Below are 72,089 nucleotides of genomic sequence, written 5' to 3' on the forward strand. Positions count from 1 at the left end.
GACCTCCCGCACACTTTAAAACATTCCCCAAGCCTAAAATCTTTTAAGAGATCCATCTCTGCATATCTCAAAACAGAATGCACCTGTCATGGTTGATTATATATTTCCTACCTATTCTATGTTAAATGTATAAATATTGTTTTTGTATTTTATTGTATCAATGCAATGTTTTATGGACCCAGGACATACTTGAAAACGAGAGAAATCTCAATGTATCCTTCCTGGTAAAATATTTTATAAATAAATATATTAAGAGAAAGAGGTCAAGCTGAAAATAGATAGATATAAATTTGAATGTGTTTAAAATGTAACACTCTATCTGAATCAATATCAGCTTTAAATATATTAGGAAGATCTTTTGTCAGCAACATCCAGCAAGTTTTATAATGCAATGACGGAATATCTGATCATCGTCATTGCACTAGATGGTCCTAGTCCAGCAATAACTCTGTTTATGTTTACATTAAAGGGAGATGCATACCTTAAGCTATGGGTCTTTTAAAGTTGACATCACTCAAGGATTTGATTAGCTTTACTTTCAGGCCAATATAAAGATTCTAAAAGAACTATTTTAAGCACCTAGTGCTACATTTCCAATACTTTAAATTAAGATACTTGAATTCAGTAGCTGGTCTGAGCCCTAGTCTATTTTTGGAAAAAAATTAACAGTGTGTAGGTGGATGGTGTAGGCTTATATTCACATTTCAGTGTGTTTGCTCCCATTTAGAAGTTAAGGTTTGCTGTAGGAAAGTAATGGAATTATTCGGTCATGCATAAAAAGATATGAAATAAGGAATGAATATAATAGACTGCATTATGTAACTTTTTGCTATGAGAAGAGCTTCAGTCCATTTGAGCAGTCATGTTTTTTTGCCATTGAAAAGCTGTGTTATAAAAAAAGGCTAATCCAAATGTTAAGAGCTATAATTTGCACCTTCCTAATATATTGCTATTACCATAACAGAAATAGCCTGCCCAGTTTTTCTCTCTACATCTTTTTTCTCGTGTTTCATAACTATACAAAATAAATTCTTCTCAGGGGTGTAACTACTTTATTGAGACCGGGCCCACACATCTAGGGGCCCAACTGGCAGCAGTAGAAACATTACTTGGGCTCCACCTGCATCATGGCTGGCTTCTGTGTGAAAAACAAGGCTCACAGTGTGCAGAAAGTATATGCCTTGACCTTTACAAATATGTTGACAAGGTTTTCAAGATGGCTACCACAGTGTTGTTGTAAAGAAAAACTTGCCACCATATTTGTACAGGAAGGCTGCACAAGTACATATTCTCTGGCGTGGATTACCCAACAGGGATGAATGACTGTCGTTCAGCCTCTGTTGACTGAAAATAGCCAGAAAGGGCACTAGTGAAATAGGAAACCCCCAACTGGCTTTGTCCTGGGGCCTAGTGAAATCTAGTTATGCCACTTATTCTCCATCAATTTTTAAACTTTCTCACTTTCTCACTCCTCTCCTATATTATTTTTGTCATTATGAAGAAATGAAACCCAGTAGCATCAAAACTAAAATTCTGAGTCCTTGGCAGCAACATACAAACAGCAACACAAGGGTTGGGTGTGCAGCAATGTATCAATAAGTAATAGCATAAAACATTGCTTGCCAGCCAATAAAACATCCTTAGTGTATACAGTGATTTACCAACAGGACCACCTATGCAAACCAGGTTCCCCACCTCTGTCATAGCAACTAAAGGAAACATTTTTAAACTAGCTGAGTGCTTCACATGTCTTACAGAAGGCAAGAATATCCTGCCACAACTACAGCATCACAAGAACATCTAGGGCAGATCATAAGTGGAGCACAAAAATGCGAGTGGTATGGGGCATTAACATCGCTGGAGCGCAATATATTTGCATTTTAGTGTTAGTTTTACAAGTCCATGGTTAATACATATTATGTAGTGGTATAATGCATTTTTACAATATTCATGTCGGGCAGCACAGGTATTCTCTACCTCTCATATAATAGAATTCTATGAGGACGTGCGCTAAAATTCATATCTGATAATGCTCAAGCACTAAGCTTGGGAAGGGCAAAAATTCCGCTCAAGTAGTGGAGTTTTTGATTATCTTTGCTATGCATTTTCCATGTTTTTTAATACAAAATATCAAGCCATAACAGTTAATACCTAAAAGTAAATGGAGAGCCATTTATATAGTGTGCGCATTAATATAGCTTTGTTAAACATTTTGCATTGGATAAAATGCATTATTACCAGCAACTCCTGATGGTGTTTTATTGTTTGCTCAAGGCTGAGAGCAAAATAACACACTGCGTTCTATTGACTGAGCTTGACTTGTACTCTTAGCCCCAAGGATAGTACAGTGCTCCCCCTACATATGATTTTTACACATTACTTGGGCCCTTCCTCCCTCTCATAAAGCCCATAATAATATATCCATTGCTCACTTACTGTAACTTCTTATACCCATCTGCTTTCAGTTTTTATTTCAGCCATGAAAAATGTTCAGTTTCCCCGTTATTTTTTTTTTCTTCTTCTCTATCTATTTTTTCATTTATTTTCTTCTTTTTAAGCATCTTTCTCTTTCCCTTTTTTACATATTTATTTTGAAGTCTTGTGTTTCCCCTGGTCACTATCTATCTCCGTTCTCATTTCCTCGCCTCTATTTAATTTTTAATTTATCCCTTATTTTATCTGCCCTGATATTCCCTTCTTTATGTGTATTATTATATTAGTTTTGGTGAACGAATGATAGATTTTAGGAGTATAACCTATGTATTGTACTCCTGCAGTTTAATTCTTACATATAAATATTTATATCCCTTTTCATGTAAATTTATTTTACAAGTAGCCATTTCCACAATAAATTACATTTTAAAAAGGTTCCTGTCTTTAGTAATCAGTTTGAGAAGAAAGTAGGTAGCGCTTGTAGAAAATAGGTCAGTCTGTAACTGTTCAATGAATTCTCTCGAAAACAGATGGAGCATCAGCAACATAAAAGAAAGTACATAAGTTTAATCACATAAAGGTAGAAATATTTCTTTTAAAAAGTGTGTTTTTTTATGGACGTAAACCGAGCATCAAATCAACATCAAACAATCCTACAACCAGGGCAGAAGATTCACCCTAATGCACAAGCCTCAGTCTAGAAAGAAATTGGACTAGTATTTTGTCTGTCCTGATTAGCATTTTTTTCCTGACTATAGTGACGCATAATACAAACCCTGCAAATGAAAGATATTTTTATAACTTTTGTGCAATATGAATTCTGTTTATAAGTATGTACAGTCACTCACATATCTGCATTAGCATGAGGTTAGAAATATGGCTGGGAAAATTGCATTCTGGGATTGTAACAAAGCATTGTATGCTTTTGATTGGCAAATCTTTTAGTGATGTCATGGACTTTTTGTTATTATACCGTGGGAAGAAGTATTGCATTAAAACCAAAGATGAGTTAAAGAGTTCAATGTTTGGCTGTTATTGGTTAAGAACCAAGTCTGATCTGGGATTTCAGCCAAATAACATTTTTAATAGTCTTTGTGTCTGATTTTAGAGTAGAACATTCCTGCCCTGGGAAATGCACCTTCCCATAAGCAGTGCCTTGATGTGCGATAATCAGATAAAGAATTGAAGGATGTCATAATAGATATAAATGGTGTGAATAGTGCCTTGGGAAAACTCAGTATTGACACAAAACAGAATCAGTATTTCCATTTAATGTAGCTATTTGCTTTAGCTAAAGTAGCAACAACACTTTGTAATATAGGGTGATTTTGTAGTGAATGGTTATTACAATAAACTAAACTTTATATATCAGCTATTGAATACAAGTCTATAAAATAATACAAAACTAATAATAATAAACATGACATTGAATATTAATTAAAGGGACATGAAACCAATTTTTTTCTTTCATGATTCTGATAGAGCAGTGATGGAGAACCTTTTTGAGGGAGTGCCCAAACTGCAACCAAGAGCGACTTATTTGTCTCAAAGTGCCAACACTGAAATGAAACCTGAATAATAAGGGTCTTTATTACAAAAACACTTAATTCAACTATCTGAGCTAATGACCTGCTTTTGTATCAAAATAAAAATACAATAAAATAGGTTTCAATGATACAAACAGTTTTTATTGAAAAAACAGCATCATAGTTTACAAAATTAAATATATGAACATTTAGCAATCACATAAACACAGGAGTCAGGCTTCTTATTGCAATTATCTTAAAACGAAGAGAGAGAGAGGGAGTGGAAGAGATAGAGAAGAAAAGAGAGAGGAAAAGAGAGAATAAGAGAGAGAGGAAAAGAGAGAAGAAAAGAGAGAGGAAAAGAGAGAATAAAAGAGAGAGGAAAAGAGAGAATAAAAGAGAGAGAAATAGAGGAAGAGGAAAAGTGAGAGGGAGAAGAACAGAGAGAGGGAGGGAGAAGAAGAGAGAGTGTGGAAACGAGAGAGAGTGAGTAAGAGAGGGAGAGGAGGGAGTGGAAGAGAGAGAGGAAAAGAGAGAGAGGAGAAAGAGTGAGTAAGAGAGGGAGAGGAAGAGAGGAAAGAGAGGAAGAGGGAGTGAAAGAGGGAGAGGAACAGAGAGTGGAAGAGGGAGTATAAGAAAGGAGGGAGAGGAAAAGAGAGGAGAGGAAGAGGAAAGTGAGAGGAGAGGAATAGAGAGAGGGAAAGAGAAGAAGAGAGAGAGGGAGAGTAAGAGAGAGGGAGAGAGAGGGAAAGAGAGGAAGAAAAATTGGGAGAGGGAAAGAGAAGAGAAAGGGAGGGAGAGGAAGAAAGAGAGTGAGAGGGGAAGAAAAATAAAGGAAAAGTGAGAGGGAGAGGAATAGAGAGAGGGAAAGAGAAGAAGAGAGAGAGCAAGTGAGGGGGAGAGCAAGATAAAGAGAGAGAGAAAGAGAAATAGGCCTCTAGTTATCAAGCCGTCAACCGCAAATACACTGGAATTCCGCAGCGTATTTGTGGCGAGGCTGATTCGCCATAGTTATCAAGCCATACAGACCGGCAAAAGTAGAATCTAGTGATGTAACATACGATCCGCCGGACTCAGTCCGACACAGATCGATGGTTACGTCACTACAGATGTTCCGAATGCAAGTTCGGCACAATCTGACTACTTTTGGAAGTTATCAAACTACAACCAGGTACGCTCGCCACTATTCCGGCCCAGCGTACCTGGTTTTCAATCCGCCGCCCTGGAGGCGGCGGATCCCATAGGAATCAATGGGAGTCTGACAGCAGCGAGAGCTCATGTTCGCTGCTGCCCGATATCCCATTGATTCCTATGGGAAGTGTCTGCACCTAACACCCTAACATGTACCCCGAGTCTAAACACCCCTAATCTGCCCCCCCTACACTGCTGCCACCTACTTTATACTTATTAACCCCTAAACCGCCACCCGACACCGCTGCCACCTACATTATACTTATTAACCCCTAATCCGCCACTCCCAGACCCTGCCGCAACTAAATAAAATGTTTAACCCCTAAACTGCCACTCCCGGACCCCGCCGCCACCTACATTATACCTATTAACCCTTAATCTGCCGCCCCCTATACCGCCACCCCCTACATAAAGTTATTAACCCCTATCCTGCCGATCCCGGATCCCACCGCAAATAAATTAATTATTTAACCCCTAAACCTTCGCTCCAAGAGCCCACCACCACCTACATTACATTTATTAACTCCAAATCTGCCCCCCCTACACAGCCGCCACCTACATTATATCTATTAACCCCTAAACCTAAGTCTAACCCTAACCCCCCTAACTTAAATATTATTTAAATTAATCTAAATAAATATTCCTATAATTAAATAAATTATTCCTATTTAAAACTAAATACTTACCTATAAAATAAACCCTAAGATAGCTACAATATAATTAATAATTACATTGTATCTATCTTAGGGTTTATTTTTATTTTACAGGCAAATAAAAAAATTACAAGAAGTTTAAACTAATTACACCTAATCTAAGCCCCCTAATAAAATAAAAAATCCCCCCAAAATAATAAAATTCCCTACCCTATATTAAATTACAAATAGTCCTTAAAAGGGCTTTTTACGGGGCATTGCCCCAAAGTAATCAGCTCTTTTACTTGTAAAAAAAGAAATACAACCCCCCCAACATTAAAACCCACCACCCACACCCAACCTAACTCTAAAACCCACCCAAACCCCCCTTAAAAAAACCTAACACTACCCCATTGAAGATCACCCTACCTTGAGCCGTCTTCACCCAGCCGGGCCTAAGTCCTCAACGAATCCGGGCGAAGTGGTCCTCCAGATGGGCAGAAGTCTTCATCCAATCCGGCCAGAAGAGGTCCTCCAGATGGGCAGAAGTCTTCATCCAAGCGGCATCTTCTATCTTCTTCCATCCGACGAGGAGCGGCACCATCTTGAAGACATCCGACGTGGAGCATCCATCGATCCCGACAACTAAACGAAGAATGATGGTTCCTTTAAATGACGTCATCCAAAATGGCGTCCCTTGAATTCTGATTGGCTGATAGGATTCTATCAGTCAATCAGAATTAATGTAGGAAAAATCCGATTGGCTGATGAAATCAGCCAATCGGATTGAAGTTCAATCCGATTGGCTGATCCAATCAGCCAATCGGATTGACCTCGCATTCTATTGGCTGATTGGAACAGCCAATAGAATGCAAGGTCAATCCGATTGGCTGATTTCATCAGCCAATTGGATTTTTCCTACCTTAATTCCGATTGGCTGATATAATCCTATCAGCCAATCGGAATTCAAAGGACGCCATCTTGGATGACGTAATTTAAAGGAACCGTCATTCTTCGTTTAGTCTTCGGGATCGATGGATGCTCCGCATCGGATGTCTTCAAGAAGGTAGGGAATTTTATTATTTTGGGGGGATTTTTATTTTATTAGGGGGCTTATATTAGGTGTAATTAGTTTAAACTTCTTGTAATTTTTTTTATTTTCTGTAATTTAGAGGTTTTTTTTTTGTACTTTAGTTAATTTTAGTTATTTTTATTTAATTGTAGGTAATTGTATTTAATTAATTTAATGGTAGTATAGTGTTAGGTGTAATTGTAACTTAGGTTAGGTTTTATTTTACAGGTATATTTGTATTTATTTTAACTAGGTAGCTATTAAATAGTTAAAAAAGTTGCCTGTAAAATAAAAATAAACCCTAAGATAGCTACAATGTAATTATTAATTATATTGTAGCTATCTTAGGGTTTATTTTATAGGTAAGTATTTAGTTTTAAATAGGAATAATTTATTTAATTATAGGAATATTTATTTAGATTAATTTAAATAATATTTAAGTTAGGGGGTGTTAGGGTTAGACTTAGTTTTAGGGGTTAATAGATATAATTTAGGTGGCGACGGTGTAGGGGGGGCAGATTAGGGGTTAATAAGTATAATGTAGGTGGTGGTGGGCTCCGGGAGCGACGGTTTAGGAGTTAAACATTTTATTTAGTTGCGGCGGGGTCCGGGATCGGCAGGATAGGGGTTAATAAGTTTATGTAGGTGGGGGCGGTATAGGGGGCGGAAGAGTAGGGGTTAATAGGTATAATGCAGGTGGCGGCGGGGTCCGGGAGCGGCGGTTTAGGGGTTCATATATTGGTCCAGGAGCGGCGGTTTAGGGGTTAATATATTTATTATAGTTGCGGCGGGGTCCAGGAGCGGTGGTTTAAGAGTTAATAACTTTATTTAGTTGCGGGGGGCTCCGGGAGCGGCAGTATAGGGGGTAAAACTGTATAGTATAGTGTGGGTGCTTAGTGACGGGCTAGCAAGAAAGCTGTAAAAAAGCCGATGAGCAGTGAGATCGATGACTGTCAGTTAACAACAGTCCGTACTTGGTGCGCAGCTTTTTGACAGCTTTCTAGATAAATTTGGTGAACGTATTCAGGTCCCCGGCGGCAATGTTAGGCGAGCGTATTGGGGCCGGCGAATGCTAGAAAGTAGATGGCTTGATAACTAGAGGCCATAGTGAGAGGGAAAGAGAAGAAGAGAGAGGAAGAGAGAAAGAGAGAGAGAATGAGAAGAAGAGAGAGTGGAAAAAAAATAAAGGAAAAGTGAGACGGAAAGAGAAGAGAGAAAGAAAGAGAGAGGAAGAGAAAGAAGGAGGGAGAAGAAGAAAGGGAGAGGAAAAGAGAGGGGGAAGAGAGAGTGGAAAAGAGAGAGGGAGAGAAAGAGAGAAGGGGAGAGTGAGAGAGGGAAAGAGAAGAAGAGAGAAAGACAGGGAGAGGAAGAGAGACAGGGAGAAGAAGAGAGAGAGAGGGAGAGGAAGAGAGAGAGAGAGAGAGAGGGAGAGGAAGAGAGAGAGAGAGAGAGAGAGAGAGGGAGAGGAAGAGAGAGAGAGGGAGAGGACAAGAGAGAGAGGGAGAGGAAAAGAGAGAAAGGGAGAGGAAGAGAGAGGGAGAGGAAGAGAGAGAGATGGGGAGAGAAAGCAAAGGGGAGAGGGGGAGAGAGACACACAGGTAAAAACATTTTTTTTCTTTCAACACTGGCACTATGTGCATACTTTGCTTACACGAGGGCTGTGCATACAGAATAACTACCAAGGCATGGGGCAGTGATTTAAAAAAATTAAAAATGAACAGCAAAGAGCTCTGTTATAGGTTGCTGCGGCTGTGCATCCCAAGCATATCCCTTCAATTCACTTTCTTCTACAAACACAACACATAAAACATGTTAGAATCTAACAAAATTAGATCAATAAAATATTAAGCATGCACATGCAGTCCACAATTAGATACATATATGTCAAATAGCTATTTGCCAGTATAAAACACATGCTGCTATTTCCGCAGATGCAAAGTAACACCACTAACCATGCTATACCCCAGCACACAACATCAAGTCTACAAAAATACTTTTTACATTTTATAACTAGTCAAATGTTTCTTCATCTCTCACATACCCAATCATATTAAAGCCATACATTAAAAGATATGAGAAGCTTTATGAACTGATATGGAACATTAACTTACTAGTGTAGGCAGGAGGCAGGACGTTTTTAGGCACAAATATTTCCTACCTGACCTGACACAAAACTACATAGTAAACCAGCAGCAGAATGTAAAATAACACCAAAACAAACTATACAGCCTCCTCTCAAGAATAGTGATGTCGCAAACCTAAAAATTTCGGTTCGCGAACGGTGGACTCGAACTTCCGCAACTGTACGCGAACCGGCGAACTTGGCGAACCACCATTGACTTCAATAGGCAGGCGAACTTTAAAACCAACAGGGACTCTTTATAACCACAATTGTGATGGAAAAGTTGTTTTAAGGGGACTAACACCTGGACTGTGGCATGCCGGAGGGGGATCCATGGCAAAACTCCCACAGAAAATTACATAGTTGATGCAGAGTCTGGTTTTAAGCCATAAAGGACATAAATCACCTAACATTCCTAAATTGTTTGGAATAACGTGCTTTAAAACATCAGGTATGATGTTGTATCGATCAGGTAGTGTAAGGGTTATGCCCGCTTCACAGTGACAGACCAAACTCCCCGTGTAAGCACCGCAAACAACCACAAACAGTCCATTTGCACAACAACGAGATAGATTTGATAGATACATAGATTACATAGATCAATAGATGAAATATACATTTGATAGATACGATTGATAGTTAGATAGATTTGATATTCCAGACAGTCCTCGTACTTCAAATTTGGGGCACTGCACGTGCAATCGTGGCCAGACTTTTAGCCGACAGACATTTGTCCAACGGACATTTGGCCGAAACACCAGGCTGTCACAAAACAGTCCGGCCACGAGATAGATAGATTTGATAGATAAATACATAGATTACATAGATCAATAGATGCAATATACATTTGATAGATATGATTGATAGTTAGATAGATTTGATAGATAAATAGATAGATTTGATAAATATATAATTTCCCAGACAGAGAATTACAATAGCGTGCGGTCTGGGACCCATGGTAAGGTTCCCAGAGGCAGTTGCGGTGCCAGGGGACGTGTATATGGCATGGATTTTCAGAACCGGGAGATGGAAAAAGATGCTTGGACACCCAGTACAGGTCATTCTCCTTCAGCCTTTTTATACGAGTGTCCCCATCCCTCAACAGGCACGACAGCATGAAAGACCCCATATGCCATGACTTCCTTTTGCACAATCGATTACGGGTATGGCATCAATTTTAGGAACCCAGAGATAATTTTTAGGAACCGGGAGATGGAAAAAGATGCTTGGACACCCAGTACAGGTCGTTCTCCTTCAGCCTTTTTATACGAGGGTCCCCGACCCTTAACAGGCACGACAGCATGAAAGACCCCATATGCCATTACTTCCTTTTGCACAATCGAGTACAGTTATGGCATCGATTTTAGAAACCCGGAGATAATTTTTAGGAACCAGGAGATGGAAAAAGATGCTTGGTCGGTCCTCCTACTTCAAATTTGGGGCACTGCGCGTGCAATCTACTGTGCCACCAGATATGAGTGGTGTGTTAAGTAGTACTATTCTTAGCAGTTTAATCCCTGTTATGTGCCTTTTTTTTGTTTGGGTTTTGAAGCCACAGTGCAGCACCAGAGGCCAGAAAAATTAGGCATGTACACATGCCTGAAAAATTAGGTATTGTTGCAGCCGCTGATGTAGCAGCGGCCAGAAAACTTGATGTTTGTTTGACAGTTAGAAAGTGCCCTAAAACATTGCGGCTTGAACCCTAGTTGTTGGCGGATAAGTCACGCAAGTCATCCGGCATTCGAAGATAAAATACAGCATCGTGTGGACCATTTTTAGCCCAAGGCAGCTCATCTCATCAGGCCTTTTTTACTCAAATGTATCGCCCAATGTCAGTCCCTTCGGGATCCATTCCTCATTCATTTTAATAAAAGTGAGGTAATCAAGACTTTTTTGACCTAGGCGACTTCTCTTCTCAGTGACAATACCTCCTGCTGCACTAAAGGTCCTTTCTGACAGGACACTTGAAGCGGGGCAGGCCAGAAGTTCTATTGCAAATTGGGATAGCTCAGGCCACAGGTCAAGCCTGCACACCCAGTAGTCAAGGGGTTCATCGCTCCTCAGAGTGTCGAGATCTGCAGTTAAGGCGAGGTAGTCTGCTACCTGTCGGTTGAGTCGTTCTCTGAGGCTGGATCCCGAAGGGCTGTGGCGATGCATAGGAGTTAAAAAGGTCCGCATGTCCTCCATCAACAACACGTCTGGAAAGTGTCCTGTCCTTGCCGGCGTGGTCGTGGGAGGAGGAGTATTACTTTCACCTCTTCCCCTGTTAGATTCCCGTTGTGCTGTGACATCACCCTTATACGCTGTGTAAAGCATATTTTTTAATTTATTTTTGAACTGCTCCATCCTTTCCGAGTTAAGGGAATTCGGTAACATTTCAGTCACTTTATGCTTATACCGGGGTCTAGTAGCGTGGACACCCAGTACAGTTCGTTCTCCTTCAGCTTTTTTATACGAGTGTCCCTCAACAGGCACGACAGCATGAAAGACCCCATTTGCACAAGGTTGGATCCTGAGCTACTCATGTCCCGTTCCTCGTCCTCACTGATCTCACTGAAGGTATCTTCTTCCCCCCAGCCATGTACAACACCACGGGTACCAGATAGGTGACAATGAGCACCCTGGGATGCCTGTTGTGCTTGGTCTTCCTCCTCCTCCTCAAAGCCACATTCCTCCTCTGACTCCTCTTCCTCACAATCCTCTCCCTGCGTTGGTGCTGGTCCAGCAAGTGATGCTGATAAGGCTGTTTCTGGTGGTGATGGTGACCACAACTCTTCCTCTTCACGCTCATCTACGGCCTGATCCAGCACTCTTCGCAGGGCATGCTCCAGGAAGAAAACAAAATGGTATGATGTTGCTGATGGTGCCTTCGGTGCGACTGACTAGGTTTGTCACCTCCTCAAAAGGACGCATGAGCCTACAGGCATTGCGCATGAGCATCCAGTAACGTGGCAAAAAAAATTCCCAGCTCCCCAGAGGCTGTCCTAGCACCCCGGTCATACAAATACTCGTTAACGGCTTTTTCTTGTTGGAGCAGGCGGTCGAACATTAGGAGTGTTGAATTCCAACGTGTCGGGCTGTCGCAATTCAAGCGCCTCACTGGCAGGTTGTTTCGCCGCTGGATATCTGACAAGTGCGCCATGGCCGTGTAGGAATGCCTGAAATGGCCACACACCTTCCTGGCCTGCTTCAGGACGTCCTGTAAGCCTGGGTACTTATGCACAAAGCGTTGTACAATCAGATTACACACATCCCAATTTCAATGCCGCCACCAAATTACTTCCGTTGTCAGAAACCACTTTGCTGATCTCCAGTTGGTGCGGAGTCAGCCACTGATCCACCTGTGCATTCAAGGCGGACAGGAGTGCTGCTGCGGTGTAACTCTCTGCTTTCAGGCAAGTCAACCCCAAGACGGCGTGACACTGCCGTATCCGGGATGTGGAATAGTACCTGGGGAGCTTGGGGGGTGCCGTTGATGTGGAGCAAGATGCAGCAGCAGAAGAGGACTCAGCCGAGGAAGTTATGGAAGAGGATGGAGTAGGAGGAGTAGAGGAGGTGGCAGCAGGCCTGCCTGCAAGTCGTGGCGATGTCACCAACTCATCCTCTGCAGAGTCAGGTTTACCCAATGCGCAGTGTAGGTGATATACCTGCCCTGACCATGCTTTGCAGACCAGCTATCATTAGTCAGATGGACCCTTGCCCCAACACTGTGTGTCAGACATGCCATTACTTCCTTTCGCACAATCGAGTACAGGTTGGGGATTGCCTTTTGTGCAAAGAAATTTCGGCCGGGTACCTTCCACTGCGGTGTCCCAATAGCTACAATTTTTTTGAACGCCTCAGACTCCACCAGCTTGTATGGTAAAAGCTGGCGGGCTAAGAGTTCAGACAAACCAGCTGTCAGACGCCGGGCAACGGGGTGACTTGGTGACATTGGCTTCTTACGCTCAAACATGTCCTTGACAGACACTTGACTGTGGGCAGATGAGCAGGAATTGCTCCGGAAGAGAGACGGATTGGCGGATAGTTGAGAGGGGGCAAGGAGCACAGCAGTGGTTGACGTGGCTGAAGATGCTGGACCAGGAGGAGGATGGCGGCTTTGAGTTTGTGTGCTGCTTGTCCTCATGTGTTTGTGATGTGAGATCATGTGCCTTCGCAAAGCAGTTGTACCTAGGTGGGTGTTGGACTTCCCACAACTCAGTTTCTTTGGGCACAGGTTGCAAATGGCATTGCTGTTGTCAGAGGCAGACACATAAAAAAAATGCTACACTGCTGAGCTCTGCGATGACGGCATTCTGGTGGTGGCAACAGCATGCGTTGATTGGCGTGCTGTCTGGCTGACCCCGGGTGCCGATGCATGCTGTCTGACTGTGCCACTAGCGCCTTGCAACGACCTCCCCCTGCTTCCAACTCGTCTCCTCCTCCTCTCTCTCTCCCCATCTGAACTTTCCCCCTGTTCTAATTCTCTTCTAGTGGGCACCCACGTGACATCCACGGACGCATCATCATCAACCGCTTCACTTGTATCTGACAAATCAACAAAGGAAGCAGCAGCGGGTACAACATCATCATCATCATCATCACACCGTACGTCCATGTCTGTAATGCTGCCTGACTGAGACATATCACTGTTATCTACATCCTCTGTCAATGATGGTTGCGCATCCCTCATTTCTTCCAACTGATGTGTCAATAACTCCTCTGACAGATCAAGTGAAGCGGCTGTGGTGCTAGTGTTGGTGGTGGCAGCAGGCGGGCGAGTGGCACTGGTCACTTGAGAGGTCCCCGAAGCTAAGCTGGAGGTGGATGGTGCGTCAAGGTTCCGAGCGGAAGCTGTAGAAAATTGGTTGTCCTGTGTTAGCCAGTCAACTAGGTCCTCCTCAGAACTTTTCGCGTTCATGGTACGTGGCCTCTGAACACTGGGCATTATTGTAGGGTCAAAGGGAATCACAGCACCAAGACCACGACGGCACCTGCGGGGTGGCCTGCCTCTGCCTGTCATTTTTTTTTTTAAATGTACACTTACAGTACTATTAAACAAAATATGAGTGGTGCCACTGGGAAAGTGGACACAGTATACGCTGTGAGTCTGACACAAAAAAGCAGACTGATGTTTCACAACACAAAAAGTTTATTTTTTTTAAATGTACACTTACACTACTATTAAACAAGAAATGAGTGGTGGCACTGGGCAAGTGGGCACAGTATATGCTGTGAGCCTGACACAAAAAAGCAGACTGATGTTTCACAGTCAAAAAAGTTTATTTTACACTACTGTTACAACAAATATGAGTGGTGGCACTAGTTGGCAAGTGGGCCTGGCACACACGCTGGCAGGCAGGCAACTGCAATTAGATTACACTAGCAGACTGATGTTTCACAGTCAAAAAAGGTTTTTTTAAAATATTTACACTACTGTTATAACAAATTTGATTGGTGGCACTAGTTGGCAAGTGGGCCTGGCACACACGCTGGCAGGCAGGCAACTGCAATTAGATTACACTAGCAGACTGATGTTTCACAGTCAAAAAAGTTTTTTTTTAAATATTTACACTACTGTTACAACAAATATGAGTGGTGGCACTAACTTGGCAAGTGGGCATGGCACACACGCTGGCAGGCAGGCAACTGCAATTAGATTACACTAGCAGACTGATGTTTCACAGTCAAAAAAGTTTTTTTTAAAATATTTACACTACTGTTACAACAAATATGAGTGGTGGCACTAACTTGGCAAGTGGGTCTGGCACACACGCTGGCAGGCAGGCAGGCAACTGCAATTAGATTACACTAGCAGACTGATGTTTCACAGTCAAAAAAGTTTTTTTTTTTAAATATTTACACTACTGTTACAACAAATATGAGTGGTGGCACTAACTTGGCAAGTGGGCCTGGCACACACGCTGGCAGGCAGGCAACTGCAATTAGATTACACTAGCAGACTGATGTTTCACAGTCAAAAAAGTTTTTTTAAAAAATATTTACACTACTGTTACAACAAATATGAGTGGTGGCACTAACTTGGCAAGTGAGCCTGGCACACACGCTGGAAGGCAGGCAACTGCAATTAGATTACACTAGCAGACTGATGTTTCACAGTCAAAAAAGTTTTTTTTTAATATTTACACTACTGTTACAACAAATATGAGTGGCGGCACTAACTTGGCAATTGGGCCTGGCACACACGCTGGCAGGCAGGCAGGCAACTGCAATTAGATTACACTAGCAGACTGATATTTCACAGTCAAAATTTTTTTTTAAAATATTTACACTACTGTTACAACAAATATGAGTGGTGGCACTAACTTGGCAAGTGGGCCTGGCACAGACGCTGGCAGGCAGGCAACTGCAATTAGATTACACTAGCAGACTGATGTTTCACAGTCAAAAAAATTTTTTAAAAAAATATTTACACTACTGTTACAACAAATATGAGTGGTGGCACTAACTTGGCAAGTGGGCCTGGCACACACGCTGGTAGGCAGGCAACTGCAATTAGATTACACTAGCAGACTGATGTTTCACAGTCAAAAAAGTTTTTTTTTTTTAAATATTTACACTACTGTTACAACAAATATGAGTGGTGGAACTAACTTGGCAAGTGGGCCTGGCACACACGCTGGCAGGCAGGCAACTGCAATTAGATTACACTAGCAGACTGATGTTTCACAGTCAAAAAAGTTTTTTTTTTAATATTTACACTACTGTTACAACAAATATGAGTGGCGGCACTAACTTGGCAATTGGGCCTGGCACACACGCTGGCAGGCAGGCAACTGCAATTAGATTACACTAGCAGACTGATATTTCACAGTCAAAATTTTTTTTTTAAAATATTTACACTACTGTTACAACAAATATGAGTGGTGGCACTAACTTGGCAAGTGGGCCTGGCACACACGCTGGCAGGCAGGCAACTGCAATTAGATTACACTAGCAGACTGATGTTTCACAGTCAAAAAAAATTTTTAAAAAAATATTTACACTACTGTTACAACAAATATGAGTGGTGGCACTAACTTGGCAAGTGGGCCTGGCACACACGCTGGTAGGCAGGCAACTGCAATTAGATTACACTAGCAGACTGATGTTTCACAGTCAAAAAAGTTTTTTTTTTTTAAATATTTACACTACTGTTACAACAAATATGAGTGGTGGAACTAACTTGGCAAGTGAGCCTGGCACACACGCTGGCAGGCAGGCAACTGCAATTAGATTACACTAGCAGACTGATGTTTCACAGTCAAAAAAGTTTTTTTTTAAAATATTTACACTACTGTTACAACAAATATGAGTGGTGGCACTAACTTGGCAAGTGGGCCTGGCACACACACTAGCAGGCAGGCAGGCAACTGCAATTAGATTACACTAGCAGACTGATGTTTCACAGTCAAAAAAGTTTTTTTTTTAAATATTGACACTACTGTTACAACAAAAAAGAGTGGTGGCACTAACTTGGCAAGTGGGCCTGGCACACACGCTGGAAGGCAGGCAACTGCAATTAGATTACACTAGCAGACTGATGTTTCACAGTCAAAAAAGTTTTTTTTTTTTAAATATTTACACTACTGTTACAACAAATATGAGTGGTGGCACTAACTTGGCAATTGGGCCTGGCACACACGCTGGCAGGCAGGCAACTGCAATTAGATTACACTAGCAGACTGATGTTTCACAGTCAAAAAAGTTTTTTTTTTAAATATTTACACTACTGTTACAACAAATATGAGTGGTGGCACTAACTTGGCAAGTGGGCCTGGCACACACGCTGGCAGGCAGGCAACTGCAATTAGATTGCACTAGCAGACTGATGTTTCACAGTCCAAAAAGTTTTTTTTTTAAAATATTTACACTACTGTTACAACAAATATGAGTGGTGGCACTAACTTGGCAAGTGGGCCTGGCACACACGCTGGCAGGCAGGCAGGCAACTGCAATTAGATTACACTAGCAGACTGATGTTTCACAGTCAAATTTTTTTTTTTTAAATATTTACACTACTGTTATAACAAATATGAGTGGTGGCACTAACTTGGCAAGTGGGCATGGCACACACGCTGGCAGGCAGGCAACTGCAATTAGATTACACTAGCAGACTGATGTTTCACAGTCAAAAAATTTTTTTAAAAATATTTACACTACTGTTACAACAAATATGAGTGGTGGCACTAACTTGGCAAGTGGGCCTGGGATACACACTGGCAGGCAGGCAGGCAACTGCAATTAGATTACACTAGCAGACTGATGTTTCACAGTCAAAAAAGATTTTTTTTTAAATATTTACACTACTGTTACAACAAATATGAGTGGTGTCACTAACTTGGCAAGTGGGCCTGGCACACACGCTGGCAGGCAGGCAACTGCAATTAGATTACACTAGCAGACTGATGTTTCACAGTCAAAAAAGTTTTTTTTTTAAATATTTACACTACTGTTACAACAAATATGAGTGGTGGCACTAACTTGGCAAGTGGGCCTGGCACACACGCTGGCAGGCAGGCAACTGCAATTAGATTACACTAGCAGACTGATGTTTCACAGTCAAAAAAGTTTTTTTTAAAATATTTACACTACTGTTACAACAAATATGAGTGGTGGCACTAACTTGGCAAGTGGGCCTGGCACACACGCTTGCAGGCAGGCAACTGCAATTAGATTACACTAGCAGACTGATGTTTCACAGTCAAAAAAGTTTTTTTTTACAAAATTTACACTACTGTTACAACAGATATGAGTGGTGGCACTTAGCAAGTGGGCCTGGCACACACACTGGCAGGCAGGCAACTGCAATTAGATTACACTAGCAGACTGATGTTTCACGGTCAAAATTACACAGGCAAAAAAAAAGAAAAAAAAAAGATGTTCTAGCCCTAAAAAGGGCTTTTTGGGGTGCTGTCCTTACAGCAGAGATCAGATGAGTCCTTCAGGACTGTAGTGGACACTGAATACCCTAGCCTAGCTATCAATTTCCCTATAAAATCAGCAGCAGCTACACTATCCCTCCTCTCACTAAGAATACAGGATCAGAATGAATCTAAAATGGCTGCTGTCCAGGAGCTGGGAGGGTCTGGGAGGGAGTGTCTGCTGCTGATTGGCTGAAATGTGTCTGCAGACTGTGAGATACAGGGTCAAAGTTTACTCAATGATGACGAATAGGAGGCGGATCGAACATCGCATATGTTCGCCCGCTACTCAAGAACCAAATTGCCTAATGAAAGCCCAGAAACGTACCTGTTAAGTCCGGAATTATTAGTTACTGCCGCCACTACTGCTTCTCAGTCTTTCCCCACCTCCGGCCTCTCACTGTGTGCGCACTGAAGTTTAGCACACTGAGTTTATTCCGCCCCTTATTACGCTAAAAGTAAATAATGTGCGCTTTTTACAGGCCAGGCCACCAGAGTCTCTTGGTGTTTAGTAGGTGATGTTTGTGAACTTATGGCTCGCATGCCAACAGAGATGCCTCTGATTGCCAGCTGTGGCACGCGTGCCATAGGTTTGCCATCACTGAGCATGCACTTTTAAACAACTTTCCAATTTACTACTACTATCTAATTTGTTCCATTCTTTTGGCATCCTTTGTTGAAAATCATACCGAGGTGGGCTCAGGAGCTGTTGTTTGGTTGCTGCATATATATGCCTCATGTTATTAGCTCACCCATGTGCATTGCTGTTTCTTCAAAATAATATAGCAAGAGAATTAAGCAAAATAGATAATGTAAGTGAATTGGAAAGTTGTTTAAAATTGTATTCTCTATCTGAATAATGAAAGAGAAAATGTGTGTCTTGTGTCCCTTTGAAAAGGTCTTTAAAGACATTCCTTCTTTTTTTATATCTAAAAAGGGATATTTTTTTTTTTTTTTTAAAAACAGAAGTTCCTGTGCATGATAATGGGATGTATGCAAACTGATTTTATGAAAGTGGAAAAAATGTTAAATTGTATATATAATAATGAGTGCAATGCAAGAAAAACATACCAAAAACAGTTTTTTATCTTATTATGTATAATAATAATAATGTGCAGCCGCGAAAAATTCGGTTCGGTTCGGATCGATTCGAATTCGGAAGAAATTGAATGAATTTGTTTCGGATTCATTCGGATTCTTTCGGATTTGTGGGAAATTCGGTTTGGTTCGATTCGGTTCGATTCGATTTGAATCGATTCGGAATTTCGGTCAGTGTTAAGTTGGATGTGCTGTATATTACACTAGTATACTGTACAATACTAGTGTAATACATGGCAATCCGAATCCATCCGAATCTACCGAATAAATTAGAATCAATTTGGATTTATTCGGTAGATTCGGCACTACCGCAATTCGGAATTCGAATCGATCCGAATCTTCGAATTCGACAAAATTCGTCCGAATTTCGATTCGGACCGAACCGAATCGCACATGTCTAATAATAATAATAATAATAATATAATGATAATAATCATAATTATTAATAATATTAATATTCGTATTCGATCGGGTTGATTTCTGTCCACAGCCACAGAGCAGGTGGACAAGTTATGGAGCAGCGGTCTTTAGACCGCTGCTTCATAACTTCTGTTTCCGGCGAGCCTCATCAAGCTCCATTCGGAGCTTGATAATTCGGCCCCTTAGTCCAATGAAGGGGAGCAGGCAGAAGCAATAGAGTGAAGCTTCAGTACTCACAAAACAAAACAATGGCATTTCCAGAAATTACTTTTTTAGGTCCCAGAAAGCTGGAGACTAAGGGCCAGATTCTCAAAAACTCACTGGTACGGAGAGAAATTGACAACTTATTTTATTAAGCCCCACATTATAATGTAAATGTCTGTCACATACAGAAAATGATAAAACTCCCATTAAAGGGATATTAAACAGTCCTCTTTTAATAAATTAATTAAAAAAAAAGGAACACTTAAAACTTCTCATTGTAACCACTACCCTCAGGGAGATAAGAGAGGAGAAATCTTTTGAACTTAAGTTGCATTCAGCCTCTTCTGAGCATGAGCAAAATAGGTTTACTGTCTCTAGCATTATCTGAATAGTAAACAAGCTCAAATTACTCTAGAAGATCTATGACATCAATCTAGATAAACCTTCCTGTAGAGAGTCCAGATTCCTTGTAGGGCTGTGACATCAAGTAATGGACACTGCAGAAGTGAAGTTAAAAGAAATAAGTCCTTTTAAAATTATCAATAATACATATTGCAATAATTTATATTAAGTATAACCCACTGCTTAGTGTTTTTTATTTCAACACTGAAACTGACTGTTTAATATCCCTTTAATTAGATACACAATTCTCATGGTAAAAAAATATTTTAGAGTATTTTCTGGGGGAGGGGTCTAACAGTATTTATGAGGCTTCTTATAGAATCTCACCAGACCAGAGAGCTTTAGAGAATCAGGCCCTAAGTTAGGAAGGCCCATGAGTGATAAGAATAGCTAGGCAGTCTGGGGGTGTGGCTAGGTAGGAAGGGACAGTATCAAGGCAGTTTTCACCTCCCCCTCAACTTAATTAGCACAATGGTGATGCAACCTAGAAGACTAAACAGCTTTTATACAAAAGGCTGCCTTAGACTTCTGTAGAAAGAAGTCTAAATGATGGGCTGACAAGGATCTCAACTGTACACCCACAGCCTGCAGTTACACTTGCAAAAGTATTTCCTTGCACAAACCTGTCCCCTGCTCTCTGGCAGCCAATTGCATGAGAGTAGGCCCTGCCAATCACAATGAAGTAACATGTCTGATTTCTCTCCGCCACTTTCCTATTATGCGGTAATCAGACTCGCTCATGCTTAATATGTGGAGCCGTATAGTTTCATTAGATTAGACAGCAACTGATGTTTTTGTTTTCTGTAGCACTGCAGTAAGGAAAGTGGGATGTTCTAATTCCCCCATCGCCCTTTCATTGTGTGGATGGTTAGTTTATCTGCTGATTAATCTGAGATTGAGGGATGCAGCGCAAGACCTTGAGACACACTCAGCTGCCCCACATCCCCTCAAGGCACATTTATTAAACAAACTTCCTTTTAACCAGCAATAACATTGTGCTTTAAGATTTTGTTGTTTTTGTATGAGCCAGTCATAATTGTAAACAAGGTTAGTAAAGTGGAACATAAAATCCAATAATGCACAAAGTCATGCACTGTCATACCGTCAGTCTCATAGTTATAGCACAACCACAAATTTATTCTTTTACTATAATAATCCCGGTTGGCTATTCTATAAGTCTGACAGAGATCCCCATTGGGAATAATACATTCCGAGATCCCCATTGGGAATGATACATTTAAAGGGACAGTAAACACCTTGTATTTACAACTTTTTTCTGCAGTCTTCCAATAGATTAACCCTTTAAGGACCGGGCATTTCAGACTAAAACTTCCCCAAAAGACCAGCACATTTTTAGTATTTTTTGCCATTACTACGTTTAAACAGAAATTTATATATATATATATATATATATATATATAGATATATATATATATATATATATATATATTAGTAGACAACCCAAAGTATTTATCTAGGCCCACTTTGGTATATTTCATGCCACCATTTCACCGCCAAATGCGATCAAATTTTAAAAAACTTTAACTTTTTCACAAACTTTAGGTTTTTCACTGAAATTATTTACAAACAGCTTGTGCAATCATGGTGCAAATGGTTGTAAAAGCTTCTTTGGGATCCCCTTTGTTCAGAAATATATGGTTTTGCCATTGCTTTTTAGTAATTAGAAGGCTGCTAATTGCAGATGTGCATCACACTTTTATTATTCCCAGCAGTTAATGGGATAATCAGGTATCTTGTAAGGTTAATTTTAGCTTTAGGGGCCTATTTATTATGTGTCTGTCCGACATGATCCAATCAGCGGATAATGTCCGACAAACATTGCTGAATGTGGAGAGCAATACACTCTCCGCATTCAGCATTGCACCAGTAGCTCTTGTGAACTGCTGGTGCAACGCTGCCCCCTGCAGATTCACGGCCGCTAGCAGGGGGTGTCAATCAACCTGATCGTATTCGATCAGGTTGAATTGTGGCGATGTCTGTCAGCCACCTCAGAGCAAACTGACAGGTTATGGAGCAGCGGTCTTTAGACCGCTGCTCCATAACTTGTGTTTCTGGAGAGTCTGAAGGCTCGCCAGAAACACAAACCCTAAAGCTCCATACGGAGCTTGATAGATAGGCCCCCATGTGTAGAGATTACCCTCCCACCTGACACTTCCCATCTCCTGATCCCTACCTGATCCTACTCAAACAGCTCTCTTCCCTTCCCCACCCCCCAATGGTCACCCCATCTGCCAGTATGTAGTTTTACACCTTTTTTTTATTTAATTTTTTTTATTATTTTCCTTAGTGTAGGATTACCCCCATACCTTCCCACCTCCCCGATCCCTCCCAAAAAGCGCTCTTACCCTCCCCTTCTAACTAATTCCTGGCATATTAGATACTGGCAGCTGTTTCTATCATTTTTTATTTATTTTAATAAAAAAAAAAACCCACAAAATATTTTTTTTATGTAGTGTAGCTGTACAACTCCCTCCCACCTTCCTCATTTACTCCTTCAATTAAGCTAAATTCTTCCCTTTTTATGAAACCAAAAATAAAAATATAGTTTAGTAACTGAGCATGCATAAAATGTTTACTAGTAAAAACACAGTCCAAAAAGAAACCAAATAGACTTTGAAGAATTTGAAAAGTACAAAAATCATGTGAAAAGCCTCTAAATAAGTGTTGTTGTTTTTTCAATGGATTGGAATACAGCTGTCGAACTGACCCATTCAAGATATGGAGAGGGTTATTGTAGAAGAACTACAGCTGTACTGCATTTGATGAGTTTTTAAAATGGATTACAGTTGGTTCAAATGCAAAAATCACACAAAAGCCTAGCATAATGCAGTTTTTTTTACACGGGTTGGGAGGTCTGCCTGACTTCTGTGGATTCCCCTTGCCCCATATCGCCTGAGTTATACACAGAGACTGCCCATACCAGGCTGGCAGGCATGTCGCTCAGATATATTGTAAGATCTAGTTGTTTCTTTTTTATTTACTAGCCTCTTTAATCTTTATTTAAAGGGACAGTTAAGTCAAAATTAAACGTCCATGATTCAGATAGAGTACAACATTTTAAACAACTTTCCAATTTACTTCCATTATCTAAATGGCACAGTATTTTATTTGCACACTTTCTGAGGCACCATGCCTACTGAGCATGCACAATATTCACAGGATATACATATATACATTTTGTGATTGGCTTATGTCTGTCACATGATGCATTAGGAAGCAAAATATAACTAACTTTGACATTTGCCATACAAATATCTATTACTCATTTGATTTTGAATTGTCTCTTTATTATGCATTTATTAATTAAGATATTGCACTGTGTTTAGTAGTCCTTTAACTGAGTTTGGTTGACAATTGACACTCGTTTAAAACTATCAAAAGCAACGAACATAATTTATTTTTAACAAAATGTGCCCATATGTATTAACAGTCAAATTCTGACATAGCAATTACATAGGGATACAAGATATTATTTTGGATAATAGAAAGGGCGTTTTTCCTACCGTTCACTTGAGATAAGTTTGAAATGAAAAATACATACTGCCGCATCTGCAGCACTTCGGTTTTTTTATAAGATTACCTCTTCAGTTAAGATTTTAGCTTAAAATTCTACCCTTGTTTGAATCTTTTTTATTATTTATGCAAATGATCATTTGCATATTATTTTGTACAAATCTGCTTCCCAGCTGACAGCAAGAGATCTAAATTCATTATGGGGCAGATGGCGCAGTAAGAGATATTTTTTTAACGGCGACAGTAAACAGCATTAAGACGCTTTAACAATATGGTCAGTCCTTTTTGTGAGCTACACATGTTCATGACAGCGGCATATTCTTATTGTCATAATATTAATGTGTTTATTTGCATTCTTATGATCATCATGTCTGCTTGCAGAATGAACTAATTAGTTTATATTTAACGCACATCAACCCTTCAATCACTGCGCTCAAGCAATTCATAATCTACTTAAAATACCACGTAAAATATAATTAAAGTCTATCTAATATTTCATTCAAATTAATTAGCAATCTCTTTTTGAAAATGAGATGTTCTGTACAACTGGATCCGTCTCAGCAGTGATTGTGATATATATATATCTATCTATCTATCTATCTATCTATCTATCTATCTATCTATCTATCTATCTATATATATATATATATATATATATATATATATATATATATATATATATATATTGTTTTGTTTTTTTGTTCTTTCTTAATGGTCTGATAAAATAAAATTTCCTTGTGTTTCCATGCCATGCTCTCTTTTTTTCATAAGAAGCAATAGCATCCTTGTATGGAATAGCTGCAGGGGCGGTCTGAGCATTCAGTGCAATAAGACCTGGACCAAAAGTCTGGCCCATAAGGGAGCGCCATTAATGGCGTTGCCAAGGTGGTGCTGACAGCTGCGCTAGCGGTTGTGAGCTGTGGTGATCAGGAACTGTGCTAGTAATGACTAAGGGTGGGCAAAAAAAGGGCCCTGTCCCAGGTGTGGGGATTCTGTGTCTGACCCTGGAGTGGGTACCCTGCGCCTTGATAGGAGGTCAATTGCTCTGGGGGCCCTGAAGTGTGGGGTCTGGCCCTGGAGGGAGGGTCTGTGGGAGCATTGAAGTATGTGGTCCCTGTCCATTGATGTTGGGGGTACTGTAAATGGAGTTTGGGGGCAAGGTAGGCAGGCAATGGGTGAGGGTCATAGGGGGCAAGGTGGGAGGGGAGGGGGCCTTTCCCTAATTTTTGCCTGAAGGCCCTGGTTGGTCACAGTCTGCCCCTGCTAAGCTGAATATACCTGTATATAGTAATACAGTAAATATAGTATATTCATAATAATTATAATAATGTCCTCCATGCAATACTATTTAATCAATAGTTAAACTTCATAGTAATTTTAAGAAGCATTAATAGGTTTGAGTTAATCATGGCACCCTTTAAAATGTTACATTTGTAATCAGACTTTGTCACCTTTGGGGCTCAACGCCAATATTGATGTAGCTGCATTCAATTAATCGAGATCTGTATATTCACAAATACATCCACCACTTAGATTCGCAAATACACACACATATACACAGGGCACGTACACACACATGCACCAACCTTTTAATTCACTCAAGATTCTCTTAATATATGGTTACACCCCTTATATTCGTATATCACTTACTATCACTTTTTAGACTCACACATTCATGAGATATATACCTACACCTTCATACACCATACATTAGTGTAGATTCATATATTTATTTCGCCATTTCACTTAAGTTATCCACTCCATCCTATACATCACACTAGTGAAATATCACATTCTTTTTTCACTTGATTATTTTTATATGGAGTGACATTATGTCCTAGTTCAATCTCTTTCTGAGATGGATTTTGGAACTATTGACCACCATTTTTATCCATTAATACACATATTCATTGGACATCTATATATACCATCATACAGTGGAGGGTTACTCCAGAGATAGTGCACACACGCGTATATATATATATATATATATATATATATATATATATATATATATATACACTATTTGTTTATTGTTTCTATGGTGTCATTTTACGATTTGGATTGCACGTTGCAGGTTATTCTGAGATATTCTTGATTTTTTACACACAGATTTAAATTCTAACAATGCGCCGTTTTCCATTCATTGTTCGTATTATTCTACTTACCTGACATTTCGAGAATTTAGGACCTGTGTATACATATGCACATATTGGCCTCTACTTATCAAGCCGTCTACTTTCTAGCATTCGCCGGCCCCAATACGCTCGCCTAAGCTTGCCTAACATCGCCGCTGCGGACCTGAATACGTTCGCCAAATTTATCAAGAAAGCTGTCAAAAAGCTGCGCACCAAGTACGGACTGTTGTTAACTGACAGTCATCGATCTTGCTGCTCATCGGCTTTTTTACGGCTTTCTTGCTAGCCTGTCACTAAGCACCCACACTATACTATACTGTTTAACGCCCTATACCACCGCTCCCGGAGCCCCCCCGCAACTAAATAAAGTTATTAACCCCTAAACCACCACTCCCGGACCCCACCACAACTATAATAAATATATTAACCCCTAAACAGCCGCTCCCGGACCCCGCCGCAACTATAATAAATATATGAACCCCTAAACCGCCGCTCCCGGAGGCCAATGCCACCTACATAAAGTTACCCCTATCCTGCTGATCCCAGACCCCGCCGCAACTAAATAAAATGTTTAACCCCTAAACCGTCGCTCCCGGAGCCCACCACCACCTACTTATACTTATTAACCCCTAATCTATTAACTATTTAATAGCTACCTAGTTAAAATAAAGACAAATTTACCTGTAAAATAAATCCTAACCTAAGTTACAATTACACCTAACACTATACTACCATTAAATAATTTAAATGAATTAAATACAATTACCTACAATTAAATAAAAATAACTAAAATTAATTAAAGTACAAAAAAAAAATCTAAATTACAGAAAATAAAAAAAAATTACAAGAAGTTTAAACTAATTACACCTAATCTAAGCCCCCTAATAAAATAAAAAATCCCCTCAAAATAATAAAATTCCCTACCCTAAACTAAATTACAAATAGCCCTTAAAAGGGCTTTTTATGGGGCATTGCCCCAAAGTAATCCGTTCTTTTACCTGTAAAAAAATAAATACATCCCCCCCAACATTAAAACCCACCACCCACACAACCAACCTAACTCTAAAACCCACCCAAACCCCCCTTAAAAATACCTAACACTACCCCATTGAAGATCACCCTACCTTGAGCCGTCTTCACCCAGCTGGGCCTAAGTCCTCAACGAATCCGGGCGAAGTGGTCCTCCAGATGGGCAGAAGTCTTCATCCAATCCGGCCAGAAGAGGTCCTCCAGATGGGCAGTAGTCTTCATCCAAGCGGCATCTTCTATCTTCTTCCATCCAGCGAGGAGCGGCACCATCTTTAAGACATCCGACGCTGAGCATCCATCGATCCCGACGACTAAACGAAGAATGACGGTTCCTTTAAATGACGTCATCCAAGATGGCGTCCCTTGAATTCCAATTGGCTGATAAGATTCAATCAGCCAATAGGAATTAAGGTAGGAAAAATCCGATTGGCTGATGAAACTATTAGTTATATTGTAGCTAGCTTAGGGTTTATTTTATAGGTAAGTATTTAGTTTTAAATAGGAATAATTTATTTAATTATAAGAATATTTATTTAGATTAATTTAAATAATATTTAAGTTAGGGGGGTGTTAGGGTTAGACTTAGGTTTAGGGGTTAATAGATATAATGTAGGTGGCGGCGGTGTAGGGGGGGCAGATTAGGGGTTAATAAATGTAATGTAGGTGGCGGTGGGCTCCAGGAACGACGGTTTAGGGGTTAAACAATTAATTTATTTGCGGCGGGGTCCGGGATCGGCAGGATAGGGGTTAATAACTTTATGTATGTGGTGGCGGTATAGGGGCGGCAGATTAGGGGTTAATAGGTATAATGTAGGTGGCGGCGGGGTCCGGGAGCGGTGGTTTAGGGGTTAAACATTTTATTTAGTTGCGGCGGGGTCCGGGAGCGGCGGTTTAGGGGTTAATAAGTATAAAGTAGGTGGCGGTGGGGTAGGGGGGGCAGATTAGGGGTGTTTAGACTCGGGGTACATGTTAGGGTGTTAGGTGCAGACATTTCCCATAGGAATCAATGGGATATCGGGCAGCAGCGAACATGAGCTCTCGCTGTTGTCAGACTCCCATTGATTCCTATGGGATCTGCCGCCTCCAGGTACGCTGGGCCGGAAAAGTGCAGAGCGTATCTGGTCTTTCTTTGATAACTTCCAAAAGTAGTCAGATTGTGCCGAAACATCTGTAGTGACATAAGTATCTATCTGTGTCGGACTGAGTCTGCCGGATCGTATGTTACATCACTATATTCTACTTTTGCCAGTCTGTAGGGCTTGATAACTATGGCGAATCAGCCTCGCCACAAATTCGCTGTGGAATTCCAGCGTATTTGCGGTTGACAGCTTGATAAGTAGAAGCCATTGAGTTTTTATTTAAAATCTAAATTTTAAATTTTACTTGAATTTTAATTTTGTATGTTTTTATTTTTTTATTTTGGCACATGATGCATATGAATTTTACAAAGATGTATTTTTTTAAATACTTGGGAATTTATTGTACTGTATATACACTTTCGTCTGGGAAATTTTGATATGCATTCCCAGCTGCTCATATAGCTTTAATATAATCACAATTGTATATACAATATAAAATATGGGGAGTTGAGTCTGCGAATATGAATTACAATTTTATTTTGTATCACAAAACTAATTAGTTTTACTCTATGTTTTAAGATTATGTTCTTTTGACATTAGAGTTAACTGAATTGTATGATATAAATGCATTTGGCAATATGAAAAATTGCGCTATTTTTGTAACCAATTTGTAAATCCCTATTGTTTGTTGTTTTTTTTACAAATATAGCGAGTATTTTGTTAGATCAAAGTGATAATATTGTAACATTTAAGTTTGTTTTGTAATAGATTTTTGTATTAAAATTTGATACAAATGTATATGATTAAACATTTCAAAACAGGGCTACTTCCGGTCTACATGCGATCAGGTGCATTAAAGGAATGTTAGCCCTTTGCCATGTATTCGTTTTTATCTGCCTGAAGAAACTACCAGAGCGTGGTCGAGAAACGCGTTGCAGTTTTCATTGAAGAAGTGTTTTTACCTTACCACACGAAGGTTGTCCGCTTTCTATTTTGCCCATTTATTTGGGGTATTGGATGGTTTTCCTCTACACTCGGCTTGTTTTACAGAGTGGGTTCTGGACTGAACTGACAATTGCGGCTGATGCAATGAGCTGTCCTGACACGAGAATGCTATCCACCAGCATACCGAGAGCCTGCCATCAGTGAAATAACCACTGTTAAGTGTTAGCCTGCCGTATTGCACCTATTCCAGGATGGGTGCATTTCTACTCTTTTTCCACTTTTTACATATATGAAATACACTATGAGGCGCCCTTTTTCTTTCCTTCTCAAATTCCGGTGCAGGCAAAGTGCGGGCCAGTGCACATGGAATGGGGGTGGGGGACAGAGGAACTCTCTTACTTAGGCTATCAGGACTATGTCACCTTTTCTTGAATTTGCAGAGTCTGACCCTCACATTGTCCCCAATCCCTACTGAAGTTCACAGCTAGGTTAAAATGTAACCCAGAGACAAGCTTCAGTAGAAATCTGGGACAATGCGAAGGGCAGACTCTGCAAATTCAGGACAATCCTGGACACCAGAACATTTCTGAACAGAGGTCCCAAAGTTGGGACGGATGTCACCTTATAAATATTCATACACAAAATCAAAAATCTGAAATGCTCAGTCCCTTGGATTCACTTAGATTGAAGCAGTCTCTTCCAATGTCATGTCTTACCTATACCTATGTATTTCTTCAAACCCAGTGATCAAATAATGAAAAGCTAAGCAAACTTAAGTAAATAATAGGAATGTGAGGGACTGAAGGTTTTGGAAACATTGTCCCTGGCTTTGTAAATCTAGGGGACAGCAAAATAAAAATTTAAACAAATAAAAAAATAAAATAATAGTAATAATAATAATAAAAAAAAATGTTCATGAGGGAACAAAAAGGTATGTAGAAGAAAATAACTGCAAGAAGCATTAGTGATTCCCTTGGAAAGTCAGGTCAACATCAAGTCTAGAGCTTTTTCCTGAATGTAATCTTTGGTAGATCTAATGCACATCTCATTTGGTGCTTAGTTTCAGTTTAGTCCATAGGCATACATCACTAGTACTGATGATTAAATCCCAACTGCTGTCTTCCTTAGATGACTGAGGTGCTTGGCGGGGGACATATCATATAGATATGGGTGATCAGTTCTATAAAAGACCATAAGATTAATTTAAAGTGTATTTTGAAAATTGCATGCTAGTCTTTGGATAGCCGGTGTAGGTTCCTCAGTACTGATAAGTCTTCAGATGTTCTCTTTACAGAAAGTTTAGATGCTAATCAAACAGAAACCCTCATGGCATGAATCCAACAGGGAGACCATTTTTAGAGGTAGGGTTGCCAGGTGCCCAGAATTCAACCAAACAGCCCAATATTTTAGCAGGCTGTCTAGTAAAATATTCACAAAATTACTGGACACTTAAATGTCCATTTTTTGTAAGTGTCAATGAATCCTAATTAAATGTAAAATGCTTCCTATGCCTCAATGCATTACAAATATGGAGCAGAGAGAAATGAGAGACAGTCAAGGGGGTCAAAAATCTGCAGTTTACATGTGCTACTGTCAACCAAAGAGGTACAATGATTAAATTTGTATGCTACAGGCAGCCAAAGGGTAAAATGACTGCTTAGTTGTGAAAAATGTATATGATAGGATTAAGAGTGTGGTCTAAGGTAGATATTTAATGGGAGTGGGGGTTCTTGTGTGATCCCACTGACCATCGTGCCCAGTTAGATTTGCCAGTATATTTTGTGGACAGCTGTCAAACGTACTAGAGGGAGGTTTTAAGGAGAGCACAGGGTGGGGCTCAATGTTGTAGCGAGGGAACTGGTATTTTTTTTTTCTTACAAAGGCCTTATGCTGCCCAATAGGAAATTATTGCTCTAACTAATGAGTAACTAACTAATGAGTAGATTTATTATAAAATATAAAACAATAACTATTCTTATTACTATGTCAATAAGTTCAACAACATAGCAGTGGGGTTCGCACTTTTAATTTTGTTCAAATAAGGCTCTTTTTCCCCAGAACCCAGGGTAGCTGTACAATATGTATGGGCGTATGTTTAAGTAACTGTCATATACCTTTAACGTTTAATTTAATTGTATAGAGTGCATTAAATGGAAAATTAAAGTAAAATATAACTTTCAGGATTCAGATAGAGCACGTAATTTTAAACAACTTTCCAATTTGCTTTTATTATCTAATTTGCTTCATTCTCTTGGTATCCGTTACTGAAAAGCATACCTAGGTAGGCATAGAACAGAGATGCACTCTTGTCTGTAACTCGCCAGATGTATTTATCTAGCTCCTAGCTCGCTGTAATGCATTGTTGCTCTTTTAACAAAGGATTCGAAAATAATTAAGCAAATTTGACAACAATAGTAAATTGTAAAGTTGTTTAAATTGTTATGCTCTTTCTGAATCATGAAAGAAAAAAATTGAGTTTCATGTCCCTTTTATTGAGTTTTTCCATTTTGAAGATTTGTGTATATTTAAAGTCTAAAAAGTATTTTTTTCAATATGTTAACATCCCAATGGCATCCACCCAAAACATGAATGTCTATATAACTTAGTGAAGGGGACTTTTCCGCTGATCTAGGAAAGTTTATTTTAAAGAGAATGCTTGTGTGTCAGCTCAGTTCAGACAAGTTTGTGTGTAGCTTGACTACTTGATCATTTTATGACAGCTGAGTGTAAATGGTTACTTTTACATTTCTATATATAAAAGAGATGGGTATTATATGAACACTGTAGCTGATCAAATGTCTATACAGAAAAGTGCTGAATCACAGGAGTAAAACCTCGATTTGCTGCACAAGCTTAGCCTCTAACATTTGGTTTTGGTTGGACTTAGGAACTTCATATTAAAATGTATTTTTCCACTTAAAAATAATTAATTTACATAATGTAAACAATAAAACTACTTGTTTTATTAAACTGCTAAATGCATGAGATAGGTTATATTCACATTAGGTGATGACATTTTGTTTATTGGAAAAGTAAAGTTATAAATAGATCTGTAGTTAGGGTTTAAAGATGGGTCCACATGGATCTACAGCAATATTTCAGGCAAGTAAAGCTTTAGGGGGCAGATATGGTTAAAGACATCCTGGTATGAACAGGAGCTAGAGGGACAAAGGTGATTTGAAGTGCTGTCCCTTCTAGCATTCAAAGATGAGTGGTGATGAGGAACCAGAGGACAGTCAGTTAACTGTTATATCGCTCTTTATGTTTCTAGTGGGCATCAAAGCCTGTGGTCTGAAAGTTTGACCCTAAAAAAAGACTTTAAGTGGTTCATAAGATACTTAAAGGGACATTGAAAACACTAAATATGCCCCGCCTCCCTCTAGTCATGGGTGCCGCCATGTTGAAATCTGTCTTTCACTACACTCCAGTGCTGACCTGTTTGCACATGTGCAGTAACTCTCCTTCAGATGCCTGCAGTGTAACCTAGGTTCCATTATAGCAGCACCCATGATTAGAGGGGGGTGCACGAAATATGTTTAGTGTTCAGTGTCCCTTTAATACTTCTAAGGGAGCTTTTTGCTGATTTATGGTAAAGTTAACAACTCTCAACAAAAATCTTCCATTCCAACACTTTTATGAATATTGTTTGCTATAAGGGGTCACTGCCAAGACCCCAACAAACACCAACAGTCACAATATAGTTGCTAAATAAAAATCTTCTTTTATTCAGGTAAACAAACCACTATAAAAGCAAGAGGATTCCTCCCTTAACATGATATACTGACATATAATACATAGCAAACACTTTTTTAAAAAATCATAAATACATTAACCCGTACTAGTTTAGATTGGCCTAGAAAACATTATATACAAATAACGTAGCAAAACCACCATAATGTAAATGTATATATATTACCACATGATCACGTTTATGTTTTCATTTTACAGCAATACTGACAGATCTAGATCCCTGTAAATACATTGAGATTCCATGATATCACTAAACAGATCCAATAGGCTGACCATTATATTAAAATGAGTTACCTGGTCTGCTTGATTTTTTGTTAGTATATAACTTGCCTGTGATTATGAAATCCCTGGGAATTAATATTCCAGACATGTTACATAAGCAGGCTATTAGTAATGTGGTTTGAGTAACAAATTAATGTTCTATCACACTCAACCATCAACATCCTAAGAAGGACCAAAGCTGTAACACATTCAGTAGAGCAAATCCGGGCTGCTAATTAGATGAACAGTCACTAAGCAACCACACTCATCCTTATTACTGCTATGGTAACTGCACTGCTGTAAATAACTACACAAGTAAAAACATTTAAACATGAAAATATATCTGATACGGCATATTTGTGTATAGTATTAGTCCAGGGGTCTATCTGAGCTGCAGTATTTAAGTATATAGATCTGTGTTTTTTCATCTAAATATTTTTAGTTATTTATAATAGGTGTGTGTGTCTCTGTATATTATAGAAGTGTTAATGTACCTGAATACAAATGAGTGTATTGTAGTCTGAGGTATATATGTTTACCAAGAGTGTAGAAAAGTATTAGTATCCTTTAGCATGAAATGTGCAGGTCTGTTTTTCTGTATAAATGTGAATAAGAGATGTTATGACGTTAGTGCCTTTTTTCTGCAGTAATGGGTATGAAGGAAGAACCATGGCTGATTGCATAAGATTCCTATTGGAGAATTCAGGTGCTAGGCAGGGCTGGAAGAATATCACTATACATCAAACATGTAGATCTTAGTCAGGAGAGAAACAGCCACTAGTGTTAAACATAGACCGAGAGCCTAGATCCTTACTTGTCTCACATGGGCTGGGGTGTCAAGTCTTGATAATCTGTGTCAAGTAACAGTCATGCTCTACCTTGGCTCCTATCTTCTTGGCTCCTAAATGTAGCCCCCAATCAGCAAGCGCTACCCAGGGTACTGAACCAAAAATGGTCTGACTTTTAAGCTTACATTCCTGCTTTTCAAATAAAGATACCAAGGGAACGAAGAAAAATTGATAATATGAGTAAATTAGAAAGTTGCTTAAAATTGCATGCTCTATGTGAATGTAAGAAAAAAAAATTGGGTTCAGTGTCCCTTTGACTTGACTAATGAACTAAAAGGGGCATAATACCCATATGCTAAATAAAGTGATGCAGCACATCTGTAAAAAGCTGACAAGAAAATACCACCTAAATATCTGTATGTAAAGAAGGAAGATATTTTCCCTCTAGATTTCTTCACCTTAACTGTGAACAGTTATCCTTCAGCTTCTGTCAGATACATGTTAAAAAAAAAAAAAACAGCATGATCAGCGCTGATGTCACACATTGCTTTACTGTGATCTCATGAGATATCACTAAAACCTCATGAGATTTTGTAGTAAACTCCTTTATACCGAGGAGGTAAACAGCATGACTGTGCCTTCACATGCCAGATGCCCCTCTCTAGCATCTTGATTGGCTGCTTAAAGGAATAGTCAAGTCAAAATTAAACTTTCATGATTCAGATAGAGCATGCAATTTTAAACAACTTTCTAATTTACTCCTATTATCAATTGTTCTTTGTTCTCTTACGGCTAGATTTAGAGTTTTGTCGGTAAAGACCGGCGTAGCTAACGCTGCTTTTTTTCCCAACGCACCTTTCCAACAACGCTGGTATTTAGAGTTGTCTGAGGGGCTGCGTTAGGCTCAAAAAAGGGTGCGTTGAGCCTAACTTAGCTCCACTTCAACTCTCAATACCAGCGTTGCCTACGGTAGCGGTAAGCTGGGAAAACGTGCTCGTGCACAATATCCCCATAGGAAACAATGGGGCTGAGCTGGCTGAAAAAAACACCTGCAAAAAAACAGCGTTCAGCTCCTAACGCAGCCCCATTGTTTCCTATGGGGAAACACTATCTAAGTCTGCACATAACACCCTAACATGAACCCCGAGTCTAAACACCCCTAACCTTACACTTATTAACCTCTAATCTGCCGCCCCCGCTATCGCTGACCCCTGCATATTATTATTAACCCCTAATCTTCTGCTCTGGACACCGCTGCAAACTACATTATCCCTATGAACCCCTAATCTGCTGCCCCTAACACCGCCGACCCCTATATTATATTTATTAACCCCTAATCTGCCGACCGGACCTTGCCGCCACTATAATAAATGTATTAACCCCTAAACCGCCGCACTCCCGCCTCGCAAACACTAGACTAAATAGTATTAACCCCTAATCTGCCCTCCATAACATCGCCGCTCCCTACCTACATATATTAACCCCTAATCTCCCGCCCGCACCGTCGCCGCTACTATAATAAAGTTATTAACCCCTAAACATAACTCTAACCCTAACCCTAACACCCCCTAACATAAATATAATTTATATTAAACGAAATAATATTCCTAAAATTAACTAAATTATTCCTATTTAAAACTAAATACTTACCTATAAAATAAACCCTAATATAGCTACAATATAATTAATAATTACATTGTAGCTATTTTAGGATTTATATTTATTTTACTTTGTATTTATTTTAACTAGGTACAAAAGCTATTAAATAGTTAATAACTATTTAATAGCTACCTAGTTAAAATAAATACAAAATTACATGTAAAATAAATCCTAACCTAAGTTACAATTAAACCTAACACTACACTATCATTACATTAATTGAATAAATTACCTACAATTACCTACAATTGAATACAATTAAATAAACTATTCTATAATACAAAAAACCAAACACTAAATTACAAAAAATAAAAAAGAATTACAAGCAGTTTAACCCCTTAATGACCGGACCATTTTTCAATTTTCTTACCCTTAATGACAATGGCTATTTTTACATTTCTGCAGTGTTTGTGTTTAGCTGTAATTTTCCTCTTACTCATTTACTTTACCCACACATATTATATACCGTTTTTCTCGCCATTAAATGGACTTTCTAAAGATACCATTATTTTCATCATATCTTATAATTTACTATAAAAAAATATAAAATATGAGGAAAAAATTGAAAAAAAACACACTTTTTCTAACCTTTACCCCCAAAATCTGTTACACATCTACAACCACCAAAATACACCCATTCTAAATAGTTTCTAAATTTTGTCCCAAGTTTAGAAATACCCAATGTTTACATGTTCTTTGCTTTTTTTGCAAGTTATAGGGCCATAAATACAAGCAGCACTTTGCTATTTCCAAACCACTTTTTTTCAAAATTAGCGCTAGTTACATTGGAACACTGATATCTTTCAGGAATCCCTGAATATCCTTTGACATGTATATATTTATATTTAGAAGACACCCCAAAGCATTGATCTAGACCCATTTTGGTATATTTCATGCCACCATTTCACCGCCAAATACGATCAAATTAAAAAAAAACTTAAATTTTTCACAATTTTAGGTTTCTCACTGAAATTATTTACAAACAGCTTGTGCAATTATGGCACAAATGGTTGTAAATGCTTCTCTGGGATCCCCTTTGTTCAGAAATAGCAGACATATATGGCTTTGGTGTTGCTTTTTGGTAATAATAAGGCCATTAAATACTGCTGCGCACCACACTTGTAATATGCCCAGCAGTTAAGGGGTTAATTAGGTAGCTTGTGGGGTTAATTTTTAGCTTTAGTGTAGAGATCAGCCTCCCACCTGACACATCCCACCCCCTGATCCCCCCCTGACCCCTCTCAAACAGCTCTCTTCCCTCCCCACCTCACAATTGTCACCGCCATCTTAAGTATTTTTTAATTTTTATTTTTTGGCATAAAGTCTGCAGTGATAGATCCCCCCTTACCCCACAACCTCCCTGATCCCCCCATACATCTTTCTAACCCTCCCCCTCTGTCTATTTGCCGCCATCTTGGGTACTGGCAGCTGTCTGCCAGTACCCAATTTGCCCCCCAAAATAGTTTTTTTTAACTTTTTTAATATAAAATATATGTTTGCTGTAGTGTAGCTGGCCCCCCTAAATAATCTTCAACCCTCCCCCTCCCAGATCCCTTATTAAACAACAGAGATGCCACTGCATCTAGATCGATCTTTTTTTAAGTGGGCTGTAAATTTTGCGTGCGCGCACACGCATGCGCACCCCCCCCGCCCCCCCGGCCACAACCGCCGCACCTGGAGCAAATACATAGAAAGCGCAATCGGCTAGTAAATCAAACAATGAGGTAATACTAGGTAAAAGCAGCACCCACCCAGCCACTAATTTGTACACATACATAGCCAATGCAGATGGGGCCACAGAGTGGCCCTTTCTGCATCGGTATGTAAAATGGGGGATTGTAGTGATGCCTCAATATTGAGGCATCACTACAATCCCTTGTAAGCAGCTGGAAGCGATCATGATCGCTTCCAGCACTTCAGACAACAGAGGACGTACCAGGTACGTCAACTGTCATTAAGGGAAGTTTTTTCTATGACGTACCTGGTACGTCCTCTGTCATTAAGGGGTTAAACTCATTACACCTTATCTAAGCCCCCATATAAAATAAAAATGCCCCACAAAATAAAAAATTCCCTACCCTATTCTAAAATACAAAAGTAATCAGCTCTTTTACCAGCCCTTAAAAGGGCTTTTTGCGGGACATGCCCCAAAGTAATCAGCTCTTTTGCCTGTAAAAAATAATACAACCCCCCCAACATTAAAACCCACCACCCACATACTCCTACTCTAACCCACCCAAACCCCCCTTAAATAAACCTAACACTATCCCCCTGAAGATCTCCCTACCTTGAGTCGTCTTCACCCAGCCGGGCCGAAGTCTTCATCCGATGGGGCAGAAGAGGACATCCACACCAGCAGAAGTCTTCATCCTATCCGGGCAGAAGAGGACATCCGGACCAGCAGACATCTTCATCCAAGCGGCATCTTCTATCTTCATCCATCCGGAGCGGAGCCATCTTCTTCCCAGCCGACGCGGATCCATCCTCTTCAACCGACGCCTACTCGCCGAATGAAGGTTCCTTTAAATGACGTCATCCAAGATGGCGTCCCTCGAATTCCGATTGGCTGATAGGATTCTATCAGCCAATCGGAATTAAGGTAGGAAAAATCTGATTGGCTGATTCAAAAAATTGCTTTTGTACCTAGTTAAAATAAATACAAAGTTGCCTGTAAAATAAATATAAATCCTAAAATAGCTACAATGTAATTCATCTCTCAATACCAGCGTTGCCTACGGTAGGGGCGACGGTGCGGGCGGGAGATTAGGGGTTAATAATTGTAGGTAGGTGGCGGCGATGTTAGGGAGGGCAGATTAGGGGTTAATCAAATTTATTCTAGTGTTTGCGAGGCGGGAGTGCGGCAGTTTAGGGGTTAATGCATTTATTATAGTGTCCGGTCGGCAGATTAGGGGTTAATAAGTGTAGGTAAGGTAGCGGCGATGTTGGGGGGGCAGATTAGGGGTTAATAAATATAATATAGGGGTCGGCGATGTTAGGGGCAGCAGATTAGGTGTTCATAAGTATAACGTAGGTGGCGGCGATGTCCGGTCGGCAGATTAGGGGTTAAACATTTTTATTAGAGTGGCGGCGATGTGGGGGGCCTCGGTTTAGGGGTACATAGGTAGTTTATGGGTGTTAGTGTACTTTAGAGCACAGTAGTTAGGTGCTTTATATTCCGGTGTTAGCCCATAAAGCTCTTAACTACTGACTTTTTTTGCGGCTGGAGTCTTGTCGGTAGAGGCTCTACCTCTCACTTCTCCCAAGACTCCAAATACCAGCGTTAGGCAAATCCCATAGAAAAGATAGGATACGCAATTGGCGTAAGGGGATCTGCGGTAGCCTGGAATCGCGGTAGGGAAGTGAGCGTTAGACCCTTTCCTGCCTGACTCTAAATACCAGCGGGCGGCCAAAAGCAGCGTTAGGACCCCTTAACGCTGGTTTTGACGGCTAACGCAGAACTCTAAATCTAGGCATTAATATCTTTATTTGAATGTTAGCTTAGGAGCGGGACCATTTTTGTTTCAACACCTGGGTAGTGCTTGCTGATTGGTGGCTACATTTAGACACCAATCAGAAAGTTCTTCCCAAGTGCTGAACCAAAAATGGGACAGCTCCTATGCTTACATTCTTGCTTTTTCAACTAAAAATACCAAGAGAACAAACAAATTTGATAATAAGAGTAAATTAGAACGTTTTTTTAAAATTGCATGCTCTATCTGAATCATGAAAGTTTAATTTTGACTAGACTATTCCTTTAAAGTCCATTTACAATCAAATGATATTTTTAGTCACCTTTTTACAGCTATGCTACATTACTTTCAAGTGCTTCGAAATTTAGTATCATGTCGGTTTATGGTCTAATTGATTAAATATGTATAGATTTCATTCTGAAGATTTCATCCCTTTTATGATTCAAAATCTTGTGTATAATGGTTAAGTATAACCACTCGTGTATAAGTGGTTAAGAAATTGCAATTTTGTTCATTAACAGCTAAAGGATCAAGTTACCTCTCATTTGAAACAAGAGATTAACCTTCTTTAAGGAGGTCACCGATTCATTTTTTGGGGAGACAGAAGCATTGTTTCAGTGCCCTGATATATTTATTAAACTAAATCTGCTTTCGAACAGATAAAAAAACTGTAATTTTCACTCTGACATGTGATAACCAGAGATCCCTCAGTATATAGTGGAAATTCTCAGTTGAACAGGGCTGTGCTAAGCCCCCAGGATCAGAAACCGCCCAAGCCAGGGGGTGAAATTAGCTCCTGCAAATGGGTTTAAAAAAGTACATTTGATAAAGGTGAGTTGTAAACTCATTAAAGGGAAAGGAAACCCCAAAATTGCCTTTCATAATTTGGATAGAATATACCATTTTAAACCGCTTTCTAATTTACTTCTATTTTCAAATTTGTTTCATTTTCTTGTTATCCTTTGCTGAAGGAGCAGCATTGCACTACTTGCAGCTAGCTGAACTCATCTAGTCAGCCAATCACAAAAGACAAATGTGTACAGGCACCAATCAGCAGCCAGCTCCCACTAGTGTAGGATATGTGCGTATTCTTTTTCAACAATGGATACCAAGAGAACAAAGCACATTTGAAAATAGAAGTGAACTTAAAAGTGTCTTAAAATGTAATGCTTTATCTTAATTAAGCAAGTATATTTTTGACTGATAACCCCCCAGCACTTGGGCCCTGGTGTCACTGCTCCTGTTGCACCAATGGTAGTCTGTTCCTTCTTTCATGTCCCTTTAAAGGGACAGTCAACACCAGAATTTTTGTTGTTTTAAAAGATAAATAATTCCTTAATTACCGATTCCTCAGTTTTGCATAACCAACACAGTTATAATTATACACGTTTTACCTCTGTAATTACCTTGTATCTGAGCCTCTGCAGACTGCCCCCTTATTTCAGTTCTTTTGACAGACTTGCATTTTAGTGCATCAGTGCTCAATCCTCGGTAAATTCACATGCATGAGCTCAATGTTATCTATATGAAACACATGAACTAACACACTCTATTGGTGAAAAACTGTCAAAATGCATTTAGAGAAGAGGTGGCCTTCGAGGTCTAAGAAATTAGCATATGAACCTCCTAGGTTTAGCTTTCAACTAAGAATACGAAGAGAACAAAGCAAAATTGGTGATAAAAGTTGTTTAAAATGACATGCCCTATCTGAATCATGAAAGTTTATTTTTGACTAGACTATCCCTTTAAACCAGGTATATACTTACATTAGACCCTAAGCAAGATGCATGCTAATGAACCCATTTATGGACTAGATTACGAGTGAAAGCAATTTATCGCTCCCGCTCGTGCGTTAACTGCACTAGGAGTAAGATTTTTGCACGCGCCTGAAAGTGCGCGTATTACAAGTTGAAAGTGAAAGGTTTTCGCACAATCACTAAGCTAACCCAACGCATCCAAAAAAGCCAAAGTTAGAATATCGCAATCGTGTTAACATACTTAACATACTTTCCCATAGAAATCAATGGAGCAGGAAAAATGGGAAGAAAACTCACGTGCAAACCCGATTGCATATTCTCAAGTGCTCTAACCCAACATGAAATATTATTATTTTACATTCCAATGTCCTTCACATAGTTGAATATGTTCTAGTTATTCATAAATACATATTTATATATACATATATATATATATATATATATATATATATATATATATATATATATATATATATATATATATATACATATATATATATATATATATATGTATATATTTATATGTATATATAAATATATTATTTTTTTTAGTAAAATTAATATCTATACAGATATATATACATATACTATATATATATATCTCATTATATATATCATTATATATTTGTAGGAATATATATTTATAAATACTCAGAAAATATTCCCTTATGTGAAGAATATAGAAATATGAAATATTTACAATAAATACATAGTTAAACACTTGAAATGAATATTGCATAAATATGATTTTACATGTTTTTATCTACTCGACTGCAAAGAGTTCCACTGCACTTTTATATATACATATGTCTATCTATGTATACATTTGTATTTATGTGTTTATATGTGTATATATGTCTGAAAATACATAAATACATATATAAAATGTATAAATACACAAATACAAATATACATATACATATTTAGACATGTGTATGTATGTATCTCTCTCTCTCCCAGACTATTTGCATTTGAATATAATGTGTAAATTTTTAAACATACTAGATTCTATCTTTTAAAAATATTTTATTTTAGAAGCCAGAAACTAAAATTCACGTAACAGGGATCACTTTGGTACCCTATACTGTACTAGATTATACTACTAGATTATATGCAGAGCACAAAATTATAAGTACAAATGTGAGCTACTATCGCTCACGTTAAATCAATAGCACTTTTACTCAAAAGTTCATATTGGGCTAGATTACGAGTGGCGCACTTACTATCACAGGTGTTTGCGCACGTCGGAAGTAGCTTGCGTACTACCAGTTGAAAGTAAACGTGTTCACTTGAGTGCAATTGAATTTAGCGCGCGCCAGGGATAGCATGACTTCAGAGCTCTGGTTAACTGTTAAGCTCTACAAAAAAAGTTGCACTAAACACATCAAAAATACATTTAAAAGTACAGTTACACTCATAATAACACCATCTAAAAAAATTATTTAAAAACTAAATATTGCTTAAAAAAGTTTTATAAGGGCTCAAAGATGTGAGGTGTTAGAAAAAAAATGTCTGCAAAGGACATTTAGGACATTAAAGGGACAGTCAACACCAGAATTTTTGTTGTTTTAAAAGATAGATAATCCCTTAAAGGGACAGTCTAGGCCAAAATAAACTTTCATGATTCAGATAGAGCATGTAATTTTAAACAATTTTTCAATTTCCTTTTATCACCAATTTTGCTTATTTCTCTTGGTATTCTTAGTTGAAAGCTTAACCTAGGAGGTTCATATGCTAATTTCTTAGACCTTGAAGCCCACCTCTTTCAGATTGCATTTTAACAGTTTTTCACCACTAGAGGGTGTTAGTTCACGTATTTCATATAGATAACACTGTGCTCGTGCACGAGAAGTTATCTGGGAGCTGGCTCTGAATGGCTAGACTGCAAGTCTGTCAAAAGAACTGAAAAAAGGGGCAGTTTGCAGAGGCTTAGATACAAGATAATCACAGAGGTTAAAAGTATATTATTATAAATGTGTTAGTTATGCAAAACTGGGAAATGGGTAATAAAGGGATTATCTATCTTTTAAAACAATAAAAATTCTGGTGTAGACTGTCCCTTTAATTACCAATTCCCCAGTTTTGCATAACCAACACAGTTATAATTATACATGTTTTACCTCTGTGATTACCTTGTATCTAAGCCTCAGCAGACTGCCCCCTTATTTCAGTTTTTTTACAGACTTGCATTTTAGCCAATCAGAGCTGTCTCCATGGCAAATTCATGTGCATGAGCTCAATGTTATCTATATGAAACACGTGAACTAATGCCCTCTAGTGGTGAAAAACTGTCAAAATGCATTTAGATTAGAGGCAACCTTCAAGGTCTAAGAAATTAGCATATGAACCTACTAGGTTTAGCTTTCAACTAAGAATACCAAGAGAACAAAGCAAAATTGGTGATAAAACATAATTTATGTAAGAACTTACCTGATAAATTCATTTCTTTCATATTGGCAAGAGTCCATGAGCTAGTGACGTATGGGATATACAATCCTACCAGGAGGGGCAAAGTTTCCCAAACCTTAAAATGCCTATAAATACACCCCTCACCACACCCACAATTCAGTTTAATGAATAGCCAAGTAGTGGGGTGATAAAGAAAGGAGTAAAAAGCATCAATAAAGGAATCTGGAAATAATTGTGCTTTATACAAAAAAATCATAACCACCATAAGAAAAGGGTGGGCCTCATGGACTCTTGCCAATATGAAAGAAATGAATTTATCAGGTAAGTTCTTACATAAATTATGTTTTCTTTCATGTAATTGGCAAGAGTCCATGAGCTAGTGACGTATGGGATATCAAATACCCAAAATGTGGAACTCCACGCAAGAGTCACTAGAGAGGGAGGGATAAAAATAAACAACAGCCATATGCTGAAAAAATAATCCACAACCCAAAATATAAGTTATTCTCATGAAGAAAAGAAAAACATAAAACATCAGCAGAAGAATAAAACTGAAACAGCTGCCTGAAGAACTTTTCTACCAAAAACGGCTTCTGAAGAAGCAAATACATCAAAACGGTAGAATTTAGTAAATGTATGCAAAGAGGACCAAGTTGCCGCTAAGAATCAAAAGCTTAAACCAAGAAGCCAAGGAAATAACAGAAGCCTTCTGACATTTCCTAGAACCAGAGAATATAACAAATAGACTAGAAGTCTTTCTGAAATCTTTAGTAGCTTCAACATAATATTTCAAAGCTCTCATCACATCCAAAGAATGTAAGGATTTTTCCAAAGAATTCTTAGGATTAGGACACAAGAATGGGACAACAATTTCTCTACTAATGTTAGAATTCATAACCTTAGGTAAGAACTTAAATGAAGTCCGCAAAACCTGCCTTATCCTGATGAAAAATCAGAAAAGGAGATTCACAAGAAAGAGCAGAAAGCTCAGAAACTCTTCTAGCAGAAGAGATGGCCAAAACGAACAACACTTTCCAAGAAAGTAGTTTAATGTCCAAAGAGTGCATAGGCTCAAATGGAGGAGCCTGTAACGCCTTCAAAACCAAATTAAGACTCCAAGGAGGAGAAATTGATTTAATGAAAGGCTTAATATGAACTAAAGCCTGTACAAAACAGTGAATATCAGGAAGAGAAGCAATCTTTCTGTGAAATTAAACAGAAAGAGCAGAGATTTGTCCCTTCAAAGTACTTGCAGACAAACCTTTATCCAAACCATCCTGAAGAAACTGTAAAATTCTAGGAATTCTAAAAGAATGCCAAGAGAATTTATGAGAAGAACACCATGAAATGTGAGTCTTCAAAACTCGATAATAAATCTTCCTAGAGACAGATTTACAAGCTTCAACAGAGGCCAAAACTGAAGAGCTCTGAGAATTGCACAGAGTTCTAAAATATTGATTGGTAATCTCGCCTCTTGAGATTTCCAAACCCCTTGTGCTGTCAGAGATCCCCAGACAGCTCCCCAACCTGAAAGACTCACATCTGTTGTGATCACAGTCCAGGTTGGCCGAACAAAAGAGGCCCCTTGAACTAAACGCTGGTGACTTAACCACCACGTCAGAGAGTGTCAAACATTGGGATTTAAGGATGTTAATTGTGATATCTTTGTATGATCCCGGCACCATTGATTCAGCATACAAAGCTGAAGAGGTCTCATGTGAAAACAAGCGAAAGGAATCGCGTCTAATGCTGCAGTCATGAGGCCTAAAACTTCCATGCACATAGCCACTGAAGGGAATGACTGAGACTGAGACTGAAGGTGCCGACATGCTGCAACCAATTTCAAACGTCTCTTGTCTTTTAGAGACAGAGTCATGGACACTGAATCTATCTGGAAACCTAAAAAGGTGACCCTTGTCTGAGGAATCAAGAAAATTTTTGGTAAATTGATCCTCCAACCATGTTTTAGAAGAAACAACACTAGTTGATTTGTGTGAGATTCTGCAGAATGTAAAGACTGAGCTAGTACCAAGATATCGTCCAAATAAGGAAACACTGCAATACCCTGTTCTTTGATTACAGAGAGTAGGGTATCCAGGACCTTTGAAAAGATTCTTGGAGCTATTGCTAGGCCAAATGGAAGAGCAACAAATTGGTAATGCTTGTCTAGAAAAGAGAATCTCAGGAACTGATAATGTTCTGGATAAATTGGATATGAAGGTAAACATCCTGCAAGTCTATTGTAGACATATAATGTCCTTGCTGAACAAAAGGCAGAATAGTCCTTATAGTCACCATCTTGAAAGTTTGTACTCTTACATAACGATTCAAAATTTTCTTTCTTTGGGACAATGAATAGATTTGAATAAAACCCCAGACCTTGTTCCTGAAAAGGAACCGGCATGATTACCCCTGAAACCTCCAGGTCTGAAACACACTTCAGGAAAGCCTGAGCTTTTACTGGATTTACTGGGATGCGTGAGAGAAAAAAATCTTCTCATAGGAGGTCTTACTCTGAATCTTATTTGGTACCCCTGAGAGACAATGCTCTGAATCCATTGATTTTGGACAGAATTTGCCCAAACATCCTTGAAAAACCTTAATCTGCCCCATACCGGCTGAGCTGGAATGAGGGCCACACCTTCATGCGGACTTAGGTGATTACTTTGGTTTCTTAAAAGGCTTGGATTTATTCCAATTTGAGGAAGGCTTACAATTGGAAACAGTTTCCTTGGGGGAAGGATTAGGTTTTTGTTCCTTATTTTGACGAAAGGAACGAAAACTATTAGAAGCCTTAGATTTACCCTTAGGTTTTTTTTTAAATTATTTTTATTTTTTGTTTAGCAGTATAACATACATAACATGCAATCATAGATATGACCACCACAATATAGAGACAAGCATTTGTTGACATTGGCTAAAAAAACAAACAAATAAAAGTACAAGAGTAACCTCATGGTTTACATACCACATTTTAAAGATATAACTCCTGAGTCTTATTACAGCCTAAATGTAAGAGCTCAAACTAGAGAGGTCATATGTCATGTGAAGGCCCAAGACAACTATTCTTAGGACTAATAAGACAAACCATACTGCTATTGCAACACAATTTTCAGTATTGCTGGTTTTGCATTGATACCTTACAATTTTTATTTTATACAACTTACTTAAAGGGCTACTAAACCCAAAATCTTTCTTTCATGATTCAGATAGAGAATAGAAATTTAAACAACATTACAATTTACTTCCATTATTTGTTTTGCTTCATTTTTAAATATCCTTAGTTGAAGAAAAAGCAATGCACATGGTGAGCCAATCACACAAGGCTTCTATGTGCAGCAACCAATCAGCAGCTAGTGAGCATATCTAGATATGCTTTTCATCAAAGAATATCAAGAGAATAAAACAAATTAGATAATATAAGTAAATTAGAAAGATGTTTAAAATTGCATTCTCTTTCTAAATCATAAAAGAAAAATGTGGGTGGCATGTCCCTTTAAATACCTCTTTATCATGAAATAACACCTAATATAATGATACTTTAGATTGTACTATATACATAATAACAAACTATCTTAACTGAGAGGTTCCAACATTGAACAATTTAGGATACTAATTTCCTCCCATGAAATAGAAGGTAACTCTTGTACCCAATGGGACATATAGTACTGACGGGGAAAATTAGCATTGCGAAGCGGGTTTATACAGCTGAAGAATTCACCAAATTGGGTGAATATAAGGGGGGGGGGGGTTGATAGAGAATAGCAGAGACTATATATGAATATACACAGTACATACTTTAACTATGGCTATTTGAGGTATTTGAATACATTATGAGTGGATTAGTAGACTTAGAGCTCTTTACTTTCAACAATGCTAATGGTAAGATGCGTATCTGAAGACCCCAAGGCATACAGAAAATATGATTTCCTAGAGAAAGTAAATATGCATTACAGATCCATAAACCTCTGTAGAAATGTAGAAAGTAGTCATGTAACATAATATATTATAGGTACATTCATATCTCTTATCCGATTCTTGGGCCTGTAAGTAGATGGAATATGTGTAAATTATGCCTCTTGCTGTATATAATTGATGTAAAAGCTAGGGAGTAGATATTCACTTCTAAAAAGTGACTTCCCCTACCTTCCAGGTCCCTAAGCTGAATAAGAGGATATTTGTAATATATACCGGAGAGCAAGGTTAATATATATCCACATACAATAATAACAATAGTTACATGGGTGCCCATCCATTATAATATTAACAACTATGCTAGCTGTAGGGGATTTGTTATGGTACAAATGCTGTATATCTTAAATTCCATGTGGGGCGTAGACATAAGAGGACAAATATGCCCTAGTCGAAACCAATAGAGGCTACTAGACAACTAGTAAGTAGAATGTATGCTGATCATATTTAAGCTAGAGCACATATAAAGTCCGGACTCGGCAATACAAAGCTAAACAATATCCCTATCCCGGCCGCTGATAGGGACACAGCATCAACTCTCTTAATAGGTTCATCCTGCGAGTCGCTGGAATTAATCTCATCTCTAAATGTCTTTTTTAAGCATTACCCATAAAACCTTAATGTGATTCCCTATTGTAAACAACATGTAGCATATGCATAATAATTGGGAGCCTCTACTTGTCACATGAAAACAATCTGCATTCAAACAGGCTCTTATATACTCAATAACAGGTAATATTTGACTAATATCAGGCATAATTCGCAAAACATGAGTATTGGTTAGGCCCATGAAATGAATTAAAGTTCTCCTATTTTCAGAATAATGATTCATCATTTGGAGAGCTAGTTGTTGTAATATGAAGCTCTAGTGATGTCCAGAAATGGGGGCATTGTCCCGGTAGGAGTGAAAATAACAAATGGGCCATACTACCCCACACCTGATCTAACCTTACATACTGGTGACCACAAAGAAAGCCAAAGGTAAGCCTCCTTCAAAGCCCAAGCCAAAAAAATTATGTCTGCAGATAACCGGAGACGTCTGGGGCCAAGATTCCTTTTGGTCTGAGTTAAAGAGAGATAATCACTACTGGACAGCGTAGCTAGACTAAGCGAACTATGTAGCCGCTCTGGTAAGTGTGTGTCCCCAAGCTCTGGAGCTATCTCACCGTTCCCAAACTTCTCCATCTGGCTAACAAGGTGAGTGAGATCAATTGCTACCACAGTCCTCTCCGCACAAGTTTCGCCGAATGCGATCTCCCTCCGTGGTGCGCTCTGTGAATGCGAATGGCCTGCCGCCGAAGGACGACACCCGGGGCCAACAGCACCACCCTGGGCCGCAAAGGCAACAATGTGAAGATCTTGTAGAGCCATTGGAGGGGTAATACCTAATGGTGGGTTAGCTCTGTCGTGCAGCGCATCCATGCAGGCCACATAATGCAGATGCAGACATGAAGACAGGGTCTCCAACAGCAAGGAGATGTGTTCCATCTGTACAACGGCTTTCAATACTGTCCGGTATTCCGAGGTAGGCCTCAAGCTCCCTCAGGGCTTATGACGAAGCTGACAGCAACATAGGTTTTAGCTGTCTCTGTTTGTGCTCTCACCGTCCGAGTAGATTATGACTCATATGCTATCCCAGCTCTCTCCCCTTAAGCTGCTCCTTTTGTGAGTATTTATTTATAGACTGGTAGGGTCCTAGGGGCAGATGGAAAACAAGTTAGAACTGTAACATTTGCTGTTCAGCGTTTCAGGCCTGCAAACCCCTCCGGGAACAATCCCACATTAGACGAGTGGTAGGAAGATCATAACAAAGAGAGATCTAGCTTTTTCTTGAACTACCAAGAGTCCAAGCACATTTTTATAGCCTATTTGCCTCCTTAATCACTAATTTGTAGCTCCAAAAGTATGTTAAATTCAGGAGCACCGCAGAATTGCATCCATACTCTTTCCTGACTGGCTCCGCCCCCACCCTTAGGTTTTTTTATCCTGAGGCAAAAAAACTCCCTTCCCCTCAGTAACAGTTGAAATAATAGAATCCAACTGAGAACCAAATAAATTATTACCTTGGAAAGAAAGAGATGGTAATCTAGATTTAGATGTCATTTCAGCATTCCAAGATTTAAGCCACAAAGCTCTCCTAGCTAAAATAGCTAAAGACATGGATCTAACATAAATTTTGATAATATCAAAAATTGCATCACAAATAAAATGATTAGCATGTTGTAGTAAACGAACAATGCTATATAAGTCAGAATACAATTCTTGTTGCGCTAAATTCTCCAACCAAAAAGTTGAAGCAGCTGCAACATCAGCCAAAGAAATTGCAGGCCAAAGAAGATGTCCTGAATATAAATAGGCTTTCCTTAGATAAGATTCAAGCTTCCTATCTAAAGGATCTTTAAAGGAAGTACTATCTTCCATAGAAATAGTGGTTCGTTTAGCAAGAGTAGAAATAGCCCCATCAACTTTGGTGATCTTTTCCCAAAACTCTATTGAAATTGCTGGTAAAGGATACAATTTTTTAAACCTTGCAAAAGGAGTACCCGGCTTATTCCATTCCTTAGAAATCATATCAGGAATAGCATCAGGAATAGGAAAAACCTCTTGAGTAACCACAGGAGGTTTAAAAACAGAATTTAAACGTTTACTGGTTTTAATATCAAGAGGACTAGCTTCCTCAATATCCAAAGTAATTAACACTTCTTTTAACAAAGAACGCATATACTCCATTTTAAATAAATAAGTAGATTTGTCAGTGTCAATATCTGAGGAAGGATCTTCTGAATCAGATAGATCCTCATCAGAGGTGGATAATTCATTATGTTGTCGGTCATTTGAAATTTCATTAACTATGAGAAGTTTTAAAAGACCTCTTACGCTTATTAGAAGGCGGAAATGCAGACAAAGCCTTCTGAATAGAATCAGTAACAAATTCTTTAAAATTCATAGGTATATCATGTACATTAGAAGTTGAAGGAAATGCAACCGGCAATGTACTATTACTGATGGACACACTATCTGCTTGTAAAAGTTTATCATAGCAACTAATACAAATAACATTAGGAGATATAATCTCCACAATTTTACAACAAATGCACTTAGCTTTGGTAGAACTGATGTCAGGCAGCAAAGTTCCAACAGATACTTCTGAGGCAGGATCAGATTGAGACATCTTGCAGAATGTAAAAGAAAAAACAACATATAAAGCAAAATTATCAATTTCCTAATATGACAGTTTCAGGAATGGGAAAAAATGCAAATAGCATAGCCCTCTGACATAGAAAAAGGCAAGAGGCAAACAGCAATGGGGCAAATAAATAATTAAAAAAACTTTTGGCGCCAACCATGTCCGGAAATGACACATTCGCGTCACTAACGACGCAACCCTGTGTGAACCTCTGCGTCAATTACGACGCCGGAAATGATGAACTTGCGTCAACGGACATGCCTTTTGCGCCAAAAAATTCTTGCGCCAAGAATGACGCAATAAAGTGTAGCATTTTGCGCACCGACGAACCTAAGTCAGCCCGCAATTTGAAACAAAGTAGTCAATTGAAAAAAAGACTAAACCCCAGGTAAGAAAAAAATATTTCTCAATATTAACTTTCCCCAAATATGAAACTGACAATCTGCAAAAGGAAATACATGAACTTGACTCATGGCAAATATAAGTACAATACATATATTTAGAACTTTATATTAATGCATAAAGTGCCAAAACCATAGCTGAGGTGTCTTAAAGGGACAGTCTAGTATAAATTAAACTTTCATTATTCAGATAGGACTTTTAATTTTAATCAACTTTCCAATTTACTTTTATCATCAAATTTGCTTTTTTCTCTTGGTATTCTTAGTTTAAACTAAACATAGGTAGGCTCATATGCTAATTTCTAAGCCTTTGAGGGCTGCCTCTTATCACATGCTTTTTAAATCTCTTTTCAACACAAAGAGACAGAAAGTACACGTGGGCAATATAGATAACACTGTGTTCAGGCACAGAGGTTTATTTAAGATTTAGCACAAAACAATGCTAAATTTAAGACAATAGATAATAAACAGTCACAGTCATGTGATCAGGGGGCTGGAAGAAGGTTCCTAGATACAAGGTAATCACAGAGGTAAAAAGTATATTAATATAACTTTGTTGGTTATGCAAAACTGGGAAATGGTTAATAAAGGGATTATCTATCTTTTAAAACAATAACAATTCTATGGTAGACTGTCCCTCTAAGTAATAAAAACATACTTACCCAAAGACACCCATCCACATATAGCAGATAGCCAAACCAGTACTGAAACGGTTATCAGTAGAGGTAATGGTATATGAGAGTATATCGTCGATCTGAAAAGAGAGGTAGGAAATGAATCTCTACGACCGATAACAGAGAACCTATGAAATAGATCCCCGTTAGGATGACCATTGTATGCAACAGGTGATACTCCTTTCACATCCCTCTGACATTCGCTGTACTCTGAGAGGAATCGGCCTTCAAAACAAGCTGAGAAGCGCATATCAACATAGAAATCTTAGCACAAACTTACTTCACCACCTCCATAGGAGGCAAAGTTTGTAAAACTGATTTGTGGGTGTGGTGAGGGGTGTATATATAGGCATTTTGAGGTTTGGGAAACTTTGCCCCTCCTGGTAGGATTGTATATCCCATACGTCACTAGCTCATGGACTCTTGCCAATTACATGAAAGAAAAGTAAATTAGAAAGCTGTTTAAAATTACATTTCACATTCTAATGTGTTTCACATAGGGGAATATATATATATACAGATTATATACAGGTATAGATATACTGTATATTTGACCAAAAATCATATATATGTATTTAAGAATAAGTAAAACATATTCTGCTATGTGAAGAACATTGGAAAGTGATATTAATATTTCATGTCGGGTAAGCACATTTGGTTAAACGCGATCAGGTTAGCGCAATTTATTGGATTTTTTTGTGTGCAATTTTTAACAACTTTCCGATTTACTTCAATTATCTAATTTTCTTCATTATAGTTTTTACCCTATGTTGAAAAGCAAGAAGGTAATTTCAGGAGTGCGCACGTGTCTGCAGCATTATATGGCAGCTGTTTCGCAAATTAGCATGGGCAATAGATGGCAGCTCTATATCCTGCCATGTAGTGCACCAGAAAATGTGCACGCTGCCTATCTAGATATCTCTTCAACAAAGAATAACAAGAGAACAAAGCAAATTTGTTTTTTAGAAGTAAATTGGAAATGTTTTTAAAATTGTATTCTCTATCTGAAAAATTAAAGAAACATTTTGGCTTTCATGTCCCTTAAAGGTGTAGGGTGTGCTAATAAAATTTTGTCTGACCATATTAAGATTCTGTTTTTTTTACCATCCTTATAATATCAGTTTGTGTGTTATTCTTTGCCATGGTCTGTGTGCAAGATAACAGACTCCGCTTGTAATCTTGCCCTTTTTGTTCTGCTAAAGTAGATTAAAAAATGAATTTTTATTTTAAAAAAATGTCATTGTGATCCCATTAGGTTTGAGAGGTCTGGTGCATTTTCTTATGAATTTAATTATGCAAGGCTAGAGGTGGAAAACAGAACTATAATAAAGGAATCAAGACTTTATATGTAATCCCTGCAGGTATATTTTTAGAAGCTGTCGTTTTTCTATCGGCTCTCTGCAGTTGGACCTCTGTGGCACCGCAACTAGATGTAGCCAAGCTCAGAATGCCTAAAAGGATGTATTGATCGACGTGCTATAAAATGAATTCTTTTTGGCCACAGCAGACGCTTTTAGCCAACACAAGGTTTTGTAGAGGCATTTAAATAAGATTTAGTATGTCTCCAAAATGTGCTGTAGCTGACAGCTGCATACTTATAATCATCTATATACTAGAATAATTCTGAACATCTGGGCATCAGTAGAAATACTGCTTGTTTTCTGTTCTAGAGAGAAAGGTATATCACTGCTTATTTCTTCATGTTGTGCTTTCAGACACTGCTGAGAAAACGTTGGCCACATTATCTGGGCATGGAAAGTAAGTGGTCCTTTCTTAAAGCGCAAAGTATGGCTAGATGCACTTTGCTGAGCTTTCCCCCCCCCCAATATTTTATTAGAACAGTAGATAAACCACTGCTCATTTCTTACCATATGTATAGAAATACCTGTTCAATTCTACCATATATCTATGCACAAAGATTATCCTGATACTTGTATTAGCTATAGAGTTTATTCATATAAATCAGTGGTGTATTTAGATTTCTATGCTGCTCTAGGTACTGGAAAATCTGCTGCCCATGAACCAGCCTACCCCCCACATATGGCGTAGTGCAACTGGTGGACAGTGAGCGACTCGTGAATGGGGAGGGTTCATGCCCCCAACACTAGACAACCAGGGATCAGAGATTTGTAATAAAATCAATAAAATCTAATCTGGAGAGCATAGGAGTTTAAAAACATCACATCATAGAACTATCTCCCAAAATGGGCTGCTCTAGGAATAGGCCTAGATGGCCTACACCAAATATGCCCCTCATGTAAACACTTCATGGATCAATTTAGTTTATTTTGGATCTTCAATTAAAACAATGTTGGATCTAACTGCAGACTACAGTACGTGACACCAGTAGACTTTTACTTCAAACAGTTGTTATATTATTGCACGCATCAAAGTGTTTACTCCTATAGCTCTTCCTTTAGCACAAATATATTCCTGCTTTGGCTGCTTCTGCAAGACTCCATTCAAAAACATTTTTTTATGGATGCACACCGCATGTTCCAGAGAAGCACAAGCAATGCATTTACCAATACATAATCCCAGCATCTTACCTCAGTCACAGCTCCTGATAGTTATATGGTCTCCCAGTTACCTATGTTTATGTAATAGCTAGATCATTGGAGTAAACATTCACTTTATTAGGTTAGATACCGCGTGGCAAGTGGCCCAACAGCATTTTGTGGGTGGGTCACATTAAGAGGGGCATGATTGTGGGTGGAGCCATGTGAGGTAGAGCAAAGTTATGGCTGCAGGTTGTTAGCAGGCCCGACCTCCCAACCTGTGACAATCCTCAGGGATTGTTGGGAGGTATGGTAAAGCTCTATGTGCAGGCATAAAACAGGGTACCACTGATATCATATGTATCATACCCAGAGGCTAGCAGTAGATAAGTATTTCAGGGATGGCATATTAATATGAGTACCCCCAGGACAGGAAGGTGAGAGGGACTTTTGAGATGGTGCTGTGAGAGGTAGGGCAAGAAGACTGTACATTTGTGGGTGGGACAAGTAGTATCATGGGTGGTGTTGAACTGAGTCAGGGGTGCCAAAGGCCTGGCTACAGAAGTCCATGAAAATAAAGGTATTTGCCTTGACTAGAAAAGCTGCAGGAGGGACAGTGTGTACATGTACCAACCCATGACAATCCCACAAGATCCAGAATGGAATTCGAGAAAAAAATAACAGTTTTTAGTTTTTGTTATTGTTTGTTTTGTTTAGAAAAAAATGGGGTTTATGCTTGCAAGGTGCCATTGTCCACCAGTAAGTCAGTTTTTTTTTTTATAAACAGCTTTATAAAAAAATAATTAAAATAGAAAAAATATTTATTTTTAGTTATGAAGAAATGCTTTTTATGAAGAGGAAAGTAAAGAGCGCCTAAACTAAAGGCTAATGTGACTGGAGAAAAGTTGAAAGTTGTATTGGGATAACAATGTATCCATCAAAAATAAAATATATTTAAAAACAACAATGTAAACTTCAAATCATGGATCCATGAGGTGAGCACAAATATACACAAATATACACAATAAAAAACTGTAAAACAGATCTTAAAACAGTAATATTGTTTAGTAAGAAAAAGTATCTAATAGACATCATATCAAAAAGGGCACCTTATTAAAGTGTTCTAATACGTGGCAGTGATCAATGTCCAAATAAATACCAAAAAATAATAGTAAAAAAATAAATGAAAAGATTCCGTGACAGTGTTCAATATCCAAATTAATACAAAAGAATGGTAAAAAATGCAATGTGGTGGTGAAAAAACGAAAAAAGGGCCCTATAACACAAAAAAATGTGTCAAAAAATAAATGTAAAAAAAGAATCAATCCAAAAATAATGTAGAAAATTAAAATAAAAAGTAACTTGCTGTGAATAAATTAATCGAAGTGTGACCAAGTTAAAATCCTTTGGCGTAAAGTGGTGATTCTCCTCCTAAAGGTGCCTTGTAAAAAATATAGACAATAGTGCAGAGCAGCTATAACACCTTGGTAGGGTATTAGAAATGAGCTTACCAGTTATATGTCAACGCATTTCGGCCTTTAAAAATAGGCCTTTATCAAGACTAGTAGTCTTGTAGTCTTGATAAAGGCCTATTTTTAACGTCCGAAACGCGTTGACATATAACTGGTAAGCTCAGTTTTCTGTCCATTTAACAATTTAAGTGATGGTAAATCCTAACGTTTTTAAAACACTAGGATTTACCAGTGCTATAAATAAAGCGTACTTTCAGTCATGAAGTATAAAAACTTCACGCTGAAAGTACCTTATTTGCTCTGGCTGTCAACAGCAAAATGCTATTTTTTTTAGGGAGGTGACATTTCCAACTCTTATCCAATAGCCATGCTAGCCTACAGGCATTATGCTGTATGACTAGCACCCTATTGGCTAAGAGATGTAAACGTCGCCTCATTGAAATAATAGTGTTTTGCCGTGGGTGGCCAGAGGCACTTTGCTTGGCATAAATTTGCAGACAAATAAAGGTACTTTCAGAATGAAGTTTTTTACACTTCATGACTGCAAGTCCCTATTATTTATAGCACTTTTAAGTCATTGCATTTCAAAAGCGCTAGGATTTACCATCACTTTAAGTATTACAACTAGCTTCAGCACTCCAAGGGGGATATTTATCAAAGCGTCAATCTCGGTGCATTCGCCGGCGTCAATACGCTTACCAGACATCGCTGCCGCGGATCCATATACGATGCCCTTATTTAGAAAAAAATGTCAAAAACACGCACGTCAAGTACAGCACAATGAGCATCGGATCTTTGGTAACTAACAGTTATCGATATCGCGGTTATTTGGGTTTTTCCCAACTTTCTTTATACCATTTCATTACTGTCCATCAACAAGCACATTTCTCTAAAGATAATATTTTATTTTTCATCTGTTAATGTCCAAGAAATAGCTAGATTTATACCTCAACAAACAATATCTCATAGAAAGTTATTTTTATATTTATTAGTTATATGATACTTTCACATAAATTAATGTGTATTTGTATTAGTAGAAGTCATGATATGCTTTTATCTCATGATTTTTTTAATAATTGATTATTAATGCTAGAATTTTTACTTATATCTTTGCACATACTTGTGTGTATATATATATATATATATATATATATATATATATATATATATATACATACAGTATGCATATATACAGTATATATATATATATATATATATGTGTGTGTTATATCAGAAATCTTTTGCAAACATATTTACATGTCCCTAAATTCCTTTTTTTTTGTTCTAAACAATGTTGTCTTTCATATCTCTGTGTTTATTTATACCACTATATGTATATATTGTAAATGTATTATTATTATGAGCAGGAATAATTGCGAATATAACATGTAATCAGAGTATCATATGTATTTATTTGCAATCAATGGATATTTTAAGAGCTGGGCCAGTTTTCTCTCTGTACCTGTGTAACCCCTCCTGATTGCAATCTAGTTTTAAAAAGCAACCCTTGACAGGTGTTATAACATGGGCTGGCATATAAGATGACATTTCTTACTGAAAAAGGTTTGGCATATAAGATGACATTTCTTACTGAAAAAGAAATTCAAGAGAAGGAAGAAATACACTGAAAATAACAGGCCAGTAATGAGGTGATTTTAATTTCTGCTGTATCTGATTCATGACAGTTCAAAAGTTAGGTGGGCTATCCCTTTGAGCTATCAGCTTAATATTATATTGAATCAAACATCAATTCGAATTTTAAAATCATTGTCAAACATATTACACTGTGTGTCCTAATGTCAGCATCAATGTTTATCTTTATTACTAATTTCACATGTACATACTTTCAAAGTATAATACACAATGTAACAAATGGCACTTACATGTTCTGATGAGTGATCAATGACACAAGTATCGAGCAATTTGATTCGTTAGTGATAGTTAAAAATGTATATTTGAATCAGATTGGCTGATGTCATAAATCATATGATTATGCATATTCCAATCAAAAGTGGTTGAAAAATTCACTAGTGTGTTGGTTGTTTAGGAGTTTGCCTCATAATTGGTGCGAAAAGTGTTGCGTCAAATATGGCGCGAAGTGGAGAGTGGGACTTGTATTACATGGCTTAAACATGGTGCACATAGATTTTTCCAAAAAAATAAAAAGGAAGTTAGCTATATTATGTTATTTATTTACTTAATTTTTATCTCTATATCTATTAGTGCGACAAGTTTGGGGCAAAATTTTGCAACAAATTTGGAGAAATATTGTCCCCTCGCTTTGTAATGAGAGACAAAGTTGTAGCATAATCCATAAGTAGTAATGTATTTTCCATTTTTATCCCTATATCTACTAGTGCACCAAATGTGTAGAAATAATTTTGTTTGATTTAGAAAGGATATACAATTTTAATAAAGTTTCTAATTTACTTTTATTATGTAATATACTTCATTCTCTTGCAGCATCGAACATAAGCTTTCTGTGTTTTCAGACTCCCATTGATTTCTATGGCATCTGCAGCCTCAAGGGTGGATTGAAAACTAGGTATGCTGCGTCGGAATAGACGCGATCGTACCTCTAAAATATTTGATAAATTAGGAAAAGGGTCAAATAGAGTTGAATGTGAATTCGAAACATCTGTAATGACCTAAGCATCGATCTGCGTCGGATTGAGATCGCGGGAGCTTATATTATGTCACAAATTTCAACATTTGACGATCTTGACACTTTGATAACTACGGCGGATCAATCTTGCGACAAATACGATGTGGGATTCAAGCGTATGTTCAGTTGATGCTTTGATAAATATCCCCCAAGGGTTAATGGACTCAATTCCTTCGACCAATTTAGGATTTGTTAATGTTCAGCTGAGGATATATTATCTCTTTTTGCTCAGCTTTGCATGACTAAACAGTTGAATAGCATTGGATATGAATTCAAAGGAGAAAAATAATTCCTGCTAATACAACATCTTGACATTTTATATCTTAATATGAGAAATCCATTCCCAGAATATTACCAGAAAACCTGTAATAAAAATGTTGCTTTAAACTGCAGACTCATCGTGCAGGTTGAGGCTTTCTGAATTCTCATAAAAAACAAGAGACCCACGACAACAAAAAATACTTCATTGTAATAAAAAAGCCAACATGAATGTTGTATTAAGAAGATTAGGGCCTACTTGGCCTTGTCATAAATTATTCATAAACTTATTTGATTTCTGAATGACACTCAGCTGAAGGGCATGATTAGGTAGCTCAGGAAAAGGTTTGAATGTGTATAACACTGAATTGAAATCATGAGAAAAAAGATGAAATTAAAAAGCTTTTGTCTTTTAACAGAATGTATTTATAATAATTTCTAGATGTAAATGTATCTTAATTAGACTTTGGCTAGTAAATCTTGCTTATAAAATATTTCTCCAACACATGACAGAGCTGTTTAATGCTAATGAAATCATTTTTAATTTCTAACAGGAAAGCTTTATTTTTTCCAAAGATTTTTTACAATTGGGTCATTGTCTGAAGTCTAAGCAAGATAAGCTAGCCATATAATTAGTTAATTATCACAGAAGGATGGAGATTGAGGCTTTGATATTCTGAAGCAGTGGTGTAATTACAACAATAAATACAATTAATAATTTGTTCTTTATAATAACATTTGTATTGCACATAAAATGTATAAGTTTCTGTTTAGCACGGAGGGTAAACATTGAAACTGAGCAGGGTTTCTTAACGCACAAGCTTTTTATGTCATGGATATTTTTGGCATTCTGGTAGTTTGTGAATACCTTCGGAAAATAACGTTTCTAAACTCTTCCCTGTACACTATGGGGCATATTTATCAAGATCCATAACCTATACGTCTGCTCTGAGGCGGGGGACAGAAATCGACAGAAATCAACCCGATCGAATATGATCGGATTGATTGACACCCCCTGCAGGGGGCGGTATTGCACCAGCAGTTCACAAGAACTGCTGGTGCAATGATAAATGCCGAGAGCGTATGCTGTCGGCATTTATCGATGTGCAGCGGACATGATCCGCTATATCGGATCATGTCCAGTCGCAATATCATAAATTTGTTCCTATGTGTTTAACCCTATAAAGGGGTTAAACACATATTTAAAGTACAGCTTGGGAGCCACAGATCACTACTAGTATAGAGCAAAAACTACTGGTCACCCAGGAGTGGTAGTTGCATATCTGGTTCATGCAGCTGCTGCTGGTGAGTGGCCATGTCTGGTTGAGAACATCAGTTCTCTGGGGCTCCCTGGTAGTACTTAAACTATGTGTTTAAGCTATGTGTTTAAAGTAAAAAGCTCCCCAAATAATGGCATTTTTGGGGTTTACTTTAATTTTTCAGTATCACAGGTTTATTTTCTTTTTTTTTTTTTTAGAATTTATCCTTCAAAATAATCCTTTTTACACTTTGCTAATTTGTGGCTACTGGAAATATGCCAGCAATAGTTCAACCGGATTTTTCATATTTTGCTTGGTTATGCAATGTTTATAGGAAAGAAGAACATAATAAAAACTGATGCCTCCTCCTATAAATATGTATCTAAATCTTGTTGATAAGGTAATGAACCTCTCTAATGGTGCATCAATCTCAATGTCCAATGTTCCAAAAGTATTTCTTTATAGAAAGAAATGACCAATATAAGTTTTATGACAAAGGAACTTTAATTCCTCCCATAGACCAATAAGCTCAATGAGGGTGTAACTTTAAAGAATGGGGCTAATTTTGCACCCTTGTAGAACTGCCACTGTACTTACAGCACTATAAATATGTTTTACAGGGGGGCGTGACTCTGGGCAGCTCCTTGAATGGACGCAGTATCAGTTGTTCTGAGTGAGACATTAATATTTTGCCTTCTATTAGTGTTTGTGAGGATCTCCCATCTACCTCTCCCTGATAACTAAGCTCTGCTTACAAAGAGGAATCGAATGATACCATAAACTTGGGACTACCACACTTAATAACTGATACGGAGAGTTGAGGCCTAAGGCAGTCACTTCGGTGAGAGGCTCTCAACACCCCCCCCGGTACCTTGTAAGCCGGGTATGCAGTGCGTAGACACTGACAACTTTGAAAATTTCAACAGCATGGAACCTGAAGCAGCTTTACTACTTGAGGAGATCCGTAACCTCCTGAATGAACATTTCCTGCAGCTCACAGAAAAGATGGCGACAGCATGGACATATGAGGGACAAATGGCTAAAACTGAGTTTGTTTTATTAAATGCAAAGCGAGCAGAGGACCCGAGCCCTCCACACAATGCGAATTTTTGAGCCCGCCTGCTAACCAGCATGTCAGCGGAACCGCAATAAACAAGGTGCTGTCGGTCGGCAGTGAGAAACTAGAGATGACTGGCGCATGTAATCCCTTAACAGTCGGACAGGGGCTAGACCCCGCTTCCACACGCAATGATGGGACAGATACTCCTAAATCTGGAACAATCCCCGTGGTACAGAACCCCTCACCGGCCAACGGCCCCCAATCAGCCCAGCATCAACGGCTTGCTAGAGGAGGTAAACCCAAGATGGATAGAGGGTCTGCTGCAGGGGGAGAGAGGACACGCATAGGATTAGGATACGCACAAGATCCACGTCCTCAGATGCCTAGACCCCAGTCAGCCAGAAGGAGTGCGATTCTCCAGGGTGTACAGTCAGTGTGGAGACACTGGATAAGAGCTACAGACCGCTCCAAATTGAATCCTACCTGGGAGACACCCTCCGGTTTAAAGGTTCAGTGCGGTTGTGGAGACATGCTAGGGACACTCCGCCTGCGTGCGGTGACCCGGTGGGGCTATAGCAGAGACCGGATCAGTCTTTGGAGAAGCTGGAGCTGCTCCCCACATGGAGGCTTGCTGACAGGGACTAAAAACGCTACTAGAAACATTGTCTCTGTACACGGAAGCCTGTCTCAAAAGGCCGGCATAGGTTAAAGAAAATTTTCTGTATGGTCAGCCATAGCATTAACTGCGGAGTCAAAATGGGCCTTAAACATTATAACACACGTGTACAGGGTGTTAAGATGGACATTTGCCTGATTCCTAGGACTTGCACTGTGTTATCTTGCCTTGCTTAGGTTGACGTTTAATGTGTACTACATATGTCTCTGTGGGATTGACATGTTTAAATCTCTGCCATTACCATTAACCTCACAGTTCTATATAGCTCCCCTTATTAAGGTGTGCATATACTGGCGGCCTCTATGTTGCTCATTTAATGCAGACGCAGACTTAATAACCTGTTTTTAGCTAAGGTTTCTTCCCTTAACTTTAATGTACCCCTAGAAATGCAATCTGTTCTATAATTATTATCACTGTAGTATCTAGCAGTTCTACCGAATTTATTTGTTTGCACATGGAACTTATGAGCCCTAATGGCAGCAACGGAACATCAGGTTGGAGGGACACTGTTTGTTCTCATGCCCTGACTTCTTTCTAACGATTGCTTATAACTATGGCCACATGGCACCTTCCTATGTCTCATGGCACAGCTGTTCAGTTGCGATTGTATATCCAGTTTACCCTCTTATGTGGTAACCCCCTAATTTCAAGGGCAGGTTGCTGTTACGGCTCTGCTATATAGGAAGATGTCAATAGGGCAAAACTAATGTTAATCCGTGTTAATGCCTGCTACAATTGTTGATAGCCACTGGTATAAGTTTTTGTCTGTGATGAAGTTTGCCTGATACTGTTGAGAGTTATACTTGCAGGGCGCCGTATACCTTACTGTTTGTATATGTAATTCCCCTCAAACTTGAAGAGTGATAAGTGTGTGTAGAGAGTGCGTTAGAATGTAACTGCCACATGTATATAAATCTCCAGCCACCAAATCCTTGTACCCTTTACACAAAACCTACATTAAGTCCCATCATTCGCATATCTTTTATTTATATCTGCAGTATAAACATAAGTTTCCATAAATGGGTCCAAAAGTGGCCCCCCCATCCTATTTCCCTTTGTTCCCCTCCCTAATTTTACCTGTTTGGCAGTGGCCCAAGAGTGGCTGCTTTATTTCAAATAGGGGAAATCATTTATCCCTAAAAATGAGGTTTGTGAGGCACGCTTTTGTTTCTTGTTATACTCATTAACATGACAAGTTTGTTTCTGTACAATAAGCTTAATATCAACCATTATGTTTCTGAGCACTGTTCAATTGAAACTGCATGAAGTTTGTATATGCAATTTTATACCTCAATAAAAACAAATAAATATAAATATATATATATATATATTTTACAGGTTAAATGACAGGCTAGTGGTTTGTGTTTATGATCTGGGACTGAGACAAAACAGGGCAGCAGCAGTTGTATTTGACCTGTGTCCTAGTATTCTCTAGAACAATTTGGGCCAGATTATAAGTGGCGTGCGAGCAGTATCGGATTTATCGTTGTTGATGTAGCGCTCGTATTACAAGTTGAAAGTAAAAGTGTCACATCAAAAAATACATTTAACAGTACAGTTACACACATAACACTAATAAAAATGATTGAAAAAAATTATTGCACAAAAAATTATAAGGGTTTAACGATATTTCTCAGGTTTAGGAAAAAAGCAGGAGTAGGGTGTTCTGCTTTTTTATTTGTTGAGCTTTTTACAGCCAGTGCTAGTTCATGTGGGTCATATAGATAACATTGAGCTCACTCCTGTGGAGTTATGCAGGAACAGCAATAATTTGCTAAAATGCAAGTTTATTAAAAGCACTGAGATAAGGGACAGTCTCAGTGCATCCAAGCACTATGTTGCATCTTATTTTAAAAGTCTGAGCACCTTGTGATTAGTTGAACAAAAGTTATATTGGCAAAACCGTATCTTCTGCTGTGATAACGATAAAAGCAAATCATAATCCTGTGTATTGAAAATGTATCCTGAGAACATTATTGCTTTCAGTATTCTTTTGGTATAATATTTTTAAATATATGGCTAGATTACGAGTGGAGCGGTAGTGTACACTCGCATACGAGCATTCAAGCCGCTAGGAGTAATTTATTTTTTGCACCCGAGATTTGTGCTCTTGTTATGAGTTGAAAGTAAAAAGTTTGCATTATTGCATTTGTAAAATCGCAGTAACAAATAGACTTTGAAAAGTCACGAAAGCAAAAAAAAAAAAAAAAGGACTGCAAAGAGATACATAAATATACATGTAAAAAAAATTGGGGGGGGGGGCAGTTAGGGCAGTTTTAAATTTTAAAAAATATTTTTTTGAGTGCTTATTGCTACCGTGAGTTCACAGTAGCAATAACCAGCCATTTGTAATGGCTGGTTATTTATAACGAATTTGTCAGTTTGCTTGCGCACAATAAATTAGCGCTTCACTTGTAATCTAGTCCTTTATGTTTACCTTTTCTATTGGAAGTATGTAAGAAGTATAAATAATAATTTATATATATATATATATATATATATATATATATATATATATATATATATATATATATATATATATATAACTCTGCTCAAATTGCTAATAGTGTATCTCAAGAGAAAGTTGTAACAATGTTTATGTAATGTTTGGTTGATTAATTTGATAACGAAACATTGAATATCTTTTGTTTTTGTGTAAAAATTGCGCTTTGTTACACACTCCCTAGAATTGCCAAAAAGCTAAATCTGTAACCTAGGTTTTCAAAGTGTTGCAAATTGACTAAATCAGTTATCTGATTGAGGCTTCTCTAGGGAGTGTGGGGCAAGTACCATTTACACAAAGTAAAAGGTGTTTGATCTCCTTTTAATGTTCCAAAATATAGATAACATTATGTAACTTGTGTGGATTAAACAGGTGTCAGGGTAAACTACCTAGATTTTGGTTTCTAATTTTATTTAATGTTCATTGGGAAAAAAACAAATAAAAGGAATAATACCATACATGGCATAATACTGTTTAATAATCATTAAAAAGAAATAAATAAAAACCTTTATGTGCTATGTGATCCTCTGGACGGAAATGAGTTTGTTGATGGATTTGCAAAGGAAGAGTCTGTAGTTGAATTTCATGTTATACATAAACAAAAACACAACATCAAGGTAATGGACTATGAAGCAATATAGGACATAACATGCTCTGTGGCCATATATTGATTCTCATTTGCAGAATGCCTGCAGGCAGTAGTGGTATTAAACAGTCAAAAGTGGTTATTAGCAAATAATATAGTGAAGCAGAGGTCAGGACGATTTGGCACTTTAGTAACAGAAAGTATACTGATCTCAGGCCCAAAGCAAGGCTATATTAAAACACCTAACGCTTACTCGTCGTGACAGGGGATCATTATATATTTTGTATTTAACTGGAGCTCATGTTTTGTAGTATTTAATTTTCTGCTATAGGTTTATTGCTCATTTAGGGCTAGATTACAAGTGATAAGGCCTTTATTGCGACTCTTTGCACGCCTCAAAAGTAGCGCGTATTACGAGTTGAGTAAACGCATTCACTTCAGCGCAATTTAATTTAACACTCGCTGGGTTAGCGCTACTTCAGAGCTTTGATTAACTGTTACACAAGACAAAAAAGTTGCATAAAACATAACAATACATTGAAAAGTACAGTTACACTTATATTTTTATAGGGGCTCTAAGATATGAGGTCTCAGGTGGTCTCAGCAAAGGGTTTTAACATAGATACATACATACACATGTCTAAATATGTATATATATATTTATAATATATATATATATTGGGAGGGCCGTGCACCAGTGTGCACCAGTATTCAAACACCACAAATTCTCAGAGAGTTAGCAGTGGCTTCGATAACACAAATGAAGTCAATGGGGCTGATTTATCATGCCCCTTATGCTGCAATTTCTTAAGACCACTGCTTCGTTAACCCCTTAATGACCACAGCACTTTTCCATTTTCTGTCCGTTTGGGACCAAGGCTATTTTTACATTTTTGCGGTGTTTGTGTTTAGCTGTAATTTTCCTCTTACTCATTTACTGTACCCACACATATTATATACCGTTTTTCTCGCCATTAAATGGACTTTCAAAATATACCATTATTTTCATCATATCTTATAATTTACTATAAAAAATATTATAAAATATGAGGAAAAAATGGAAAAAAAACACACTTTTTCTAACTTTGACCCCCAAAATCTGTTACACATCTACAACCACCAAAAAACACCCATGCTAAATAGTTTCTAAATTTTGTCCTGAGTTTAGAAATACCCAATGTTTACATGTTCTTTGCTTTTTTTGCAAGTTATAGGGCCATAAATACAAATAGCACTTTGCCATTTCCAAACCACTTTTTTTCAAAATTAGCGCTAGTTACATTGGGACACTAATATCTTTCAGGAATCCCTGAATATCCATTGACATGTATATATTTTTTTTTAGAAGACATCCCAAAGTATTGATCTAGGCCCATTTTGGTATATTTCATGCCACCATTTCACCGCCGAATGCGATCAAATAAAAATTTTTTTTTACTTTTTCACAAATTTTTTCACAAACTTTAGGTTTCTCACTGAAATTATTTACAAACAACTCATGAAATTATGGAATAAATGGTTGTAAATGCTTCTCTGGGATCCCCTTTGTTCATAAATAGCAGACATATATGGCTTTGGCTTTGCTTTTTGGTAATTAGAAGGCTGCTAAATGCCACTGCGCACCACACGTGTATTATGCCCAGCAGTGAATGGGTTAATTAGGGAGCATGTAGGGAGCTTCTAGGGTTAATTTTAGCTCTAGTGTAGTGTAGTAGACAACCCCAAGTATTGATCTAGGCCCATTTTGGTATATTTCATGCCACCATTTCACCGCCAAAAGCAATCAAATAAAAAAAAATTGTTCACTTTTTCAAACTTTAGGTTTCTCACTAAAATTATTTACAAACAGCTTGTGCAATTATGGCACAAATGGTTTTAAATGCTTCTCTGGGATCCCCTTTGTTCAGAAATAGCAGACATATGTGGCTTTGGCGTTGCTTTTTGGTAATTATAAGGCCGCTAAATGTTGCTGCGCATCACATGTGTATTATGGCCAGCAGTGAAGGGGTTAATTAGGTCGTTTGTAGGGAGCTTGCAGGGTTAATTTTAGCTTTAGTGTAGAGATCAGACTCCCACCTGACACATCCCACCCCCTGATCCCTCCCAAACAGCTCTCTTCCCTCCCCCACCCCACAATTGTCCCCGCCATCTTAAGTACTGGCAGAAAGTCTGCCAGTACTAAAATAAAAGGTATTAAAAAAAATATATATATTTTTTTTTAGCATATTTACATATGCTGCTATGTAGGGTCCCCCCTTAGCCCCCAACCTCCCTGATCCCCCCAAAATAGCTCCCTAACCCTCCCCCTCTGCCTTATTGGGGCCATCTTGGGTACTGGCAGCTGTCTGCCAGTACCCAGTTTGCAAATAAAAATGTTTTTTTTATTATTTTTTTTGATTTGTTTCTGTAGTGTAGCTTCCCCCCCACAGTCCAATATCCCCCCAGCCAAACCGATCAACAAACAAATACATAAACCCCTTTGATCCCCACTTATAAGATAAAACTTTCTGTAGCGTAGTGGTTCCCACCCGCTCCCTCCCCCTGCACGCGCCCGCCCGGCCTCCCCGTGCACGTGCGCGCGTCCGTGCGCGTCCCCCCGGTCGTCCCCGCCCCCGATCCCGCCCCCCTCCGCATCACAAAGGCCATCGATGGCCGCCACCCACCTCCCACACCGGCTCCCACCCACCAACGAACATAGCCGTTAATGTCCGGTGCAGAGAGGGCCACAGAGTGGCTCTCTCTGCACCGGATGGCTAAAAATGGTTATTGCAGGATGCCTCGATATCGAGGCATCACTGCAATAACCGGAAAGCAGCTGGAAGCGAGCAGGATCGCTTCCAGCTGCTTTCCACACCGAGGACGTGCAGGGTACGTCCTCAGGCGTTAACTGCCTTTTTTTTGAGGACGTACCCTGCACGTCCTCGGTCATTAAGGGGTTAAATCTTCCGCCACCTCTGAGGTGGCGGACAGCAATCATTGTGATCAGATACGATTGGGATGATTGACACCCCCTGCTAGCGGCCTTTCTGGTGCAATGATTAATGATGACAGCGTATGCTGTCTGCATTTATCGATGTCCTCCCGCACAATGTTAAATCGGCCCCAATGACACAATACACACCTGCCAACTCTCTGAGCAGGCATGGTGTTAAATATTAGTGCAAGGGCCTCACAGCATATGTGTGTATGCCTCTCAAAAAGGGCAATAACTTTAAAAAAAAAGCATTTTTACTAATGAAAGTATATTGCAAAAATGTTTCTATTCCATTCCATGTACATTTAAATGTTGATCTTTCTATCCCTTTAAAGGTTCAAAGTCACAAGCATTATACATTGTATTGTGTAAGTGGCTGTAAGTAGCAGTGGTGGTTGTGGGAAAAAAAATGCTGGGAGCTAATACCCAGAGTTCAATGTAGGACCTGGAGCTGGGAAGTCATGAATGGCAGTTCTCAAGTTCTCACCCTCCTCGTCATACAAATGGTGGTGAAAAGACAAAGATTGGGATATTGCTGTGCATCCACTGTCCCCCAACTACCAGTGTCACTTCTAAAGAGGCATCAGCAGTCATTACTGTAGCACCAAAAACCTCAAAACTGTCCACAGCCGTAAATTTAAGAAATGCAGACCTGTTTGTATTTCCTCTGCTGTAGCGTAGTGATAAAGCTAAAAAAACTTTTAAATGTACTTTATTTATGTTACCTTCTGTTCTGTAATAAAACTCTAGAGAGCCCTCTAGAAAGGCTGGAGTACATCCTGCCAGATCCAGAATCATGGCCCTGCAACATGCTACAGAATGATTACCTGATCAGTGCAGGGATTTAGCTATGTCCCTTACCTGTCTATATCCTAATGCTCTATAGCAACCATTCGGCTAGATTACGAGTTTTGCGTTATGGTGAAAAAGCAGCGTTATGGCTCTTTTTCACTACCGCTGGTATTACAGGTGTTGCAGGTATAGCTGTACCGCACACCTTTTTGGCCGTAACGCAACGTAACTACCGCACCTTTCAAAAAGTCCTTTTTCAATTGGACTTCCACAGCGCTGGTATTACGAGTTTGCCTGGCAGGCCAAAAAGTGAGCGGTACAGCCTATAACTACAAGATCTGTACCGCCACCTGAAAGTCAGTAGTTATGAGTTTTACGTTACAAAGCTGTACCATAAAAATCATAACTAAAGTGTTAGAAAGTACACTAACACCCATAAACTACCTATTAACCCCTAAACCGAGGCCCTCCCGCATCGCAAACACTATAATAAAATTATTAACCCCTAATCTGCGGCCTCCAATGTCGTCGCCACCTACATACACTTATTAACCCCTAATCTGCTGTACCTAACATCGCCGCAACCTACATTACTGTTATTAACCCCTAATCTGTTGCCCCCGAAATCGCCACCAGTTAACTACACTTATTAACCTCTAATCTGCTGCCCCCAATGTCGCCGCACTATACTAAAGTTATTAACCCCTAAACCTAACCCTAAGTCTAACCCTAACGTAACCCTAACACCCACTAACTGTAACATAATTAAAATAATTCCAAATAAAAATTACAATTAATACATAAATTATTCCTATTTAAAAATAAATAAATACTTACCTGTAAAATAAAACCTAAGTTAGCTACAATATAACTAATAGTTACATTGTAGCTATCTTAGGTTTTATTTTTATTTCACAGGTAAGTTTGTATTTATTTTAACTAGGTTGATTAGTTAGTAAATAGTTATTAACTATTTACTAACTACCTAGTAAAAATAAATACAAATTTACCTGTAAAATTAAACCTAACCTGTCTTACAGTTAAACCTAACATTACACTAAAATTAAATACATTAAATTAAAAAAATACAGTTATCTAAATTACAAAAAATAATAAACACTAAATTACACAAAATAAAAAAGAAATTGTCAAAAATAAAAACGAATTACTCCTAATCTAATAGCCCTATCAAAATAAAAAAGCCCCCCCCCCCATAATAAAACCCCTAGCCTACACTAAACTGCCAATAGCCCTTAAAAGGGCATTGCCCCAAAGAAATCAGCTCTTTTACCTGTAAAAAACAAAAATACAAACAACCGTAATCTAAAAATAAAACCCCCCCAATATACCCTTGAAAAAAACCTAACACTAACCCCCGAAGATCCACTTACAGTTTTTGAAGACGGGACATCCATCCTCATCCAGCCGGGAGAAGTCTTCATCCAAGTGGCAAGAAGTCCTCAACAAAGCCGGGAGATGTCTTCATCCAAGTGGCAAGAAGTCCTCAACGAAGCCGGGAGAAGTCTTCATCCAAGTGGCAAGAAGTCGTCCTCCAGGCAGGCAGAAGTCTTCATCCAGATGGCATCTTCTATCTCCATCCTTCCGACGCAGAGTGGCTCCATCTTCAGGACATCCAGCGCAGAGCATTATCTTCATATGGTCCCAGCCGTACACTGAAGGTTCCCTTTAAGGGACGTCATCCAAGATGGCGTCACTTGAATTCCAATTGGCTGATAGAATTCTATCAGCCAATCAAAATTAAAGGGTAAACAATCCTATTGACTGATGCAATCAGACAATAGAATTGAGCTTTAATCCTATAGGATTAAGTTTTGATCCAATCAGCCAATAGGATTGAGCTTGCATTCTATTGGCTGATTGGAACAGCCAATAGAATATGAGCTCAATCCTATTGGCTGATTGGATGAAAGCTCAATTAGGGGTTAATAAATTTATGTAGGTGGCGGTGACATTGGAGGCGGCAGATTAGGGGTTAATAGGTGTATTGGCTGATTGGATCAAAGCTCAAACTGAACACAGACAAAACCGAAGTCCTCCTCCTCGGACCCAATAAATCTGCATGGGATGACTCCTGGTGGCCCACAGCCCTCGGTCACCCTCCAACCCCAACCGACCACGCACGAAATCTAGGCTTCATCCTGGACTCATCACTCTCCATGAACCGACAAATCAATGCCATCACCTCAACATGCTTCAACATCCTCCACCTGCTGCGAAAAATCTTCAAGTGGATCCCTACCGAAACCAGGAAAACAGTCACCCACGCCCTTGTCAGCAGCCGGTTGGACTACGGCAACGCACTCTATGCCGGCTCCACCATCAAACTCCAAAAGAGACTCCAACGTATGCAGAACGCCTCAGCAAGACTCATCCTCGACATCCCTCTCCAATGCCACATCACCGAACACCTAAGGAACCTTCACTGGCTCCCCATCAACAAGAGAATCACCTTCAAGCTCCTTACCCACGCGTTCAAGGCCCTACACAACATCGGACCTGAATACATAATCCACCGCGTAAATTTCTACACCCCCGCCAGAAAACTATGATCGGCCGACCAAGCACTCGCAGTCATCCCCCGCATCAGCAAATCCACAGTGGGCGGAAGATCCTTCTCCCACATAGCAGCAAAGACATGGAACACCCTCCCGCTGCACCTCAGACAATCCACCTCCCTTACAAAGTTCAGAAAGGACCTCAAAACCTTCGACTGAACGCCCATCCCCTCCTATCTGCTTTCCCTTAGCGCCTTGAGACCCTCACGGGTGATTAGTTTGTGCTCTATAAGTACCCGATAGATAGATAGATAGATAGATAGATAGATAGATAGATAGATAGATAGATAGGTGGCAACGACATTGGGGGCGGCAGATTAGGGGTTAGTAAGTGTAGGTAGGTGGCGGCAACCTTGGGGACGGCAGATTAGGGGTAATAAGTGTAATGTAGGTGACGGCGATGTCGGGTGCAGCAGATTAGGGGTGTTTATGTTAGGGTGCTAGGTTTAAACGTACATTTTGTTTCCCCATAGACATCAATGGGGCTGCGTTACGGAGCATTACGCTCCGTGATTGCAGGTGTTATGCTTTTTTTTTAGCTGGCTCTCCCCATTGATGTCTATAGGGAAATCGTGCACGAGCACGTCAAAGCAGCTCAAAGCAGCGCTGGTATTTGTGAGCTCAAGGCAGCCATATCGCCCGCAAATGCCGGGTTTTTGCAAACCTGTAATAGCAGCGCTATTAAAGGTGAGCGGTGGAAATAACTTGCAAGTTATTACCGAGCCACTCATAACGCAAAACTCGTAATCTGGCTGTTTGCTATCAAAATCTTTGAAATGTTAGTGACACCCCTGTTGGAGGCACATATAGAAAAACACTGGCAAATTACATTGTGGTTGTACAAGACTAGGCTAGACTCTTTATAAAGATTTTCCTTGTAATTCTTACTGGAATTTAAAGGGACAGTAAACTTACAGAATAATGTTATATAATTCTGCACATAGTGCAGAATTATATAACATTATCTTAGTAGTAAATTCTTACAATAAAAGCATTGCCTTTGGACTGAATGTAGCTCACTCCCGCTACTAGACCAGAGCGGGAGCGAGTTACATTCAGTCCAATGGCGTGATCGGTTGTGCTGTGACTAGCCTGCAGAATTATATAACATTATTCTGTAAGTTTACTGTCCCTTTAATTCCTACTGTATACCGTCTCTTTAAATGGAAGAAAAAGAAAACCACTAAATAACATGCACCAATCAATTACTCTACTTTGACCTTAATATTTTCAAGGTTCCGAGTAACCATAGAAACTCTACATTCCGTTAGATCTTGTAAAGAGGTCAAATTTAACATTATGGAACTGTAACATTTTCACTGTTTATATATCCTGAACTAAGCTTAAAGTTATTGTTTTTTTGAAGGTACAGCAGAAATTTGTTCCATTAGGTCACTCTGTCAGCCAGGAGGCAAACCCTTTATTCTCTTTGCTTGCTGTGTTTGACTGTATTTGTTGATGTGGGATACTTCTGTCTCACTCCTGCACTGCTGTGTGCAATGACAGTTGGACATAATGGCAGAGATTAGCTTTCAACAAATGAAATCTCCAACTTTGTTGCAGAGGACGCTGAAAAGTCAAATACCTACAACCTCAGCTACATTAAAAAGGACACAGTCACAATGATTTGTGCAGTCTTGGAAATTCCTGCAATACTGATATTTATTTTCCTTTGTTTTGATTTTGATTTTCCGTTGTTTTTTTTCCCCACTAA

Source organism: Bombina bombina, chromosome 1 (genome assembly GCF_027579735.1).
Source record: "Bombina bombina isolate aBomBom1 chromosome 1, aBomBom1.pri, whole genome shotgun sequence".
NCBI classification, from domain to species: Eukaryota; Metazoa; Chordata; class Amphibia; order Anura; family Bombinatoridae; genus Bombina; species Bombina bombina.